The sequence below is a fragment of the Mercenaria mercenaria genome, chromosome 14 (assembly GCF_021730395.1).
Source record: "Mercenaria mercenaria strain notata chromosome 14, MADL_Memer_1, whole genome shotgun sequence".
Lineage (NCBI taxonomy): Eukaryota > Metazoa > Mollusca > Bivalvia > Venerida > Veneridae > Mercenaria > Mercenaria mercenaria.
Window position 1 is genome coordinate 70421308 of NC_069374.1, and position 64216 is coordinate 70485523.

The 64216-nt window shown below is 33.1% G+C and overlaps 5 protein-coding genes and 1 long non-coding RNA gene across 10 annotated transcripts; 1 reads left to right on the forward strand and 5 right to left on the reverse strand.

Annotated features, from left to right (window-relative positions):
- Nucleotides 1–227: 227 nt before the first annotated feature.
- Nucleotides 228–18384, reverse strand: LOC123527659 (CTD nuclear envelope phosphatase 1-like). The gene is made up of 7 exons (XM_045307267.2): nt 18162–18384; nt 14945–15011; nt 14086–14204; nt 13355–13426; nt 8864–8980; nt 8295–8406; nt 228–5707 (listed from the first exon to the last, which is right to left on the reverse strand). The coding sequence occupies exons 1-7, from the start codon at nt 18258–18260 to the stop codon at nt 5562–5564; spliced, it is 732 nt and encodes a 243-aa protein (XP_045163202.1). The 5' UTR covers nt 18261–18384; the 3' UTR covers nt 228–5561.
- Nucleotides 18385–18402: 18 nt separating this feature from the next.
- On the forward strand, nt 18403–47775 carry LOC123527658 (uncharacterized). Its single transcript, XM_045307266.2, has 6 exons — nt 18403–18596; nt 34638–34853; nt 35890–36075; nt 39602–39736; nt 40108–40203; nt 44703–47775. Exons 2-6 carry the CDS (start codon nt 34655–34657, stop codon nt 46766–46768), a joined length of 2682 nt encoding a protein of 893 aa, XP_045163201.2. The 5' UTR covers nt 18403–18596; nt 34638–34654; the 3' UTR covers nt 46769–47775.
- LOC123538933 (uncharacterized) lies at nt 19996–21899 on the reverse strand. The gene is made up of 3 exons (XM_053523846.1): nt 21588–21899; nt 21039–21378; nt 19996–20788 (listed from the first exon to the last, which is right to left on the reverse strand). Exons 1-3 carry the CDS (start codon nt 21711–21713, stop codon nt 20178–20180), a joined length of 1077 nt encoding a protein of 358 aa, XP_053379821.1. The 5' UTR covers nt 21714–21899; the 3' UTR covers nt 19996–20177.
- On the reverse strand, nt 22008–22748 carry LOC128548234 (uncharacterized). The gene is made up of 3 exons (XM_053522703.1): nt 22727–22748; nt 22321–22565; nt 22008–22190 (listed from the first exon to the last, which is right to left on the reverse strand). The coding sequence occupies exons 1-3, from the start codon at nt 22746–22748 to the stop codon at nt 22008–22010; spliced, it is 450 nt and encodes a 149-aa protein (XP_053378678.1).
- LOC123538934 (uncharacterized) lies at nt 22698–31566 on the reverse strand. Its single transcript, XM_053523859.1, has 2 exons — nt 30745–31566; nt 22698–23135 (listed from the first exon to the last, which is right to left on the reverse strand). Exons 1-2 carry the CDS (start codon nt 30863–30865, stop codon nt 22879–22881), a joined length of 378 nt encoding a protein of 125 aa, XP_053379834.1. The 5' UTR covers nt 30866–31566; the 3' UTR covers nt 22698–22878.
- LOC123557383 (uncharacterized) lies at nt 26146–29395 on the reverse strand. 5 transcript variants are annotated; one of them, XR_006687617.2, is made up of 5 exons: nt 29339–29395; nt 28348–28411; nt 27712–28012; nt 26987–27123; nt 26146–26272 (listed from the first exon to the last, which is right to left on the reverse strand). It is a non-coding gene; the product is annotated as an uncharacterized LOC123557383 (long non-coding RNA). The 5 variants fall into 5 exon arrangements; XR_008367175.1 differs by lacking the exon at nt 29339–29395 and adding an exon at nt 28886–29329; XR_008367174.1 differs by lacking the exon at nt 29339–29395 and adding an exon at nt 28837–29329.
- Nucleotides 47776–64216: the final 16441 nt, after the last annotated feature.

Consider the following 64216-nt stretch of genomic DNA (forward strand, 5'->3'; position numbering starts at 1 on the left):
ATCAAGACGAACACTCAGACCAACTTTCATACAGATCTCATGAAAAATATGGCCTTCAGAGAGGTCACAAGGTTTTTCTATTATTTGACCTACTGACTTAGTTTTTGAAGGCACGTGACCCAGTTTCGAACTTGACCTAGATATCATCAAGATGAACGTTCTGACCAATTTTCATGAAGATCTTGTGAAATATATGGCCTCTAGAGAGGTCACAAGGTTTTTGCTGTTTTTAGACCTACTGACCTAGTTTTTGAAGGCACGTGACCCAGTTTCGAACTTGACCTAGATATCGTCAAGGTGAACATTCTGACCAATTTTCATGAAGATCTTGTGAAATATATGGCCTCTAGAGAGGTCACAAGGTTTTTCTATTTTTAGACCTACTGACCTAGTTTTTGATGGCACATGACCCAGTTTCGAACTTGACCTAGATATCGTCAAGGTGAACATTCTGACCAATTTTCATGAAGATCTTGTGAAATATAAGGCCTCTAGAGAGGTCACAAGGTTTTTCTATTTTTAGACCTACTGACCTAGTTTTTGATGGTAAGTGACCCAGTTTCGAACTTGAACTAGATATCATCAAGATGAACATTCTGACCAACTTTCATAAAGATCCCATGAAAAATGTGACCTCTAGAGTGGTCACAAGCAAAAGTTTACGGACGCACGCACGCACGCACGCACGACGGACACCGCGCGATCACAAAAGCTCACCTTGTCACTTTGTGACAGGTGAGCTAATAAAAAGGGGCTTAACTCTGTCAAAATTCAAATCAGAGTTATAGGAATTGTTTCTCCTTGTGTAGACTTTGAGAGTAAATAACTACTTTAAGTTTCAGAGATATATGACTTTATCAAAAACTTAAACAAACGGCGACGCCGATGCCGGGGCAAGTGCAACAGCTCTACCTTTTTTTTGAAAAGTCGAGCTAAAAAAGGAAATCAGAGGATACTCTATGCCTTTTAACAAATTTACAATGTTTGACAATTTTTTTTCTTAAAAAGAGAAAATCGACTTAAGAGGAAGAATCACATCCCTGTTTATGTCAACTGTCATGAAGGACATTTCCTTAGGCTGAAATCAAGTTGTCTAAGTATAAGCCTGGTTCAGCTGTGTGGACTAGCAAGTATAAGATCATACATTCTGTTTAAGTAGTACAATAATCCATAAATGTCCACTTGTCGGTACAAGATTCATGTAAATAACATTTTTTCCCATAAAATCAACAATTACATGTAACTCCATGATTGTAACACATAGATCAAGATGTATTGCACCAGAAAATAACAACATTTTCCTGTCAACCAAACACACACTTAAGAGACAGTTTCAAATATCAAAGATAACGTGACTATAATATTCCCAATACAGTTTTCAGAACCTGTTTCTAATTTGGTGCATTGTAAAATCAATCATTTTCACGAAGGATTAATTTTTGCTATGACAGCTAACTGTTCGATTTACAAAAATAAATATGATATTGTTTTTGTTGTTATAAATAACCATTCACCTTTCTCTAGTGAGCATTATATTTCCCATAGTCCACCATGCAAAGCAATTAAATTTTTAAACATTTATCTATTTGAAAGGCGTTAAAATTATGATAAAGTCGCTTAGAGTTGATATGCCACTATCATGATGAGTGCAGTCAGGAAGAACATTCCTTCTAAAGACGCATCTGGTGAACAGAATGAAAAGGAATCAGACATTAATGTTATAAACAAGAAAATATGTTCAATTAATTCCAAAATCGTTTTTTACAACTGGAAAGGAAATATAATGTTAACACAAGTTTATGCGAAATGAATGACAGAATAATGATTAGCAAATTCATGGATCATACTTGGTCATTCATTTTGCATGAAATTGAAAAAAATATGTTCATTTCTTAAATACAGCAAGCTCTCAGCCCCAAGAAAATAATCTGACTTTACTGTAGTAAATGTAAGAAATGTAGGGTATGTATATTTGAAATCTACAAATACTTTTCCAACATTAAACAGGGGGTGTTATTTAGACACTGCCTGAAACTTAGAAAACTAACCCAAGAGTGACACTAAAGGCTTTCAAGTGTTCAGTAAAATGCATGTAGTATGCATGAATGCAATATTCATCTGAACGAAGGAAAAATAGTTCAAATAATTCACAAGTACAGCAACTCTACCCAGTCTGCAACTTCTATCCATGTTCAACTTTAGTGTTCACATATAAAAAGTTTGTATATGAAAATAAGGGGTAATCAAAACTCTATGATGTATTGGTGGGGGATGTTCATAAAAATCATGTAATACACACACCCCTAGTGAGAAAACTGCCTCTAAAAATATCAGATTTCTCCTTTAATTCATTGTCTGTATCAATGTCTACCTTGCTTTCATAAACTAAGCTTTATTAACACACCCTCTATTAAAGTCTCAAGTACATCAAGAGCAAAAATAAAAATATTTCTGTAGCGAGCTGACTGAATTAAAACAAAAACAACTATCAGTTGAAAAGGTTGAAATTTCTGTGATAAAATAATTTTTACATAAAAATATAATTTGGCATTGAAGTCCATACACAAGAGAGACAATCTCTAACAGTAAATTGTGCACACATTTCATATATCTTGTTGAATGAATTGAATCTTGATTTTCTTGATTAATCTCCATTGGACACTTTGCTGAAATGTGTTTCTTACTTCTATTAGTTATACATGTATCTATTATATAACCACCACACTGTAATTTGAGCCCACAATGAGAAAACCAACATAGTGGCTTTGCGACCAGCATGGATCCAAACGTGCCTGCATATCTGCGCAGTCTGGTCAGGATCCATGCTGTTCGCTTTCAAAGCCTATTGCAATTAGAGAAACCGTTAGCGAACAGCATGGATCCTGACCAGACTGCGCAGGCTGGTCTGGATCCATGCTGGTCGAAAAGCCACTATATTGGTTTTCTCATGGCGCGGCTCATTTATGTTGTGACAGTGCCAACTGGAGGAAACAATAGATTATCTAGGTAACTATGGTAAATGTGGGTGATTTATTATTATGTAATAACAAAAACAAACATAATAACATGTTACCATATTTATCTCTCCTGAATTATTTTTTCTATTCCACCCTATCTACCCTGATTCTTCAAATTTAAATGCATATAAGAATTGGTAATGTATTAAGATAATACTTTTTGTTTCCATTCTATTGCTAAACATTTCAAGCATACTCCAAATAAACAATAGCTTTGACAATTAATAAAATTCTATCAGTCATATTTTCAATTCATTTCAGTTTCTTCCTCAAGTTGTGTCTTGTAATAAATGTAAACTACCTTTGAAAAAGACAAACCTGCCTTAACTGAGATCTTTTGTCATAAGTAACCATTTTGGCCATTTCCCTTGAATGGCTGCTTTACACAGGTTGGACTGCAGTGTATTTATGTAAATTTTACATGTTTACTTTCAAAGGTGAAAAAAAATCTTAATCTCTTTTTATATAATAGCTTATTATTTTTCCATGTTTACAGAGGTAGTATTCTTAATCAAAGTTGGTTGTAAAAGCTCATAAGAGCTTATGTTACTTGTAGTCCTGCCAACTAAAAATAAATCTTATCTTAATCGTAATAATTATTATTATTATACATTTTATTAAAAATTTATCTCAACATTTTAAACAGATTTGACCAAAAAAAACAACTGAAAAGTAGAAATTTACAAAAATTTTGTGTTTTTTTTTCATTCAAAAATTTTATATTTCAAAACAGTTAATGAAAACAATCTACCTAGTGTGGAAAAGTACCAATTAACAGTTGAAAAAAGTACACTAGTCTTATCAAATATGTACAAATTCTACTTTGTGTGTATAACATTTGATAATCTATAAATTACCATAACATTTCCATATAAAAATTACAACAAAATCTGTACAAAAATCAGCAATGATAATTGTCCTGCTTAGCACTAGGGGTGCATCAATAAAGGCAGAACTAGGACAGTTTGCTACCAGTCATTGCTTACACTATCATATTAAATTTATAGAAAAAAAAATTAAAACAGAAGCCTGTAGGTTTTAGTCATTTAAATAAGAAAACTTCTGGTTGAATTGTCAAGTGTAACTTTTACAATTATTATAAAAGGCAGTGCAGTGGGATGACAGACACTGTCTAACTGTTATGCAATTAATGCAATTTCTCAAAATTAATTATTTTGTGTATTTTTCAAGTGAGATATAAGTATTTAAAGTTAACTTTTGTCCATTCCCTTTATCATTTATTTCCTGAATGCATAACACAGTAGCCAGCTGTTTTAAAATTCTACAGACTCCAGGAGTGTTTTTGTAATCTTGGGTTCTGTGTCTATTACACTTATAAAGGTCACCAACAAATACTGCAAAGAACTTCTTGAATCACCTAGATCATATACACAAGTTTTTACTTTCTAATACAAACTATATTTTGAAAATTAGACAAATTGAAAAATGTGACCCTTTAAAACTTTGGGAGTATTTTAGCCTATTGGTTCTACTTATCCAATCTGAAATTTATAGCAATATAAGTGCACAGTAACAAACTGTCATATTTCGTGCCCTCAAAAAATTAAATCAATGTAAATAATAAAATGGTGCGCAGCTCACACAATGCACAGCTGCCTTTTGTAATGGTGAAATAACAAAAAATATGACATGAAAAAAACTTCTCTAGAGACACAAAGATCTGTTCCATTTGAGGAACACAGCCACTGTTTCATTTAGTTACATATTCCACACATATACTTTCAGTTTCTTTGAATTCATGTAATCTTGATAACAAAAAAAGTTATTTCATCACTGACCTACAGTGTTAAATTTTGCTTCCATTTCTTTTCTAAAATACATTATGTTGCACAGATGTCTTTATGACAGTCAACTCAAAGATCCAGGAAAGAGTGTTAGACATCATCTTGTAAAAGCAGAACCCTGGACCATGTTACTTAAGCTTTATCCGCTATTTAGACAGTCCACAGGCTAAATTTTGAAATATTTTCTACAACCCCCATAAGCTGAAAACCCCAAAATTCATTGTTATCTGAGATATTGCTACAAGTAATTGATATATGATGCACAGATGTATAACAAGGTTATCTGCTGGAAAGCTTTCAGCTGGATAAAGAATTAGAGCAACTTGGTTCAGATCCTACTACATTAGAATAATTAGTTACTTCTAAATCTTCATACAGTATTAAAGACATGAAAAGACCAAATTAACCCTTAGCCTGCTGGCGGCAGATGATTCTGCCTTTGCGACCAGTGCAGACCAAGATCAGCCTGCACATCCGTGCAGTCTGATCATGGTCTGCACTGTTCGCTATTCAGTCAGTAAATTTTCAGTGAAAACCCCTTTGAGTAATAAGTGGTACTGTCCAAATTGAAAGATGGACCAGCCCATTATAGAAATATAGCAGGGTAAGGGTTAAATGAGATATGTAAATGAAACAGTTTGTGTCTGACAACTTTCCACCATGGTTTCCATTTTGTGTTGTGATGTTTGATGATGCAATGATGATGCAATGACTGTCCTCATGTAGGTTAATATATTTACTAATAAACGACGACTTTGTGTAAATTTCTACTGAGTACTGATCGAACATCGTTACAGAATCGTAGAGAGTCAAGCAACGGTAGTAAACAAAGCAAACAGGTGTCTGTGGCATCGCTAAACCAAGACGTAATTGGTATAGCATTATCTGAAACAAAGACCAGAATATTGTAATAGAAACTAATGAAAAATTAATGCCATTCACTACATAAATTAACTTTGTATTAATCATTAATACCTACATTTGCAAATTTTCAATGACCTTTTATCTTCATTATGATTAATTCTGAAAATATTTATTTTAATTTCTTTTTTTTTTTTTTTTTTGGTATGGAATTAACACCAGTTTTCAACAGTGTTTCAACTACGTAACTATCTTCAGTTAACCCAGTCTTTGTGCCTGGATTTCATTATAACTACTTGAATTCTGAAAGTAAATCAACACTTCTCCACATGTTTTCTCCACAAGTTTCAATGGCTGAGAACAACTGACTTCAGATCTTGACATATGTGCTTGAGAAATAAACTTTCTTATGTGTTTTAATTTTGTTTTGGCCGTATTGACTGAGAAAAAGATGCTCAATGTGGGGTACCATGGTTACTAATCCAGAACCATCATTCTACAGATTTGGCACTGATATACTGAAGCATTTTTTGTTTGTTTTGGGTTTAACACCATTTTTCAACAGTATTTCAGTTATGTTACGGCGGGCAGTTAACCTAACCAGCGTTCCTGGATTCAGTACCAGTACAAACCTGTTCTCCAAATCTACCTGCCAACTTCGCCACATGAATCAGAGGTGGAGGATGAATGATTTCAGACACAATGTCTCATCAAATCGTTACGGAGAACATACGCCCAGCCCGGGGATCGAACTCACGACCCTGCGATCCGTACTCTCCCTATTGAGCTAAGCGGATGGGCGGTATATTTAAGGAAGATTCAGAGTTCAATAAGTCTAGTTCCAGAAAAGGAATAACAGACACCAGATTTCTGGCAAGTATATTTCTGTAAACTGTACGTTTTCGATAGCAAACATATTGGAAACAAATTTTTTGCTTCATAACTAAAGATGTATAAGTTAACTCGGTAGTATTTCACACAGAGTATTTGCATCGTCTGATAATACCCTGGCATGACTGATAACACCTCTCCGAGTCCCCAAGTTTGTTATCGTCTATGAAAAGTCATATGATGTAATTACAACCAATATTAACAAGAGCTGTCACAGGAGACAGCGTGCTCGACTATTTTGATGCTGGATAGTGAAACTGGGCTCATCTGAGGAAACTAGAGCTGTCACTGGAGTGTTTAATGACTCCAATTGTGGATGAAGATATTGCACAATAGCCTGAGTCTATGTCAAAAATATCAACTTAAAGTAATAAGAGAGGTAAAGATAAAATGTATCAAAACACTATATAAGTATATCCTAAGCAAAAAGGGGCATAATTCATTAAATATTGGTGCCAGAGTTGTGTAGCTTGTGTCATATAGTGTGGGTGATGATGTTGAACAACTATTTTAAGTTTGAATCAAATCCATTCAGTAATAACAGAGACAGAGTGAAAGTGCATCAAACCTTTAACCTAAAATTCTAAGTAAAAAGGGGGAATAATTAATAAAAAATTGGTGCCAGAGTTATGCCCCTTGCATCATATGGTGTGGGTGATGATGTTGAACAACTATTTTAAGTTTGAATCAAATCCATTCAGTAATAACAGAGACAGAGTGAAAGTGCATCAAAACTTTAACCTAAAATTCTAAGTAAAAAGGGGAAATAATTCATGAAAAAATGGTCCCACAGTTATGCACCTTGCATCATATGATAAGGGTAATGATGTTGAACAATTGTTTAAGTTTGAATCAGATTCATTCAGTAATAACAGAGATAGAGTGAAAGTGCATAAAACTTTAACCGGAAATTCTAAGTAAAAAGGGGAATAATTCATGAAAAATTGTGCCAGAGTTATGCATCTTGTGTCATATGATGTGGGTGATGATGCTGAACAACTATTTTAAGTTTGAATCAAATCCATTCAGTAATAACAGAGGTAGAGTGAAAGTGCACCAAAACTTTAACCTGAAATTCTAAGTAAAAAGGGGGAATAATTCATGAAAAAATGGTGCCAGAGTTATGCACCTTGTGTCATATGATGTGGGTGATGATGTTGAACAACTATTTTAAGTTTGAATCAAATCCATTCAGTAATAACAGAGATAGAGTGAAAGTGCATCAAAACTTTAACCTGAAAATCAAAGTGAAAAGGGGGGATAATTCATGAAATATTGGTGCCAGAGTTATGGCCCTTATGTCACATGATGTGGATGATGATGAGGAATAAGTATTTCAAGTTTGAATCAAATCCATCAAGTAATTACAGAGATATGTTGAAAAAAGAGAAAGTGCACCAAAACTTTAACCAAGGTGGGGACGCGGAAAGACGCCGACGCCGGGGCGAGTAGGATAGCTCTCCTTATACTTCGTATAGTCGAGCTAAAAACTGCAAGAAAACACAAGACTTTAAAGTGGATGTGGACTTTGAAGAACTTTCTAGGTTTAAGCTCTTGAATAAACAAATTAACAGTTTGTGTCCGAGAACACACAACGTGATTTTATACTTCTTATGGTTAGTAAACCTACACCTGAATTTATAAAATTACTTCACGCTATTTAATAACTTTCTTTAAAATAGTTTTAGGTTTAAATGTAAACACAAAACCACAAAAATACCTGGATAAGCTCTGTATGCTACAGGTGAATTGTCTAGTATAAATATACTGGAAAGATCACGGTTAATGGCAGAGAGATCTTTAGTGTAGCTACCCGCTGCTAAATTACAATGCTGAAATAGAGAAAACATGTCATCATTGTTAACCCTTACTCTGCTAAATTTCTATAATGGTCTTTTACAAAAATCTATTTTGATGGAAAAGTACAATTTGCTTTCTCGTTCTTTATCTCGAGTTATATACACATGTCAAACATTTCAAGGGTATAAAATTTAAAGTCGCACCAACACAATTATAGGTCATATGGCGACTTTCAGCTTTGATGGTGGAGAAAGATCCCAGGTGCCTCTCCGTGCATTATTTTATCACGAGCGGGCACCTGGTTAGAAGCACCGACCTTTTGTAACCCAGCTGGATGGCTTTCTCACATGAAGAATTCAACGCCCGAAGTGAGGCTTGAATCCACATGCATGAGGGGCAAGTGATTTGAAGTCGGCGACCTTAACCACTCAGCCACGGAGTCCCTGAAATCGGGGACAAAATTCTATGCCACCTGTGTTTGTTACTAACCTGCCTGTAATATCTTCTATTTAATATTCCTCTGTTATTATCTAGCTTGTCAGCCACTGCTGCCCCATATATCTCCATAGAGGCAGTAAATACCACTAAATCATACCACTGACTCACCTAAATAATACAGATAACAGATATCAACAACTTTACAAGGAAGATTGCAAGCATGTGTTATTAAATCACTTTACATAAATCATCTTAATCATTAACAGGCTAAAGAAATTTGCAACCAGTATAAATAATTAAACAAGAGGACCATGACGGTCCTGAATCGCTCACCTCTTCCCACATGACCCAGTTGATAAACATTCAGACCAACTTTCATACAGATCCCATGAAAAATATGGCCTTTAGAGAGGTCACAAGGTTTTTCTATTATTTGACCTACTGACCTACTTTTTAAAGGCACGTGACCCACTTTCGAACTTGACCTAGATATCATCAAGATGAACATTCAGACCAACTTTCATACAGATCCCATGAAAAATATAGCCTCTAGAGAGGTCCCAAGGTTTGCTATTATTTGACCTACTGACCTAGTTTTTGAAGGCACGTGACCCACTTTCGAACTTGACCTAGATATCATTAAGGTGAACATTCTGACCAATTTTCATGAAGATCTCATGAAATATATGGCCTCTAGAGAGGTCACAAGGTTTTTCTATTTTTAGACCTACTGACCTAGTTTTTGATGGCACGTGACCCAGTTTCGAACTTGACCTAGATATCATCAAGATGAACATTCAGACCAACTTTCATACAGATCCCATGAAAAATATGGCCTTTAGAGAGGTCACAAGGTTTTTCTATTGGCCTGGTGCACAGTAAAGTGCCCAATTCAGCAAAAAATCATGTACATAGCCCCATCTTTCAAACAGTACAAGATAGAACTATGAAATAAAGTTTATAAGTAAGGTATGATACAGATGTAGATGTGGAGGTGAACATTTCTCATGAAAATTTAAAAATAAAGTAGTGCGACAAGTTTAAGTAGGCAAAAATTAGCCATTTTTGCATGTAACGGGTTAGCATCTAAAATTTCATCATTTTTGTAAGCTGTCTCACAGAAATTCTGTTCTTTTTTACATCTTCACTATTAAATTTTGTGAAAGAAAAATATCTTTGCTTTCATTTGATATATAACATCATGTTCTTCTGTATTTCTTGTTTTGAGAATCATGGTTTGAACCAAAGTTGTATGGATGTAATGCCCTAGAAATCTGAAAATGTTATACTTAAAAATGTGAAGAAAAAAGTAGTATCTTTTGGTGCTAGAACATGTGGGATGGCCTTGAAAAGTTTGAAAAATATGTAAGTTGAAATAGTCAATGTATCATTTCTGTACATCAAGTCTATAAATAAATATAGCCGAATATCTCATCAAAAGTTAGTTTGTGACAAAAAATCCGTAATGTCCGTCCCCCTACCATAAACTTCATTAAGTGTTATAAAACTAGAAATTTGCAGCACATTTTTATTACATATGATGACATGAGTAACATTTCCAAAAATTGTATAAATCCATCAAGCAGTTTTTTAGATATTGACAAAAGTGTAAAAGTTATATGTAATGTCCGTCCCCGTAATGTCCGTCCCCACTTATCATTGATTTTAAATGTTGTATATATATTGTTATTTTCTATCAAATTCAATTCCTTTTATTTCTGATTTACCAGTAAGAACTGAAATTTTTTAAAAAATGCATTTAAAATCAGTAAAATACATTGTTTTGTGACATTTTTTCTTAAAAACACTGTGTGTAAAAAAAAAATGTCAAAATTTGTTGAAATCTTCAGCAAAATGAATCAGTTTCATACATGAATTTTACTTTCATATAAAGAACTCATGAAAAAACATGAAAAAAGACTAATGAGTATATATATAAAGTAAAACTTTCCCAAACATTATCTATAAGCACATTTAAAGTGTTGGGGGACGGACATTACATTTTTTTACTAAAACTACATGTTGAAAAAAGTAAGTAGAGTTTTAGTCATCTGTCTTCTTGAAATTTATAGTGTTGTAATTTATAAGTTTTAACATCATATCCAGAAAACTATGCCCCCCTTTTGTCCCTTAGTAATTACAAAAACGTTCTGAAATGCTACCATACTGTTTAAACACTTGATCCCCCTCCCCTAGTGCCCTACTGTATATTTCTTATCTTTTATATTTTCTCTTATATTTTCATCAACACAATAAAGGGTCATAAGATGCATCAAAATCATTCCTTAATTAAAACAACATAATTAATTAGTGACCTATTGAGATGGCAACAACATGCCATAAAACACAGGTGGCCATAGAAGATCACAAAATCACACTTTCTCAACAGGGTGCCAATATACAAGGGACCATAAAACCCCTAAACTGGATCTTAATTGATCATTATGGAATCTTTACCTAAAACAACACTCTTTGATGTAAGTGTTATAATCCAGTGTATTGTATAAAATTAAAACCCCTAGTAAGGATGTATTTTGCCTTTTTTGCCAAGGACTTCCCCTTTTTAAAAAAAAGTATTATATTAAATTAAACAGTGAAAAATAAAAGATTGGTACAAGTATACAAACAAGTATACAAAACCCCCCAAAAAAACAATGTTTTTTCAATCATAGACAGAACATTATTATGTTATCATTATTTCTTTTTGTACCATAAACACAACACTGATAGAAAGCTAAACTGATACAGTAATGTTATGGTCATCTACATTTAATATGCTTGTATTCTACTGGAAGGTTGTTAGATATGGATTATATTTATGGGAATGCGTGTACTGCATGTATGTTTTTTTCTTTGAAACAGAACAGTACTTGCATACATATAATATGCAGTAAAGAATTGATTGTAAAGCTGATTTTGACAAATACTGCTTAATACTAGCAGAATACTTTTTGAAAATTAGTAAAAATGAAATACTTCAATCTTGCTTGCTTTTTAACTGCTATTTGAATGAATGTCTGAAATGAATTTCCTTTATCATTTAGTAAAACCATTTATTATATTTATAGACATATTACCTATTGAAATGACACAAATGTTTCCTTTGTTAAGAAATTTGAATTTTAGAGTAATTTATGTTCCAAAGTAGTTATAAAAGCTGAACCAGTCATTTTATGTAATGTCCGTCCCCCGTTTCCGGCACTATTTATTTATGATATTTTCTGCTTAAATGTAATATAAATAAGGGTATTTATGTTTCTACTTTGTTGTTTGTATTAATTAATTGCTTTAAAGGTGTTTTCCTGCTGTAAATGTTCCATTTTCCAAATTTTATATTAAAGTGAATTTTACAATTAACAGAAAATAATCGTAATTTCAAAGAAATTAGCTATTTTTAAAAAAAATATGGAAAAGCAAAGAGTTAAGGCATATATTTTCTTCATCTGTGACTTCAAACTATTAGAAAATACACATAAAAGAAGTGGTTTTGCATAAAACATTTACAGTAGGAATCTAATTTGAATGACAGTGTAATGTCCGTCCCCAACCCGACATGGCAACTTAAATCCACTTTTTTGAAAAAAATTCCCAAAAAGTTATCTATTTGGGTACTGATCCTTGTGCACAACATGTTGAAGTGTAGAAAAAAGGTATTTTTCAAGGCAAAGTAAAAACTTTATTTTTTGACTTAATTGCTAACCCAATTGGGCACTTTACTGTGCACCAGGCCTATTATTTGACCTACTGACCTAGTTTTTGATGGCAGGTCACCCAGTTTCGAACTTGACCTAGATATCATCAAGGTGAACGTTCTGACCAATTTTCATGAAGATCTTGTGAAATATATGGCCTCTAGAGAGGTCACAAGGTTTTTCTATTTTTAGACCTACTGACCTAGTTTTTGATGGCATGTGACCCAGTTTCGAACTTGACCTAGATATCATCAAGATGAACATTCTGACCAACTTTCATAAAGATCCCACAAAAATGTGACCTCTAGAGATGTCACAAGGAAAAGTTTAGGCACGGACGGACGACGGACGCTGCGTGATCACAAAAGCTCACCTTGTCACTATGTGACAGGTGAGCTAAAAATGACAAAAAAAATGTTTGATTTTTTGTTTGTATAATAAACAAAATGGTGAAGGGCTTCAAAACCCAAGATTTCAACAGCTTTTGTTTGTTTTTGTTAGGTTTAACTTAACACTGACACAATTACACTTTTATAGGTCATTTGGTGACTTTCCAGCTTTTTGTGGTGGAGGCGACCCCCGGTGCCCCTCGGCACATTATTTCATCACAGGTGAGCACCTGGGTAGAACCATCAACCTTCCATAAGCGAGCTGGATGGCTTCCTCACATCAAATATTCAATGCCCTGTGCGAGGCTCAATCCCACATCGGTGAGGGGCGAGTGATTGAAAGTCTGCAACCATAACCACTTGGCCACGGAGACCCAAAAGAAACAGCTATTGAACAGAGTTTATGTCTTACTGAAGTTGGATTTATTGGTTAAATGGAGCAAAATGACTACAATACTTACAACTTCAAGAAAATAATCTACATGTGGTCTTTTGTGTACAAAAAATCTCACCGGATGCCTGTCTATCATAACCTGCAATAAAAAATAAATGTTTTTATAAAATTTTCTGCAAACACTAAATGTGCCAGAATTTTTTCATACAACTTGCAGCAAGCTGTCTCATGCTCCATAAATTAAAAGAAATATTTAACATTACAGGGAATGTAAACCGTAACCAAACTACAACAGAAAACACTTCAGCTTTCAATACTGTAGCAATTCCCCAATTCCTATCGCTTTTATTTTCTAACTATAGACATACTGTGAAACACTGGTCAGCAGGGTATCTAGCTCAAGCTCCAGGGCACACTTGAGTAATTTGTATGAACCTCTTTTGTTTTACATGTACTTATATTTTCTATGTTTATATCCATAGAAACCCTACATACAGTAACTTGAGCATTTTGCTCATCCCTTGCGACCTCAAGCAATGTGTGTTTATTGCCTGCTTATATCGAACTTTGTCTGCTGGAAATTGAATAATTCAAACACCTGCCTTCGCTCAAACTCAATGTCAGCCCCCAGCAGAATCCCTATATAATGAATATTAACTTTGTTCGATGGCTCAAACTACTGGTAGTTCGAACATATTTTTCTGGTCCCATTGAGTTCTAGCAAATGAAGTTTGACTGTAAATGAATTTATACTTACTATAATTAGCATACCGTAAACTCAATTACTTGAAAAGATACCTTTAATACAAAATCTGGAGGTGTTCCTGGTTTTACTGTCTGTCGTATAACTCCATCATGATGTGAATGTATTAATGTCTCATCTAAATCTAATACTAAAGTCTTCCTTCGTAGCATACCTGCAACAAACAAACTTCAGACTTGTCCAACACACAGGCATTCCTTTCTTTTAAGGCCACAATGTCATGTACTAAATGGTAAACCAGAGCCAACATGATCAAACAAGTTACTGAGTTTACAAGTACTACAGAAATTTAAATATTAACAAACATTCCGATAAGTTCTGTGACTTCTGTCATGAGATACTCACATATTTCCCAAAATTAATCTAACATAAGCTTAAAAACTCTGTCATGTGTCAATGAAGTGGTTAAGTTTTACTGTATGTTAGGTTTTCTTAACCCTTATCATGCTGGACACGATTGATTCTGCCTCTGCAACCAGTGTAGATCATGATCAGCCTGAATATCCATGCAGTCTGATCAAGATCGGCAATGTTCGCTATTCAGTCAGTATCTTTTTGGTTAGCACCCCTTTTAACAGTTCATGCCCAAAATGGTACTGTTCAAATTGTGAGGTGGACAAGTTCATTATAGAAATTTAGCAGGGTAAGGGTTAAGGCATTTTCACTTGGCATAAACAGAAATCTCAATAAATTTTCATATAGAGTTACCAGGATTTCTGTCACACATACAAGTTAAAAAGTTTATATTTTTTCTGTAGCTATGCAGTTTACATTTTTATGCAGGTTTTTTAGGAAATATACATGTAATATATGTTTATCCATAAGAAAACATATATTTTTATGATTTTCAAGCTATAAACCAATGCTAAAAATATACTGTATTTCTCTACTTACTAAGCCTATGCTTTGATAGAGGTGACAGCGGTATAACTTCATACTTGACTGTTTGGTGTTGTATAACCTGAAGCAAGAACAAAATTTATTTTGTAAAGTTAACCAAAACTAGAATGTCAGAGCCAAAACTGGGCTAAAAACACTGAGCCATTTTTTTTTTGCATGGCCTGTCATGGGGAAGCAACATCCCTCCCACATTAAAATTATTGTTTTTAGTTTCCACCAGTAAATGGTGATATTCTAGCTATACGTTGAATTTTTTGTAACGAATGTATGTATACATCTAAAGTTTGTAGTGCTTTCTTAAATATAGTCTTGTGTTAAACTGTTTGTAAATTGGGTAGAACCAACACAAGATCATTCTATCCTTGTAAAGACATACAAACTGTTCATAGTTTAAAAAAAACCATTAAATTTAAACAATTCTTTAGTTTTATTTTGGTATTTCCATCAAGTGCATCAATAAAATTAATGCAAAATTCATCTAACCAAAGAGCTATACAAGAGGACCATGATGATCCTGAATCGCTCACCTCTTCCCACATGACCCAGTTTTGAGTATGACGTCATTTTTTCTATTATTTGACATAGTGACCTAGTTTTTGAGCTCAAGTGACCCAGTTTTGAACTTGACCTAGATATCATCAAGATAAAAATTCTGACCAATTTTCATGAAGATCCATTGAAAAATATGGCCTCTAGAGAGGTCACAAGGTTTTTCTATTATTTGAACTATTGACCTAGTTTTCGAAGGTACGTGACCCTGTTTTGAACCTGACCTAGACCTATCGTTAAGGTGAACATTCTCACTAATTTTCATGAAGATCTCATGAAAAATATGGCCTCTAGAGAGGTCACAAGGTTTTTCTATTTTTATACCTACTGGCCTAGTTTTTGACCGCACGTGACCCAGTTTAAAAACTGACCTAGATATCATCAAGGTGAACATTCTGACCAATTTTCATGAAGATCCATTGAAAAATATTGCCTCTAGAGAGGTCAAAAGATTTTTCTAATTTTAGACCTACTGACCTAGTTTTTGACTGCAGTTGACCCAGTTTCAAACTTGACCTAGATATCATCAAGATGAACATTCAGACAAACTTTCATACAGATCCTATGAAAAGTATGGCCTCTAGAGATGTCAAAAGTTTTTTTTATTATCTGACCTACTGACCTAGTTTTTGACGGCACGTGACCCGGTTTCAAAACTGACCAAGATATCATCAAGGTGAACATTCTGACAAATTTTCATGAAGATCCTTTCAAGGGTATGGCCTCTAGAGAGGTCACAAGGTTTTTCTATTTTAAGACCTACTGACCTAGGTTTTGATTGCAGTTGACCCAGTTTCAAACTCGACCTATATATCATCAAGATAAACATTCAGACCAACTTTCATACAGATCCCATGAAAAATATGGCCTCTAGAGAGGTCACAAGGTTTTTTATTATTTGACCTACTGACCTATTTTTAGATGGCACGTGACCCAGTTTTGAACTTGACCTAGATATCATCAAGATGAACATTCAGACCAACTTATATACAGATCCAATGAAAAATATATGGCCTTTAGAGAGGTCACAAGGTTTTTCTATTATTTGACCTACTGACCTAGTTTTTGAGGGCACGTGACCCAGTTTCGAACTTGACCTAGATATCATCCAGGTGAACATTCTGACCAATTCTCATGAAGATCTTGTGAAATATATGGCCTCTAGAGAGGTCACAAGGTTTTTCTATTTTTAGACCTACTGACCTAGTTTTTGACCGCACGTGACCCAGTTTCGAACTTGACCTAGATATCATCAAGTTGAATATTCTGAACAATTTTCATAAAGACCCCATGAAAAATGTGACTTCTAGAGTGATCACAAGCAAAAGTTTACGCACGCATGCACGGACGACGGACGCTGCGCGATCACAAAAGCTCACGTTGTCACTTTGTGACAGGTGAGCTAAAAATAAATAGATCGGCAGCTTGAAAGGCATATAGAGCAAATCTCGCCAACATCCTGTGATAACTGAATGAGATCTCGTTTACCGGAAGTGATGCATTCTCCATGCGCCATTTTGTATGTGAAAGCAATTATTCATCGGTAAATTAATTAATATCACTGTGTGACTACGCTTCTTTTGATGCGAAGAAACGTGTACTTTTTGTCTTGAGCCTATTTCACATTAAACTAATGTTGTTTTAGAAGCTAACATGCATTTTAAATGTAGTTTTAAAGGTACAAATTTTAACTCCATGCTCGCCGATGTTTGTTTTTACTAAGATAACGCCGATTCACGCTCCGACACGAGATCACGCGAGATTACAGCCAGTTGCAATTCTGTGTATTTTATACTTCTTTGATCTAACTAATCACTTCCATGTATCAAAAGCATGACTTACATGAAATATGTTCAGAAGAAATCATTATCACGTATACCACTGAACATTGTATTTATTCAACAGTGTTATTGAATTATCTGAGAATAGATCTCCAAGTTCATAAGACATTTTGGGTCGGGCCAGAATTTAAGGTAGGTCGGAACTGACCATATCAACATTAAAGGATAAATCCCGTTTTCCGGTATTTCTGTAAATAGGGTCAGGGGGGCTGGCAAGATTAACAGATATAAAGACCGTGTACAATATTAGCAATTATTTTTGCCAGAAGATAAGGATTTAGGGAAGTTCTTACTTTCTCACAATGGAAATACTATTCTACGACCTTGCAACATTTTTTTGCAAAAATATCTGTTAACACTACCGCCATGTAGCGTAATTGCCGATACCCCCCTCACCGTAAAACCGGGAATGGGCATTTATTGGTGGTTAATACCGGAAAACGGGATTTATCCTATAATGTCGATATCGAGAATACCGGAAACAAACAATTTTTTTTTAGGCCCAACTTCTTTAATATTATCTCGGACAATGTACAAGAAGTGTGTATGTTTGGGTTTTTTTACTTTTGACAGGCAGATAAACTTTTATTTGAATGTACACTTAAAATCAGACAATTAAATCATGCCATCTTCAAAATATTTTAAAGATCATTTCTATTTTTCACACTGAATGACTGATTTTTTTAAAGAAATGACAATTTGTGATGTTGCAAATTATCTTATAACACTGTTTCTCAAACTTTAAAGATCTGACAAAGGTAACTGTAATGGTCGAAATTTGCTGTTGTCATGTGCAATAATACAAGTGTTTATTTACATACCGAGCGAATTTGACGTTTGAAACAGTAGCATATGAAACTCCATATCTTAGCTGCCAATACAAAGAAACCACGCAAGCCCATAACAATATACTTGATCATGAGTGCAGATAAATCATCTGGCAGCCCAAATCAGGTGAAGATTGCGCAAAAGAACGTCAGAAATAGATGTATCGGCGACTATTTAGAAATTTGCAAACAGCAACTTGCACAAGGCAGCCATTGATCTCCCACAATTCTCAAATCTCGCGATATTTTACCACGCGATAATTCGGAAATGGCGTCTGTGACAACAGCAAGTGCGACGAAACAATTAGAGGAGAATTTTATCAATTAAACCTTGGCCATGTTGTGATCGGAGTAAAATGTTACATGCATATGTTTTAAACAACTTTTTTGTAATGAATGATGCGGAATAATTGGTTATAAGTTCGTTTGGTAAGTCAAATTTCTCCTTGGGTTTTGCAGTAGTACAGCATTTGTGGTGGGTGGAGTACAATTTAAATAAAATATCAGTACATTATATAAATGTGGCAATATCTTAAGGAAACAAACATTTGTCCTTATTTTAATAAAGTAGTTTATTTGTTTTGATTTTTCCTTAAGTGTTGTCATAGACCCAGTTTGTAAGTCCCTATAGATTAAGTTTTTCAAGCGTCACTGTATATATTAGTCCAAATAATTTGACGTCAGAACTGATTCTGAGATATTTTTGTGATAGCTAGGACAGAATCCCTCCCTTAACGTCAAAACCAGTAAAAACCTTTTCTTTCTGTGGTGAAAATAGATTTAGGTAAAAACACAATCAGGCAATATACTTAAACGATGAAATTATAAAACAAAATAAAACTGAATCATTTTATGGTTTAAACTGTCCCCAACCGAATGTCAGACGGTTTGACCCCTTGACATTTTGACCCCTTAAATTTTTTTACCAAAGATGACACCTTGACCCCTTAGTGACACTTTGACCCCTATTTTCAGTGACACTTTGACCCCTACATTTTTTTATTTGACACTTTGACCCCTTACATTTTTTTGTGGCTAGGGGTATATTTTTCTGCAGTTTAATTTGTTAATGTGCATGCAAGTCATTGATAAAAGCTGTAAATGGACAAGTTCTAGGCTATGAGTAGGTTACAAAGTATGGTTTTAAATTATGAGTGTTGGTTTACTCGTGTTGGTATTATTAACAATGATGTTTCACAAACGTTTGCAGGTGTCTAAGCAATTATTTAGATGAAATTACTAATCCTGTTAGTAATTAGATATAAATAAATTCATTTATTAATTGAAATAAAAAATAACTCTCTGTTCGAAACTTCTCATTTACTGGTATTCTACTTTATTTTTATAAATAAATACAAGTAACGCTAAACTATGTACATGGAACAGAAAACATAAATATAAAACATTATACAAAAGACAGAATACTGTAAAACATACAAATCAAACAAAAGACAACAAAGACACAAATAAGAAAAATACATCACTTAAAACATAAAATACATTGAATAAATACACTTTGTACACTATTTACATGAAATAGACAACATAAATATATAAACATTATACAAAAGACAGAATACTGTAAAACATACAAATCAAACAAAAGACAACAAAGACACAAATAAGAAAAATACATCACTTAAAACATAAAATACATTGAATAAATACACTTTGTACACTATTTACATGAAATAGACAACATAAATATATAAACATTATACAAAAGACAGAATACTGTAAAACATACAAATCAAACAAAAGACAACAAAGACACAAATAAGAAAAATACATCTAAATACACTTTGTACACTATTTACATGAAATAAACAACACAACATAAATATATAAACATTATACAAAAGACAGAAGACTGTAAAACATACAAATCAAACAGAAGACAACAAAGACACAAATAAGAAAAATACATCACATAAAATATAATACACTTTGTACACTATTTACTTGATAATGGTCAGTCACTGGCACTGTTTTTTCAATTTAATTGAGGATTTACATACGGCCATAGATCTCACCAACCTGTGCAAGAAAGTCTTCGCACACAATGTCATGGTCATCGTATTTGTCCCAAAGATCGCCAATACGACTGTCCATTGACACATACACTTGGCGGCGGTTCTTTATCACTGCCTGCTGAGACACAAGAGCAACAGTGATTGAAACCAACTTTCCTTCCTGATGAAGAAGTGGAACTAGCACGTAGAATGGCAGCGTGCTGCGTCCAGCTTTCTGGTTGAGGCGCCGGTGCCAACCCTCACAGTCGTTGTTTGTGCGTACAGGCTGCTTGTAGACACTCCACTCATCGACCGTCCACACACTTGAGCACAACCACTGGTCCCAGACGTATTGGAAAAGATCCCGCACTGGCTGCGAGCTGGTCATGGCCCGGTCCCTCAGACGTTGGAACGCTCTCTCGATGTCCCGACCTGGTAGAAAAGGAAGAGCAAGTAGCTTGCTTATCAGCTGGTGAACGGTTGTCCTGTCCTGGTAAGTTTTGGCGAGACCATGCTCCTTCACATGACGAATGATGGACTGAGCCCAGTGGAAAGCACACCCATGTAGAGATGTACCTGGGAAGACCTCCCGAAGAGCCTGCCACAAACCTGAAATTGATCAGATAAATTAGACATAACACACGATACATATGTTTACGTCTAAACCATATTCATTGTAAACCAACACTTTTAATACATTAATAGATTTACTTATATAACTCTTTATTGTTCAGTATCTATATATTGTATAATCAAATATTGAGATGTCGTTAATGTATCATTGGTTACCTTACTTTTTTCATTTGGTCATTTAGTTTACAAAATAAAAATACATAATTTTATGCAAAACATTTCATACCAATTTCAAAATCCATACAGAACGCCTCAACAGCAGGAGCCTCTGGAAGGATATCCAGGATCTTGGTCAGGATTGCTATGTAATCTTGTTTGCGCCGGCGTGACATCAGGACAAACAGAAGTGGGACCTGCTTGGTGCACTCCCCCTCTCGGACAAACGCGTGGATAGACCAGAGCTGGGTAAATGGTTTACGGACGACCTTGAATGTCCCATCGAGGTACCATTTGCGGGAACGCTGTAGGAGCTGGAGCTGCTCACTGGTCGCGAACATCAGATGACGCTCTTCACCAACTTGAACATCACCAACGAGGAACTCGTCTTCCAGAAACTCAGTGTTAACCTGAAATAGACATACATGAAAAATGCAAAGTACGTGGTAGAATTAAGTAGTTAACCTTAACAATACACTTTCAATTTTAAGAATATGTGTAGTAAAGACTCAGTGAAGAGGAAAGATTCCTGAACAACTTGATATTTTATTTTTAAATATTTATAATAATAAAAATGCATATAATTTTATATAAATGACATAATATCATTATTACATACCTCAAAATCTAGAGTCTTGGGCTCCTTCGGGCGGATGTTCTCACGTGCCCGGTTCATCACACGTATCAAGGAGGCCTGTTTTGGTAGGTCCCCTCTCTGGCGACGATCAGGGAACTGTTGTAGCATCTGAGTATCTACGAAACCACCGGTTGGACCATGTACGTCACGGACTGCCTCACGCTTCAACTGTTAATATAAAACATTTATCTATTGCTTTTTTTGAAATGATAAAGCTTGTCCATGTAAAAAGTGAAAAATTACTGTTACTTATGACAAAATACTGCGTATAATATAATTCTTCTTCCATGGATATTGTAATGTGGGTTCTTAAAAGGATATAATCTTATATAGTATAGTCATTAGATTAGAAAGACACGAGTCTTACTGGTGAATACATGACAGATATAGTGACAAATTCATTTAAGTATGTATGCTTACATCACGTCTCAACTCGACTTTCTGGCGCATCAATGGGTCGGCTGGATGGTTGTGCGCCATTGTTCCGGGACTGAAGACGTCACCCTCCTGTCTTACAGATGCGTAGCAGATGTTACCTTTACGTCGCTGATTACACCTCCACTGAACGGCACGAGCTGTACGCCTCTGTAAATAATAGCATCATAACATTTTGTTGTAATACTTTATAATTTTTAAGTAACAATAGATGTACATTTTCAGTTGCTGATTTATCTTTTACGAGAATGGAATATGATAAACAAAATTAATATCTCACCTTAACCAGGTAGGCGAAGCCATCTGAAGAGACAAGCTTCTTCCCCTTCTGGAGTGTACCCTCCTCGACCACGGTATAGAGAATCTCGGTTGGGTCCTCTAACACTGTAGTGGACATGGGCTCGTCTTCGTCACCATTGAGATTCCTGCGAATTGAAGAAATGTCATAGCATGTAATCTTTAAGAGGAAAAAATATCTCTCTGCTGAGTTCTTACCTTGTCTTTTGGTGATGCCATTTGAACTGTCTGATTCAATAAAGTCTTCAGTTATTTAACTATTCAGATATAATGTAAATAGAAAATATCTCTCTTTAGAGTTCTTACCCTTGACTTTTGGTGATGCCATCAGATATAATGTAAATTATACATAAACTGTAAGAGAAAATATCTCTCTTTAGTGTTCTTACCTTTGACTTTTGGTGATGCCATTTGAATTTGTTCCTTTATGTCACTGGCATTAAAAAGTTGAAAGAATATTCTTAACGGATGCCTGATTCAATAAAGTCTTCAGTTATTTAACTATTCAGATATAATGTAAATTATACATAAACTGTAATAATCACTCACGGTTCTGTATGTGAAGTGATGTTTGGGCATCTCCACGAGTGATGTCAAACGGTTCTTCATCAACCGATTCGTTGGTGGTACTGTCGGCGACTGGTTCAGCAGAAAAGTCTGCAGAAGTACCCATACTCAGACTCAGGTTGAAGGCCCCCGGTGGAGTGGCGTCGCTGCTATTCTGCTTACATAGGTGACAAGTAAACGCTAGCTCCTGACCAAGTCGATTTGCTCTGCGGTACTGAACTCTGGAGATTTCTGTAACAATCAAAGAACTGAAATATGTTTGTTTGCAACTTGCTAGTTTAATTTAACCTTAACAAAACTCGTATATTATTTCTAATATATTTGATATGTGAATATAAATTAATTAATTCTTTTATAATTTTTAGACAAAACAGTAAAAAGATTCGTATATAATTATAATAATTATAATAATATGATATTATAATAATAATATGATAATAATAACACTTAATATTTCAGTCATGTAGAGATAGAACAATATTTTTTCAACTGCAGAATTAAAGATTAGAAAATATAGAAATATGTTTGGAAGTCCTTCAGTATACTTAAAACAGCAAAATATATTTACAATCTATCATAATTGAATTAATATTTTATTGCGAATTATCTTCTAACAAAACATTCCTGTGATTAAGAAAGAACTGCAACTCTAGCTTGCTTTACAGTTTTTTGCAAAGGGAAGTAACCTTAACATAATTTGAACCCAAATGACCTCTTGGTCTTGCTATAGTCCATTTTTGTGTTTGAATATAGAAATGGAATAGTTAAAAGCAATTTTTGACAGCTTAAAACATTTTAATGCTTTTGATATTTTATGTGCAATAATGTTTACAAACAAATAATGTTGCTATATACAGAATACAGTATAAAAAACCTTATGTTATATAAAGGGTTCAGCATAAATATTCTGTCATACACAGAATTCAGTAAAAATATTCAATATCAGTGTAAATCTTAAAATAAACGATGATTAAAACAATAAAAGCTTGATTTAACCAAATATGGCAGGTCAGGGCACATGATGTATGTTGTGGAATAGTAAAATACATACATATTTATAATGTTACTGAGAAGATACACAGGGGACAAATTGCAGCCAAAAATATTTATACTATAAATCAGTAGTAATTAAAATTCTTTCAACTACACAATATTCACTAGCGGCCATTAACATATGGATGTAAAATTAACAGCTTAAGAAGTAGTATTAGTAACTTTTTAACTTGAAACTCGACAACTTTGGCAAAAAAGCAAAGAATGAATTATAAATTTTCCAGGGTTTTTACATAATTCTAAATCGTCAAGTATTGCCTAACCATTGTGTGTACACATTGCTCAGAACATAGAACTGCCAGTACATATTACTGTAATGCTAAGGTAATTTATGAATGTTAAAAAAGGATGCACAGCTTTGGCTTTGTGAATGTTTAACAATCCTTTACATGTGAAGTCAAAAGCTGCTTTAATATCAATTGTAACTCCCTTTCAAGGAAAAAGTAAAGTAAAATAATATTCTATTTAAAAAATAAAATGAGCCGCGCCATGAGAAAACCAACATAGTGGCTTTGGGACCACATGGATCCAGACCAGCCTGCGCATCTGCTCAGTCAGGTCAGGATCCATGCTGTTTGCTTTCAAAACCTACTGCAATTAGAGAAACTGTTAGCGAACAGCATGGATCCTGACCAGACTGTGTGGATGCGCAGGCTGGTCTGGATCTATGTTGGTCGTAAAGCCACCATGTTGGTTTTCTCATGGCGCGGCTCAAAATATATCTGACACTTAACAACTAAAATGGTGCAAAGTGGACATTTTGGGGTGTATAGACATTCATCAAGGTTCTGCTAAATTGATTTATCAAACAAAAAATCATACTAATTGGATCTTCATAGCTGAAAATATTAAGATCTTGTAAAACATTAGGACATAAGAAAAGCAATAGGGTTATGAAATTGAAGTGATCAACATTTAAATTTAGAATTGTTTTCATATTTATTTGTGAAGGGGGTTCCATCACAAGATTTGACACATTGGTAAGAATAAAATGTAGTTTATGAAAAAAAGTATTTTCCTTTAAATGTGCAGAGTTTGACTTTCATAAATAATTAAAGCTGTTACAATAATGCTTGGTTTGAAAAAATAAAACACAGTTGAAAACTACCCTTCATATAAAATGTCACACTTTCTAGGATGCACAGGGGACAAAATTAACTATATAATTTGATATAAAACTGCTTGAGCCATTCACCTGAAATTGCACACATTCATTGACTACATTGATTTGAATATAATTTGCCCCAAAACACTTTCTAAAACTGAACTTATTTAAAGTATGGTGAGAGAGGAGAAAAAGCTTCGTTATTTTGAAAAGCAATCATATGCATTATTACATGGTAAGAAAAGCAATGCTGTATATGTACTTGTACAATAATGAGCCAAAAAAGGAGGCAGTAAAAACAACGGATTTAACCCTTATCATGCTGGACACGATTGATTCTGCCTTTGTGAACAGTGTAGATCATGATCAGCCTGCACATCCGTATAGCCTGATCAAGATCTTCACTGTTTGCATTCAGTCAGTATGTTTTGGTAACCATCCCTTTCATTTAATGATACTGTCCATATTGAAAGATGGACAAGTTAATTATAGAAATTTAGCCCGTTAATGGTTAATAATAATTTCTACCATGCTTGTCAGCTATTCAAACCTATGGCAAAAATCTTACATACCAATGATTGACAATAATAGATAACAAGATATTGTATCTTCATATGAATAAAAATGCGGGATTAATTGTCTACAGTGTCTATATTGCATTCATACTCATCATAAGTGATTATATAATAATATAACAGTGAAAATTGAAGTTAAAATTTTCCAGATTTTGCTATTATGTAAAATAAAAAAATGTTTTCTTTCTTATTTGGTTATCTACTGGTATTCTAAAATGTGTATCTACTTGAAGTATATGCAATATAAACTAAATGCCCACAGGAAACATGTCGAGCCCACCAGCGGTCAAAAGGACTGGGAGTTCAACACAACACTGTCTAGCTGAGGCAAACATTTAAGCCCGTTTATGCGTTACAAAGTTACAGCCCGGACAATCTCTAAAATGACCTTTGACACCCAAGTGACACAAGAGAAATATAGCTATTCAAATACATTTTCTTTTTTACATCAAATCATCATTGTTAACAATATCCTCTGGAAGACTGAAGTACATGTACTTTGCCGAGTTTTTAGTATCTGTTGCTTGTGACTCTGTGGACGGACCGTCTGGTGAGGTAACCAGAGTCAATGATTGGGACTAGATTAAATCATGCTGTGGAAGATATAGTTGACAGGAAGGTAGTAAGGAATAAATCTGAAATTGAATATATTAACATTTACTAAATAAATAAGCACCAAATATATACAAAAATAATTAACAAAAATTGATTTTCTATTAATGAACCGCACCACGATAAAACGAACATAATGCGTTAGCGACCAGCATGGATCCAGACCAGCCTGCACAGTCTGGTCAGGATCCATGCTGTTCAACAGTTTCTCTAATTGCAATAGGCTTTGAAAGCAAACAGCATGGATCCTGACCAGACTTTTGTCAATTTTTGTTAATTTTGTCAATATACAACAGTTGTAGACTTAAAAACCAACTATACTGAAACGACACTGTAAATTGTTTTAATTGCTATCCTTTCTTTAGTATACAAAATTGATTTGTTTCAGATCTTTATCATTCTCTTGAGTCAGCCTTATATTTAAATTGCACTTAATTCTATTGCTTATTTTAAATTTACCTTTACATGATAATCTGTCTTATCAGTTTATAATATCAGACAGAAAAGTTTAACACTGTTGTTTCAGGTTCAGGTTACTGCTTATTCCTGTGCCATGTCTTTAAATAATTAATTATCAAGTAAGTACTATGACTGAGTCAAATTACATCGGTGACTTGTACAGAACTCTGAGTACTTTTTATAAGATTTAAGTGTTGTTGAAGTCAGGGTGAGTATAAAGCTTTTCTTTGTATAGTCAAACTATAATGAAATGTAATAATATAATACATGCTTCATACCTTTAGTACTTTAAACCATCACACCACAATATCAGCTCTGCAAGCCACAATATAAGTAGTCCACATGACAATCTCAGCTGTCCACACCACAATATCAGCTGTCCACACCAAAATCTAAGCTGTCAAACGTTCTTTACCTGAAATAAAGTTTTATCTACATACCTAAAACCTAACACCCTTCTTATCTAAAACAATCTATCCTATAATTTATTCAGATTGAAAAAAAAATGTCCCTGTATAAGTTAGCACATGTGGACTTAAAAACCAACTGTACTGAAACTGACATTGTGTACATATTTAATGAAATTATAAGTTATCCTTTCTTAACATAATTAGTATGGAATATTCATTTGTTTTAGATCTTTGGCATTTTATTTGGTTAGCCATATATTTCATTTTCAGTTAATAATTCTACTCTTGAAATGTACAGTACTAAATTTTGAAATTTACTTTTAAAAGATAGTTTTGTCATATGAGAGACATCAGACAGGAATGTTTAACACTGTTGTTTCTGGAGTAAGTTAAAGCTAATTCCTGTGTTATGTTTTTAAATATTCAATTTTCAAATAATCATTACAACTGAGTCAATTGACATCGGTAACTTTCACAGAACTCAGAGTACTTTGCAGAAGATTTAAGTGTTGCTAAATTCAGGGTAAGTATAAAAGCTCTCCTTTGTATAGTCAAACTATAATGAATGTAATAATATAATACATGCTTTATACCTTTGCTACTTTAAACCATCACACCACAATATCACATGTGCACACCACAATATGTTGTCAACACCACAATATCATTATTCCACACCACAATTTTAGCTGTCCACAGCACAATCTCAGCTGTCCAAGTCACAATCTCAGCTGTCCAAATCACAATTTCAGATGTCAACACCACAATCTCAGCTGTCCACACCAATCTCAGCTGTCCACACCACAATCTCAGCTGTCCAAGTCACAATCTCAGCTGTCCAAAACACAATCTTAGCTGTCCACACCACAATCACAGCTGTCCAATGAACTTTACCTGAAATATAGTTTTATCTTCATATCTAAAACTTAAGACCCTTATTACCTAAAACTACCTATCCACCGTTTTATTTTTTTAACGTCCATATTTAAGTTAGTAAAATGGCAGTTTAAAAGGAGGTCAAACGCAAATAGACATTGATATCACATGTATTTTTTATTCTCTTATGTTAACTGTTGAGTATAACAGTAATAATCAGTTTAAAAATAAAAATAAAATCTTGTTTTACAAAGGAGGCAGTCATTTATAAATTCTCTAAAATAGTTTGAATTTACATATCCTTTCAAATGTATAAATCATTTGCCTTAAATATTGAAATGTTATTTTCTTACGTATTTATCCAATAGAGCATTATTTATCCAATCATTCAATGTGCCAACAGTGAACACACAGCTTCTGAAATATACAAAGTAATTAATAAAATTAAAACGTAATTTATCATATGAAACACTCCATTGTGTATCTATCTGATGTACCTCCTTTCGGAGACTCTAGTCGTTAGACTCATGTGCCCCCTACCGGTTGTGTATCCAGCCCTTAGTTCCGGGATGTACCGGGGCGTCTCCTTGGTATCTCAAAAAAAAAATCGTTCAATCTTTACTATGTTGCCAAATGCAGCTCTATTTTTATCCTAATGACACATACATTATTTTAATGTATAACTTATAACAAAATAAAATCAGGAAAACTGCCCAGCATGTCTCATTTTTTTAAACATAAGAAAAAACATAATACTACAGTAGCCAAATATTACATCCGAAATAAATTTTATCCGAAAGTATAGGTACTCAAGGAAAAACTGCAATACCCTTTTCTAGTACCATAAAACAATTTTCAGTTAAAACATTATGTTAAAATCATCCAACAAACAGATCATAATATGCTCCAGTTTGTATCATCAAACAAAATCAAAATGATTCTTTTATTCTATTTTCTATATGTCTTGAAACAAACTATAACGAGTTGTTGTTGTTGTCGTCTGTCAAACTAACATTTTGATTATTTTGCAAACCAAAAACAAACCATAAATAATTGACCATTCCCACTTACCAACTGCCATTTATAGTATATTTAGCTTCCATGCGCCACTGGTTCACCAATGAAACCCACATAAATATGCACAGTTTGAAGATTCGTGTAAACACAAGTTATGAATAGAGAATGACAGAACAGAACTACCCACCTTTAAAATCAATGATTTCAAATGGTTTCACTAAAAAATCCGGGTTAAATTCAATCTTTGATATCGTAAGTTTGGACTGAACATGTGTTTATACGTTGACAAATAGTACTTAACAGAATATTTTGAGAAATAAAACTTACCTTTCTGACTGGGAGTGCCGGAACACATCGATTTTGTTAACCGGTGCATACGTAAACAGTTTAGTGCGCGACACATACCGATTATGCGGAAGCGCCTATTTCCTATCGCTAAGTCATGTAGATCGGTACCATGTTATGCATAGATTTGTGATATTTTACCCTGTTCTTAATTTAAGCCATTTTAGATCATTAAAAAGTTCTAATGTAGGTGACTTTATCGGTCTGTTAAGTATAATCTTGGCCGCTCTTTTTTGTATTACTTGCACTTTATTTATGTAACATTTTGTATCTTTTCCCCAAATAGTACAACAATAATCGAGAATGGGAAGGATATATGCATTATAGTACATCAATAATAGGGTAACATTTTTAAAATTGCACTCGTGCTGTATCAAAGAAGTTGTATCGATATAAAAATGTGTGTAAGGTTATTGAATTATTATGGTTAATTTAATCACATTACTGTTTAGCTCACATTTTCTATAAAGTTAATTCACTATCTTCAAACTTTTACATATATTCAACTTAGATAAAAAACATTTTGATTTTAAGGAATTTTCATTAAATATTAGCCTGATATCCTTAAAACTAATTGCATGTTGTGAAGGTGAGACCCCATTAGGTAACACTTAAAGGACACAGGTTTATTGTATTGTACCTAGATTAGAGTAATTAGGGGCACACTTCAGTTTATAGTGCAGTGTAATCCAATTATCACACCACAGTAAATTTTTAATCCAATCACCACCCTATTGATGGAGTTCAAGTATGCCTTTAAAGAATAAATTAAATGATAGATAAATTTCATAATCTGTTTAAAGAATAATTGTAATTGAAGTTATTTTTGAATATTTTTATATTTGAAATTAGATTAATATTGAAATATCATTTTTTTTTGAAAATACATTGAAAAAATTGATAAACGTGAAACAAAATGCTATTATAACAAGTGTTAGACTTTAATTGCTCAAATCTTATTAGTGAATTTTACACTCCACAAAATATATATTCATTTATATTAATCAATCAACAAACACATCCTTGATATTCTATCTATTCTGACTGCAATAACTACAATACTATTATACTTAGTAAATCTTATAAAATAATTTTTGCATAATTTATCATTGATATTTTTAATGCAACATGTATAATATTTATAGCATAGTGGAAAATAATTGCATTCATTCCAAAATCTTACCAAACATAGCCAAATATGTTTAATTCCGATAAACAGTTCAAATGAATAAGTCAGATTCAATTTATTATGAGTAAACAGAACATTAATTAGACAATGCAGTCCAGATATACAAATGAATTTACAAAATACAATATCAATTTGACTCAGTTAGATATTAATATAACAATGGTAATATAAAGATATAGAGCTAACATTTTACACTTACCTGACTGACATGTCCTATGAGTCCATCTTTCACACTCATCACAGGAAATACCATCCTGATTCTCTGTTACTTCTACACTACAACTAACACACAAATCAGAGTCACTGTCACTGTCCGACATTATCACAATATTATAAATCACAATAATCACACTCACAGATAATATATTCCAATAACATACAAAGTTGTAAGAATAACATATTTAGTAAAATTTTGCAATTTATCATAAAACTTAGTTACTCAGTTTTTCTATGGGACCAATTGAAACCTTTTTAACAATTGAGTTATATTCTGAGAAACAATAAAAAACCAATGAAATAACTTCTTACATAAGAAAGTTAATTTTACGATATCAAACATCAAAGTGATTTAATTAATCATAATGATATATAATATTCAATTAGCAAATTAAGGGACACCAACAATTAAGAAAGAATTGATCAATGGGATTATCTTATAATTACTTGCAAATTAGCCCACTTACATAAAATTGAAATCAATGATTTCTTTGATTCAAAGTCATTCTATATTTTAATACAGCATTTATACTTACCATTATATCATTATCGCTTTTTTACATATTCTTTGATGTGTCGTTTGATGTCAAAATCTTCAAATAATGTGATTAAAACTGTATTATTTTCTGATGTCTGTTCCTTTTAAAACACTAAAATAATGTTAAATATTTGAGCCAGAATATCTGTCAATATTCAACAAAAACTATAAAAGCTAACAATAAACACTGCACATTGACATATAACATGCAAATTTTTCACTTAACCAGGCAAATAAAAAAAAAATATTATTAGGGGTCAAAGTGTCACTATGAAAAAATTGAAAATAGGGGTCAAAGTGTCAAGGGGTCAAGGTGTCATCTTATTTTATTAGGGGTCAAAACGTCTTGCTACCCCCCAACCCACCCCACCATATCAAGATGAGGCTCAATATTTATCTATGCTTAGTATCTTCTCTGTCAAACTTATTTTTAGCTTCACTATTCGAAAAATATATAGGTAGAGCTAAATATTAACTGCATGGACTCGACCATGTGCTGGCATCTTTGACAGCATCCCTACTTGGTTAAGCTTTTGTATGTAAGCTCAGGTATCTCAGTAACCCCATGTGAGAATGGATTAAAACTTCACACACTTATTCACTCTGCATGTGCAAAAGTTCAATAACTCTATTTTGTTTTTTTTCATGCCCCTTTTTCAACTTTTTGATTAAGTTTTCGATCTGATGCTTTATGGTTTAATAATGCAGAAATAATCAATAAATTGCTGCAGAAACGCTTCAAAACAATGTTGCCTTAAAATGACGTCATGACGTTACGTGTCAGTTACCGCGCAAAAATATTAGATTTTATCTTGAAAGTACGTAATTCTGTGCATTTTCTTTATTTTAACTATATTCAAATAACCATTATTTGCTGAAATATTTTCTTTGAGTCTTTTGCTCTGAATAATAATCAATATTTTGCTTCTTTTATGTAGTTATATTGAAATGTTATGCGGAATGTAAGAAAATGGATTATGGTAACCAATGTTATTTGGTATATAGCTGGGTGAAAGGTTACTTGTTACGGCCATTTTCAAATAAAAAATTTAGCAGTTTGATTCATTATACCTATTTTTCAGGTTCCGTTGATAATTTGTTACTTATATACTAAAACTAAGATCTAAAATTGTTCAAATTTCAGTAGAAAATTGTGGTTTCTTGAATTGAATTGATGTTACCATGGAAACGAAGCTCGTGACCTTTGTATCTAAATGTAAAATTCAAAAGCGTTGACACTGGTCTATTTAAGAAACACAGCTTCGACTTTTTATTTTCATTTCAACAATATCCATGAGAATAATAGCAGTATCCTGAACGATTTTTCCACGAAAAATGCCAAACGAGGGGTACTGCTGTAAATATTCTAAGCTGTGAAATTTGTTTGAATAAATGCAAATAACACGAAAATATAACTTACGTTAGAAATAAAATGTTTTAAAGCTATATTAACTAGAAAGATAATCTTATTCAATATTTTTTATAAGAAATTACGACAAAAAGCAAGAAATAAGCTATTTTAAACATCTCTGTTGCCATGGTTACTTTAAACTTAAAGAAAACTAGGGTACCATGTAAAGTGCTTGGTATTTTGCTAATAATATTACCCAAATATTCCATGTTGGTAATTAACAGAATGGCACTGAAGCCGTCGAAAACCCCTATTTTATACATAGTTGTTAAAAAAATGAGAGGAAATGCGTTACCATGGAAACACGAGCCCCGCGACATATACATTTTAAGTTTATATTAGAAAGCTAACGTGCATGCCAGTAAAATTATCAATTATGCAGACTTATACGGATATCAATGAAACTAAAATACACTGAAAAGTGTTAAATATCCGTATTTTCCTTCTTCTTTCAATATGAAATAACTTTGAAGGGTCATGTTCTTCAAACCTGGATAAAAATTGAACTTGAAGAGACAGAGACAAACGAAATTGAGACTGTAGCAGTTAAAACTTCATATTACACGAAATACAAAAAAATGCTGCGGTTCAACTAATTTGAATTTACCCTTGTAACAAGGTAACCTACCTCCTTAACACTAAACAGACAGATTGCAATGTGTTGGAAATCATAGTGTCCAGTAGACTTGTTTCTGTCCTTTTTTAGCTCACCTGAGCCAAAGGCTCATGGTGAGCTTTTGTGACCGCTTATTGTCTGTCGTGTGTCGTCCGTCGTCCATCCGTCAACATTTTCTAAAAAATCTTCTTCTTTTAAACCTTTGGGCAGAATTACACGAAACTTTACAGGAATGATCCATGGTTGGTCCCCTTTCAAAATTATTTAAAGAATTTAATTCCATGCAGAACTCTGGTTGCCATGGCAACCGAAAGGAAAACCTTTAAAAATCTTCTTGTCCAAAACCGCAAGGCATAGAGCCTTGATATTTGGCATTTTACATCATCTTATGGTCCTCTATGAAGATTGTTCAAATTGTGCCCCTGGGGTGAAAAGAGGCCCAGCCCTGGGGGTCACAAGTTTTACATAGACTTATATAGGGAAAAACTTAAAAAATTGTTCTTGTCTAAAACCACAAGACCTAGGCCTTTGATATTTTGTATGTAGCATTATCTTGTGGTCCTCTACCAAAATTGTTCAAATTATGCCCCAGGGATGAAAAGAGGCCCTGCTCGGAGGAGAGGGGTCTCAAGTTTTACAAAGACTTAATATATTAGAAAAAAACTTTAAAAATCTTCTTGCCTAAAACTGCAAGGCCTAGGCTTTTGATATTTGGTATGTTGCCTTTCCTAGTGTTTCTCTACCAAAATTGTTCAAATTATGTTCCTGGGGTGAAAAGAGGCCCTGTCTGGGGTACCAAGTTTAACATAGGCTTATATAGGGAAAAAAAAAAAGATCTTTTTGTCTAGGCCTTTGATAATTGGTATGTAGCATTGCCTGGTGGATCTCTAGCAAGTTTGTTCAAATTATGTCCCTGGGGTGAAAAGAGGCCCCGTCCCGCCCAGGGGGTTCATTTGTTATAATTATGAGTTTTACAGGAAAAAATACTTCAAAAATTTTCAGATCATATTTCCTAGACTGTTTAATTATAATTACCTGATGACCCCAACGATTAGGGATCACTTGACTGAGACCTTGACCTACTTTCTTGTTTTTTAAGATACAGCCTTGAAATTTGGATGACATGTACAGTTTTACACACCAATCTTAAAACTGACTTTCAGTAACCATGAATGTGACTTACTGACCTACCTTTCTTAATATTTTAGCATCAGCTTGCCATTTGAAACATGTGGCTCATATTACTCAGGTGAGCGATCCAGGGTCATCATGACCCTCTTGTTGAAAGATATTTTCATTTTATGATTACAGTGCGTGAGAAACATGCAATGGGTAGCCTTGATGGTCCAGTGCAGATTGACACAAAACTCCATGAGGCGGTACGGTTCTCACAGATAGAGGATGTTAGGGTAGCACTCCAGCAGGGATATGATCCAAATCTTATAGGGGTTTACATGTGGAGTCCCCTTCATGAAGCAGCATACAATGGAGATAAAGAAATTCTACGATTATTGTTGCAGAAGAAAGGTATAAAGATACTATATCTAACATCATATGAAGTTTTTCAACATAGTTTTGTATAGAAATTTGTATATTTTGATGTTGCAGCAGTGAAAAATTAACATTAAATCAACTTAACCATGTTTTAAATGACTTTTCTGTTTAAACATAAGGAAATGGCTGGTTTTAACTGATATAAATTAACCCTTATCCTGCTAAATTTCTATAATGAAATTGTCCATCTTCCAATTTGGACAGTACCATTAACTGTAAAAAGGGGTGCTTACCAAAATGATACTGGCTGAATAGCGAACAGTGCAGATCATGATCAGACTGCACAGATGTGCAAGCTGATCATGATCTACACTGGTCGCAAAGGCAAAACCAATTGTGTCCAGCATGGTAAGGGTTAAAGAATTTGTTATTCTGTCAACAGTCAGCGGTGTAACTGTTTCAAGTTATCGCACTTTATAACCCATTTGAGTTATTGCTTAAACTTTCATAACTCATTTCAGTTATCATAAAATATTACAAAGCCCTCCTGTGCCAATTCCTCATTTTGAATGAGACTAATGCAATTACTTTCTGAATCCTTGACCTTTTATCTTTCCTGCTATGCAGTAAAAAAAATTACCCAAGGCTGGTAAAGTAGTACCAAAAGTTTTAGAGCTATAAAACTCTTAATATCCCATTATGCTCATCAGGACATGCTCAGACTAAAAGAGAATTTGATTAACCACAGTTTGCTACTACTTGTTTGAATGATATATTAGATATTGTCATTAAATAATTATGGTTGCACTAGAAGTATCAATTTTGAAAGAGAAAAGTTAAACTATGTAGAATGGAAAGCTATATTATTTTTACATGAACTTGGCTAATTCCTTTGAATTAAAAAAATATAAAGATGTAATGTGTTATAAGTTGAATGTTCACATTTAGAAATATTGAAATATTTCATGGAATAGATGCCAAATCACAAATAGATTTGCTGATGTCCTAAAACAATTGGGAAGGGAAAAATGATTGAAATTTCTTAGTTCACTGAATATTTGTTAATCAGGTGACCCTAACAAGACTGATTTCCAAAGGGGTCGGACAGCAACACATTATGCAGCTGAGAATGGATATGTTGACTGCCTTAAATTGCTGGTAGATGCTGGAGCTAGATATGATATCAAAGATGATGATGGGAAAGATTGCCTCGACGTTGTCACTCCAGGGGGACGAAAAATACTTGAGAGACTTAGTAAGCCATGTATTATATTTTTACCTCGACTATTCGAAGAATAGTCTAGCTATTCTACTCACCCTGGCGTCGGCGTCGGCGTCACACCTTGGTTAAGTTTTTGCATGCAAGTACATACAGCTATCATTTAAAGGCATATAGCTTTGAAACTTATTTATTCTTTTTCTAGGTCAATTACCAACCTCACTGGGTCAAGTTCCATAACTCTAACATGTATTTTGAGCAAATTATGCCCCCTTTTGGACTCAGAAAATTCTGGTTAAAGTTTTACATGCAAGTTACTATCTCCAAAACTAATGCAGATATTGAATTGAAACTTCACATGTGTCTTCGGGGTTATAAAACTAGTTGAAAGCACCAAGTCCCATAACTCTGACCTTCATTTTAGCCAAATTATGCCCCCTTTTGTACTTAGAAAATTTTGGTTAAAGTTTTGCGTGCAAGTACATACAGCTATTACTAAAAGGCATATAGATTTGAAACTTATTTTTTTTTTTCTAGATCAATTACCTACCTCACTGGGTCAAGTCCCATAACTCTGACATGTATTTTGGCCAAATTATGCCCCCTTTTGGACTTAGAAAATTCTGGATAAAGTTTTGCGTGCAAGTACATACAGCTATTACTAAAAGGCATATTGATTTGAAACTTATTTTTTCTTTTTCTAGATCAATTACCTACCTCATTGGGTCAAGTCCCATAACTCTGACATGTATTTTGAGCAAATTATGCCCCCTTTTGGACTTAGAAAATCCTGGTTAAAGTATTGGGTGCAAGTACATACAGCTATTACTAAAAGGCATATTGATTTGAAACTTATTTTTTCTTTTTCTAGATCAATTACCTACCTCATTGGGTCAAGTCCCATAACTCTGACATGTATTTGGAGCAAATTATGCCCCCTTTTGGACTTAGAAAATCCTGTTAAGTTTTACATGCAAGTTACTATCTCCAAAACTAATGCAGATATTAAATTGAAACTACACATGGTCTCGGGTTATAAAACTAGTTGATAGAATCAAGTCCCATAACTCTGACATGTATTTTGGGCAAATTATGCCCCCTTTTGGACTTAGAAAATCCTGGTTAAAGTTTTGCGTGCAAGTACATACAGCTATTACCAAAAGGCATATAGCTTTGAAACTTATTTATTCTTTTTCTAGGTCAGTTACCAACCTCACTGGGTCAAGTTCCATAACTCTTAACATGTATTTTGAGCAAATTATGCCCCCTTTTGGACTTAGAAAATTCCGGTTAAAGTTTTACATGCAAGTTACTATCTCCAAAACTAATGCAGATATGGAATTGAAACTTAACATGTTTCTTCGGGGTTATTAAACTAGTTGATAGCATCAAGTCCCATAACTCTGATATGCATTTTGGTCAAATTATGTCCCGTTTCGAACTTAAAACTCTTTCGATATTTAACATTTTGGGTAATAATTTCCTGCTTCTGTGACAATATTTCGAATAGTCGAGCTTGGCTGTCTTACTGACAGCTCTTGTTATAAACTTTGATCATGAACCTCTTCTTCATATCCATTTCATTGCTGTCTTACACAGCTTGGCCCACCTGTGATTATGGTGATTGTTTGGATAGTTTGACTAAATGCTGGTGATTGTTTGGATAGTTTGACTAAATGCTGGTGATTGTTTGGATAGTTTGACTAAATGCTGGTGATTGTTTGGATAGTTTGACTAAATGCTGGTGATTGTTTGGATATTTTGACTGAATGCTGGTAATTGTTTGGTTATTATGACTAAATGCTGGTGACCGTTTGGATAGTTTTGACTGAATACTGGTGATTGTTTGGATAATTTGACTTAATGCTGGTGATTGTTTGGATGTTTGACTGAATGCTGGTGATTGTTTGGTTATTATGACTAGATGCTGGTGATTGTGTGGATAGTTTTGACTGAATACTGGTGATTGTTTGGATAATTTGACTGGATGCTGGTGATTGTTTGGATAGTTTCACTAAATGCTGGTGATTGTTTGGTTATAATGACTAAATGCTGGTGAATGTTTGGATAATTTGACTGAATTCTGGTGATTGTTTGGATAGTTTGACAGAATGCTGGTGATTGTTTGGTTATTATGACTAAATGCTGGTGATTGTTTGCCAGTGGATAGTTTTGACTGAATACTGGTGATTGTTTGGATATTTTGACTTAATGCTGGTGATTGTTTGGTTATTATGACTAAATGCTGGTGATTGTTTGGATAGTTTCACTGAATGCTGGTTATTGTTTGGTTATAATGACTTAGTGCTGGTGATTGTTAGGATAATTTGACTGAATGCTGGTTATTGTTTGGTTATTATGACTAAATGCTGGTGATTGTTTGGATAGTTTCACTGACTGCTGGTGATTGTTTGGTTATTTTGACTAAATGCTGGTGATTGTTTGGTTTATGACTAAATGCTGGTGATTGTTTGGATAATTGTGACTGAATACTGGTGATTGTTTGGATAATTTGACAGAATGCTGGTGATTGTTTGGTTATTATGACTAAATGCTGGTGATTGTTTGCCAATGGATAATTTGACTGAATGCTGGTGATTGTTTGGATAGTTTCACTGAACGCTGGTGATTGTTTGGATAATTTGACTGAATCCTGGTGATTGTTTGGATAATTTGACAGAATGCTGGTGATTGTTTGGTTATTATGACTAAATGCTGGTGATTGTTTGCCAATGGATAATTTGACTGAATGCTGGTGATTGTTTGGATAGTTTCACTGAACGCTGGTGATTGTTTGGATAATTTGACTGAATCCTGGTGATTGTTTGGATAATTTGACAGAATGCTGGTGATTGTTTGGTTATTATGACTGAATACTGGTGATTGTTTGGATAGTTTTACTGAATGCTGGTGATTGTTTGGTTATTATGACTAAATGCTGGTGATTGTTACGATAATTTGACTAAATGCTGGTGATTGTTTGGATAATTTGACTGAATGCTGGTGATTGTACGGCTAGTTTGACAAAATGCTGGTGATTGTTTGGATAATTTTACTGAATGCTGGTGATTGTTTGGTTATTATGACTAAATGCTGGTGGATATTTAGATAATTTGACTGAATGCTGGTGATGGTTTGGATACTTTCACTGAATGCTGGTTATTGTTTTGATAGTTTGACAGAATGCTGGTGATTGTTTCGATAATTTCACTTAATGCTGGTGATTGTTTGGTTATTATTACTAAATGCTGGTGATTGTTTGGATAATTCGACTGAATGCTGGTGATTGTTTGGATAGTTTTGACTGAATGTTGGTGATTGTTTGGATAGTTTCACTGAATGCTGGGGATTGTTTGGATAATTTCACTGAATGCTGGTGATTGTTTGGATAGTTTTGACTGAATGCTGGTGATTGTTTGGATAGTTTTGACTGAATGCTGGCAATTGTTTGGATAGTTTTGACTGAATGCTGGTGATTGTTTGGATAGTTTTGACTAAATGCTGGTTGATGTCACTTTATCTTATCAGTTTGTTGAAATTAGAAAGCTTCCTGATTTTACAGAGATGAGAGATTTGATGCTAAACCCAGATGATGATAATGACGAAGGTATCTCAACTGACACGTCACATGATCAGACATCATCAGTATCAACAAGTCGTAGATCTTCCATCATTTCACAGCAAGAGAATGGTCCAGGTATGTTTCAATTGTTGTAATATGTGTGCACTGTGCAGTTCCTTCTGGCCAAATTGAATTAATATAATTACTTTGATTTCTGGCTAAAAATATAAAGATGAACAAGTAAAAAAAAATAAATTTACAGTTCCACAAAGAGTAACTTTTAAGTGTGCTTTATAATCAAGTTGCTAGTTGAAAAAAAGTCACTAGAAAGGTCATTAAGGTATATCCTAACATATATAAATGTAGTCCAGGTTTAAGGAAAATACAAGCAAGCTGCAGCAGTTTTTTAACATTATCTACTCATGATCACTTTCTATTGATACTTGATCATCTCTTACATGTTGCTATTGGAAACAAATATTTTGATGGTTGTGATGTATCTACAGTTCTAGGTTACATTCACCTGTCAGTGGAGTACCATGCAGCCAAGGGATCACTGAAAATACGTATATGGCAACTCTCAGATTTATTGCTTCCCCCTCGTAAGTTGTACTTTTTCTTGCAAAAGTCTTACAGAAGTCATCCACTTCCATGTTACAATACTTTAACCATTTAGGATGTAATCATTGACAAATAATTGTAAAATAAAGTTTCATTGCATTAGAAAATTTTTATCACATAACCTGTAGTGTAATTTTTGCCACTAAAGAAGCATCTTTCACCAAGTTGTCAAATTTGTTGACTGAATAAAACATGTTTTATTTTAATCCTCACAACTTTATATTTTGAGATATTAAGGTATCTATGAATACCCGTCCCTAGATTTGCCACTATAATGCCACCCTTTTCAATGGTGGAGTATTTAGACAATTTTCCACCAAAATGCCACCTAAAATGCCACCAAAATGGTGAAAAAATGAACAGGACAGTGGCAAACCCGTTTTCCACTAAATTCCACCTCTTTCCACTTGTGTACACCTTTAGGTGGCAATAAGTGGAGTATTTAGACAGTTTTACACCAATATGCCACCATTATGGTGGAAAATTTGTTTGCCACTTAATTCCACTAATAGCCACCTTCATGGTGGCAGTAAGTGGAGTATTTAGACAAATTACCACTAAAATGCCACCATTATGGTGTAAAAATATTTTCCACTAAACGCCACTTACTTCCACCAATCGCCACCTAACAGGTGGCAGTAAGCAGACAAAATTTCACCAAAACGCCACTATGGTGGCAGTCCTATTTTCCACTAAATGCCACCAAATAGCTGGCAATAGCAGGAAAATATGTGGAAACTAGTGGAAATCGGCTGCACCTGCTGAATCTGAAAAAACTCAGTAGTAAGCAAAAATCAAATTATATTAATATATTTTTTATTTTTATGAAAAATCAAAGACTCTTCACAAGAAATCACAAAAGATCTGAACACGAGGATCAGGATGTTGTCATGCAGTCTTATTTTTCATATTCCAGGATGGCTTAAGTAGAGGCGAATGACTCTCCAAATTTCACTCCTTTGGATGTAAGGCCATTTTTTCCAGCACACAATCTGTAACAGCAAACCATACAATGTCATCTATTAATAGATATATTTTTCTAACATTCTGAATAATTTTGCAGAAAATTGTAAATTTCCTTTAGAAAATATATGAAATTGAAAGACTAAACTGTAACTCACTGACATAACAAAGAACTCTACAAACTTAATCTATGCCAAATATTGTGAAATCATTTAAATTCGCTGGCATGAAATTTCAAGCAAACGTAAAAAGGACTGTTTCACGCGGGCTTTAATTCGCACATCTTCAATTTATAAATGAAAAAATAAATTAATTAAAATATAATAACAGCGCGGTCTTAAATTCACACATCAGTTCTAGCGCGAAATACGCGAAAATTCGACCTACGCGAATAAAAATGATTTCACAGTAATATGCAACATCTTTATTATAACTGTGAGAAGTTTCTTCAAAATCTACATTGTAGAAAAAATTCTATTCACTCAATGGTTACATTGTTATGTGGAAATATATGCATCTTGAATCAATAACAAGAACTTGAGAATTGATTAAAGATGTGGAAGCACCATTGCTCTAAGTGATTTACACTTGTGTCAAATTTCATGAATATTTATCAATGGATTACTTGTTACGTAGGAATTTATGGATTGAAAAACAATTAAATGGCAATAACTTTGGTTACTGAAGTGATCCTGAGGGAAATTGCACATGCAATGCTGTCCTGTAGTGATCTACATTTTTGTAAAGTTTCATGAAGATCCATCAATAGATGCAGGAAAAATCCCTATTTTTTACCAAATCAAGGGGAAATACTTCTTTTACTAGGTAAATAATTGAGCAAGTGTTAAGCATGTTAATGAGCTTATAATAATACATGAGGTTTAGTGATTCTATAGACAAAGCTATAAAAATATTTTTCCGATTACAAGCATTTTCAGTTAATCCGACAGATAAAAAAGAAAGGACACCGCCAAAAATAATATCCCTCCGCCTTTGGCAAAAGGTAATAATAGCACTTGGGTTTTCATCACATTTATAATTAATATTTATCATATAATAATGCCAGGAATTTCTATTAATTGGTGTATTTCTTTAAAATTAAGGGTTATTAAACATTAGCTTTTATAAAAACATATAATATTTACCTGTTTCAAAATTATCTTGATATGTTTCTTTTATGCAGTTATAAGCTGTATGCTGCTCAGGTATATACAGTCAGGCAGGCATATCATGTCACAAAGTTGCACTTTTTTCACAGAAGGTACCTGGTACGAACAGTTTAAAGTACATATTGTATCCTAAGTGCTAATCAATAATGTAAATAATTACAAAATGATACAATTTTACAAACAGTGTTATAAATATGATTGACTATATTCCAGAAATATATCTGGGATTTATCCATCTGCCAAACTTCCTAAGACATAAAAGGAGATTTGTTTGACTTTAATTCAAAGCAGTTTTGGTAAATGTTTTTTCAAATTTAAGTATTTGTTAAGAGTAAGTAATTAAGACAATGTTAAAGACAGTAATAATTCAAAAAAAATAACAGTATAATATTGTTACCTCTCACAATGGTTTTCCAGTTTCTCCCAGGCTGACTCATCAAATGCCAGATTTCAAAATTTGGTATACTACACAGATAAATTTGATTCCACACATACACTTTCTTGGTCAGCTAAAGAAGGTGTCCAAATCCTTAAGTTGAAAAGCTATTGTAAAACACATCCTTTTTATAAGCACTTCTTTTTTTTCAATTAATGAAGAGAATAGGCAAGAACTATTTCTTTGCATCTGACCTGATGTTTGCCTGCATATATAAATCGTAACTAACCCAAATTCCACCTGGGGTTGTTTCTATAACATTTGTGTGGGAGCTTGTTAACTTGATCTATCATTAATCTTACTTTAACCAACTTTCACTCATGCAGAAATAATACACTGCAGACACATTTAAAAATGATCTTTTCAGATTCAGCTAGTACAGCCAATTTCCACTAGTTGCCACCTATTTTCCACCTTTTCTGTCTTTCATTGAATATAATGCAAAGCTATAATAAGCAATAAATATTCTGTCTCACAAAAGAACGAAAATTAAAATTTTCTGTATACTATTCTGAATATTATTTTTGTCCAGCTATAGTCAGCATAGACTTATTCTCATTTTAATGAAACCCTTTGAAAACGGGGCCTGGGTATACTGTTTTGCAGATGTTGGTCAGTCTGTCGGTCATTTGGTATGTTGACCAATTGGTTTCCGGATGATAACTCAAGAATGCTTGGGCCTAAGATCATGAAACTTTATATGTAGGTTGGTCATGACCAGCAGTGACCCATATTGACTTGGAGGCCAGTAGGTCAAAATCACAGCGCCCTGGAACAGTTAAAACAGTTTCCAGATGATAACTCTAATAATCTTGAGCCTAGGATCATGAAAGTGAATGGGAAGGTTGAACATAGCTAGCAGATAACTCCTATAGATTTTTAGTTCTGTAGGTCAAAGGTCAAGGTCACAGTGAGCTGGAACAGTTAAGCTGTTTCCGGATGTTAATTTGAGAACTCTTTGACCTAGGATCATGAAACTACATATGGAGGTTGATCATGACCAGCAGAGGACCCCTACTGATTTTGAGGTCAGTCAATGGTCAAAGGTCTAGGTCACATTGACCCAGAACACTAGAACTTTTTTTGCCCAATAACTAGAGAATGCTTTGGTCTAAGATCACATTTGATACAGAAGTCACTTATGACTGGTAAATGGCCCATAATTATTGATTTAAAGGTAGTACATCAAACGTCCAGTGCACAGTGACCAAATGATTTCTGTTTCTTGTACAGTTACTGAATGCATCAAGTGGGGGCGGGGATCATTTTGTGTTCTATGAGCTGTTGTCAATGTGCAGTTTTAGCAAAGTCAGGTTCCGTGTCAATTAGGCCTGAAGTTTGAAGTTTAGTGTCCATTATACCTTGTTTGATTCCAACCAGAGTCCATGTGAAGATTTTTGTACAGGGTAATCCAATGTCTTACAGTTCTCTTTTAAATCAAACATCACAAAAATTTCTAAGTTTTTTTTTCACCTATTCGCCACCAAGAAAATTTGCTAAGTCCCTATTTTCCACTAAACGCCACTCGATTTCCACCATGAAAAAAATCTATGTTCTACTTTCCACCAATTTACACCTTTCTACCACCATAAAGAAAAACTATGTTCAAATTTACACCTAATGTCACCTAAATGCCACCAAAATAAAGTGGCTTTTGGTGGCAAATTTACCACTTAGGTGAAAAAAGAGCTGAATTACACCAAACGCCAACTAATGCCACCTATTTCCACCAACTGCCACCCGTTTTTCATGGAAATAAGTGGCAAAGAGTGGCATTAGGTGGCAAATCTAGGGACGGGTAGTATGCTGGTTTATTTTGAAAAAAATAATGGAAGACCTTTTCCTCAGATTTGGGTGATCAGTCCTAGTTTACATACATGTAATTATGTAAATATTTTTTTTTCATTTTCAGCAAGTACATCAATGATTCACTCTATTTATGTGAAGAGTTACCTTCAGCCGGACAAAAAACGAGAAACAAAACGTAAAACAGAAGAGGTGAAAGTTGATTCATCTAAAGGTAACATCCACTGGAAAAAGAAGAAAGAGTTCAGCATTAAACATGTATTTACACCAGCCAATTTTAAGTTTAGTCAGCCACTAGAATACTCAGGTATAACACATGATATTGTCAGAGAAAAACAATTGGAAATAGAAGTGTGTATAACTCAGCGTTACACACGTCGAAGTTTTCTTATTGGAATTTTAAGAATGTCATTGAAGTCTGCTGTTAAGAAGTTAAAAAGAGAAAAGTTAACTCTGATACCATGTATGAACCATACAATTCCATCCAGCATGAAAGTTTATTGTGCTTCTGAATTGGACATTGTAAATAATTCGCCAGGTGGAGATTTCTTCTTTAGCAGTCCTAATGTAAGAATTGTACTTCCAGAGGACACGGATGATTCCTCTGATAGAGCTGCTAGTAACCCTGATTTACAGCCATGGCAACATCTCTCTCCATCTGTTGAGGTGGATATGAACCAAAAATTCCAAATTGTGCCAAATGTTCCAAAATTGGATTTGAGTAACTTGCCTTTAGATGAAAGTGGATATTCAAGTGAATTACACATATCAATGCAAAGTGAACTGGAAAGCCCAGATTCTGATAGTTCTAAAAGTAGCTTCATAAGATTACATGAGAAAAGCACTGGCATCGCTAAAGTGCATGAGACAAAGAAAGTGAAGGTCACCCACATGCTGGAAAATATCATAGAACACAACTCACAAAGAGACCATAAGCTTAGTGATAAGTCAGATGTTAAACTTGAAATAACTGACCTTAATGATGATGAATTAGGTGAAGTTCTTGCAGAAAGTAGTGAGAAAAGTGGTAAAATGTCAGAAAAAGCAGCACACAAAAAATCGGATTTAAACAAAAAGAACACAAAGTCTGATGAAGATGCTTCTTCTAGACCTGACACCCCTACATGGGATTATTATGACATTCCAACTGAAGTTGTATCTCAGGATTTGGAAGAATTCACTTCACCATGGAAAGAAGGAGCAGCTCCTGTCATATTACCAATGGATACTACTTTAGGAATTGTAAATGCAAAAGATCAAAATTTAATACAGCCAATCAAAAAAGACAAATCATTTAGGCAATCAAAGAAAAAATCAAATGCTCCAGTTCCAGGAAAAGCTGTCCCAGTGTTGCCAAGTATAGTTGTTACTAATGCTGAACATGATATAGGATACAATAAACCTTCCACTAATGAAGAGATGAATATATCAATACCAAGTGAAGTGTTAAGAGAAGTCAGGGATATAGATATTAACAAACCTAAGGACAGTGAAATAAGTGATGATGTTGAAAAAGGGGCAAGACCAAAAACAAAATCTGTGTTGAAAATGATTGACAGGAAGATGTTTATAAATGTTGGTAAAACTATTGGGAAAGATAAAAAGGGCAAAACTGAAGCTGAAAAGTCAGGGATTAATCAACAAAGTGCTGTGAAAAATGAGCAAAATTTTCCTAAAGTAAAATCAAAGTTTAGAAAAGTTAAAAAATCAAAAGAGGATGAATTAAAGGAAGGAAGTACAAATATTTATAAAGAGGAGTTTAAACAGAACGTGATAGTGTCCCCTTCTAACATTTTGACTCAAAACAGACCAGTCCAGTCAGGAATTGGACATAGCAAAATGGATACAGGAAGGTCTCAGACTGGTTCCTCTGTTGTTGTAGAAATGGACAAACTTTCTCTGTCTGCAACTGGTGCTCATGTTGTGGAATTAATTGAAGAAGATATTAGTATAACTGAACTTGACGAGGACGATCAACTCTTTACAGACAGATCGGAGGCTTCCATGTCAGCGTTTACAGACATAGAAAGTGGTCTGGGAGATTATCATCTTCCTGAACGGGTATCTCCAACGAAGTATATGATACCCATGCAGGTATATGAAGTTGATGATACAAGTTGTGATGAGTCTGTTTCAACTGATAGGTCATATCTTCCCACCACTGTATTATGAAATATGATCAGTGCATTAATTTCTTGCCCAATTATATTCTTCCAAAGTGCTTGAAAATTGCCACATACAGTTTTCAGTAATATCTACCTGTAAAAACCATTGATCCCTTGTATTTTATTATCCAGAGATGACAAAGATATTGAACTTTTCAAAAAACTTTATACCAGGCCTCTCACTGCTGTAGGATTGAAACCTTGCTTTGGATATGGAATTCTTTTTTGTGAGGAAACCATTCAGGTGGTTCTACCCAGTTGACCGCCCGTGCCTGCAGTAATGTCCAGAGGGACACCGGGGTTCTTTCTCCACCATCAAAATTTTGAAAGTCACCATGTATCCTGTAATTGCATCAATGTGACAATAAGCCCTACATACAAACCACTGCCTACAAAAGCAGTAGATAGACATGTTAATAAAAATGAATATCAGGAAAACTCAATATGTATAAAACACGAAAAGTAATAACTTTATAATATGGCTTGATTGCATCATTTTTCAGTAATAGATAGTCTCCACGAAGACCATCAGGATAAATGAGCCATTAAAGTTTCATTATTAATTATTGGGTTTGTTGATAACCCTTCAGTGAAAAAATTGCCGCCCCGTCCCCCTCCCCATTTTTTGTACTGACCCTACAATTTACTTCCTTTGAGGAACACTAACAAATCGAATAATTAGTTTGTGTTATCAACTCTTATTTTTAGACTAACATGATATGAAAATCTACTGACCCTCGGCAGAAATATTAGGGGTCACCGTGTGACCACCTTTTAACCAAAGAAAATGGTAGTAGAACTTTGTGGGTGGTAAAACAAACATTTATAATGGTAATTAACAGAATGTAGTTCCATGGTATAACATTGTGCCTTAACTGTTTGTTTACAGTTGATACAAGATTTATGTCTTTGACTTGTTAATGTAAATAATATATTAGAAAATTAGCGTTTCTTTTACATAAACATATACTAATGTACTTGTCCGTTGATCGGAACTTTCATATCTTAGTCATATAGCATTTTAACATTATTTTGTTTTACTTGCTTAAAAGTTTACATTATTGTTCATAGATCTGTGTGACAATACTGTCAAAACTCAGTGTCTCAAATTTTATAGAACAGACCCTTAAATACTCTCAGATAGCCTAACTTTGACTAATCTGAAAGTAGATGTAAGATAATCACTTTTCTGAATATAATTAGTTTTTGTGCAACTCTGGGGGAAATTTTTGCTGTATAAGAAGAAACGTAAATTCCCAGGTAGTTTTTGAAAACTAGTTTTTGAAAACAAGATTATTATAAGCTGTGTTTGTGTAATGGATAAGGTGCCTGCCCTGCATTTGGGAGTTCAGCAGGTCAGGTCCCATCAGTGTTAGGTCTTCTTACTGAAGAGAGAGCTGTTGGTGATCAGTCAGCTTAAAGTTAAATAATGGTTACTGATGATTGCCTACCTGTCTGGTGCCTGACATTAAATTAATAGGAATCAGGAATTCGGCATCTCATAAACCAGGCAAGAGGAACCCTTTCAATAGAGGTGACACAAACACTTACTTTTATGATATGTATCAAGACCCTGTGTGAATGCAACCTTGATCAGAAGACCTCTTCTCACTTTGACAAACCGAGTAGCAAATATATAGCAATGTTCTGGACTGAAAATATCCTGCAATATAATTATATTACAAGCAGGACTTTGTTATGTTGAATTTGTCATAAGTTGAGTGAAATTACATACATTTAATATAAAGTTTGGTGGAAATTTGAAATATCTGCATCATGAGCAGTATTTATAGACTTTAGAATTTTGAGATACCTAGTTTTGACTGCATATGATGTTTGTGTATATGCTGCAATACGACAGTCAGATGGCCATAGATAAAAAATGTCTTTGTTATTATGTGAATTCTACATATGGTATACACAATGTTGTGATTGTCTTGTCTTTTAATATATTCAGTATTATAAGCAAAGAAGATTTTCCCTGCGGTTTACAGCGGGGATTTCAGAAAGTAAGAAAATATAAATTGAAGGAAATTTGTATATTGATATGAGTTGTTGAAGAATATCTAGAAAACCTTTAAAATTAGTTGTTAGTATATGTATTAAGAACTCTAAAATTAAAACAGAAAGAAAATCATGGAATTTATTACAATTACTGTTATATAATTTAACGTCAGTCTTTATTCATTTTAAATGATTTAAGAAATAATTTATAGCAAAAGAGTGTTTTAGCACTATTTATTCACAATGGGCGGTTATACGTTGGGCATAATAATTTCATGAGTGCGCAGCCCGAGTGAAATTATTTGTACGACGTATTACTGCTTGAGTGTATAAATAGTGTTAAAACACAGTTTTGCTATTAATTATTTCGATTCTAATATGCCCTTAATCTAAAACAGTAGATAGAATATAGAAGCTCTCTTTCTTTGTCGCAACAAAAACTTTTGACGTCACCGCACGTTAACGTGACGTCATTCTAGTGTAAGAGTGTTTTAACAGAGACAAGCATATTAGAATTCTAGGTATTCATAGATCTGAGTTTTGTTATGGGCAACTTGACTACCATATTTAATCACCCAATAATAATCTACTAAATTCTTTCTTCATCTGGTGTAGCTAGTACCCACTTAGCAAAGGAGTCAGGCCATTTGCAATAGAATGCTATGTTTAATACACTTAAGTTTGCAGTGACTAAAATTAGCAAAAGGTTTATTGCGATAACAAACATTGATAGATCTTTCTTTTCTCTCGAAATGGAGATATTTTATTGATAATGGTTTATGTAAAAACTGGTCCTGACATGTTTGAACATAAAAAAAATATGTAGTACAAATACAGCAGTCATTATCTTTTTGTGAAGTTTTTATTTTAGATGAGAAAGACGAAACTCTTAGAAACAGGTTATTGAAAAAAAAAACATCATAGCTTTCATTATATAAATATATAAATTGTTGGTCAGTTGTCACAGAGAAGAAAATCATTATATTGACTTCTTTCTGTTTAATGATCTTTCAAACATGCATTAAGTAAGAATAAAAAATGCTTGATTTACATCCACATGAAGTTCTAATTGGCATAAGTTGCTCTTAATATGTAACACAGTGCCTCTGCAATTGTTTGATTATACAGTTAATACTGAAGGAAAACTCTGATCTATTAATATCACAAATGAAGACTTTTTTCAGTGATAGTCTTTTCTCAAGTTTTTGTTTCTTAAACATGAAATGTCAAATGAAATTATTTGGCTTTATTTATGTGATGAATTAACCTAAAATTCGGTGACATTGAAAAACTTTAAATAACTAAAGAATAATGTATAGATTAAAATTGGTATCTTTTATGGCTGTACATAAAAGAAAATTGGCAAAGTATTTGAAGTATGTATAATGGTATTTCAATTATGTTTGTACTGATAAGGTTAAAATACCAAGTTCTTCTGCACCATTTTAAACAAGATAATTTTAGCAAAGAGCAGATCTTTATCTTTGGAATAAAAATATACTTGACATTGTTAGTTGTAACAAATTTGATATAATTATAGTGAAATTGGTGATTTTCTAGGCAGTTGTTAAGTTAAAAAGGGATTGACAACTTTCATTCACTGATAATGCAACCTTACATTGTTACATTTATAATACCGTAGGTTTTAAAACATTTGGTATTTTAATGACAATCTGTGCCCAAACTATTGAAGATAAATCTATACTTGTACCACTGTCAAATCCAGACAGTACAACAATCAATACTTTACAATAATACTATTTAAAGTCCCATTATAAAACAATATGACCTACTTTAAACAGACCTTTTTCCTACTTTTCAATTCAAAAAGAGTAACAAAAAAAACCCTAGTTGTTAAATGCAGGTAAAAATGTAACTTCTAAGTACATGTATTTTTGAGTTCAGACGAAAATGTTTAATAAGTGTTCTTGTTGTTGATGTTATGATGTCAGTTGCATAACATTAAATTTTCCTTATATCCATGTAAAAAAAACAAGGTCAAGTACTGTAGGGAAATCATTTACAAAATTGTTAGTGTACCAATAGCGCTAGGTATTCTAATTGAATAATATGATTGTTTGTAAAATTTTGGTTGGAATAACACTATATACTTTCATTACTGCACATGAACTTATTCCATAAAAAACATAAAGGGAGGTAACAAAAGACCAGTCTTTTTTAGAGCTCTATAAAATGTTCTATTGTTAATCAATGTTTAAACCTTTAACAATAATATTAGAGAAAATAATTTTCGAAAACAGGATATAACAAGAAATGACTATAATATTATGTTATTTTGATGACAAAAAGAATGTGGCAGCCACATTCTGAATAAAGGCATTATTAGCCTTTAACAGAATTTAGGACTAAATCAGTAAAATAAAGCATGACTCTATGAGGAGTGAACAATCTTAACAGCTGTTTATGATAGCCTGGTTAATTTCATTTCTTGTAAATAAAGTTGAGATTTTTAGTGGCATTTTATTGTAACAATATGTTGTTAACATTAGCCGATCAGCATGTTGATTTGAAACTTTTAGTTACATCCCTTAATTCTGTACCTTAAATCTGTTTTTTAAGATACTATAGTGCAACAAGATGCCACAACTGCAATATAAAATATAGATTTATACTACATGAAAGTTGTGTTTTAATTGGCTCAAATTAAATATTATATTCTGAACTAGATGTTCAAATATAAATATTTCCTTGTTTTCCTCAGAGCTCTCCATTATTAACAAAGAAGAAAAAGTCAACACATTGGTAAAGATGCTGGGTGTGGTTAATAAGTAATGTGTGAATGGCATTGTACTTGGTGTGTATTGATTTAATGCATGAATGTTTTTGTTCTGGAAGTCGATATATTCAACATGTCTTGTTGTATGTGTTAATGATATTGTGTGACCAAATATTTTTGTATGTACCTTAAGAAACGCAATATTTTAGCACTAATTTTTGTTATTGATTATTCTGTAGTTGTTAGGTTAGTCCAAAATTTGTTTATATATGTTACAATCTCTAACCACATTTCAAGAAGGAAGCAGAGATATTGACTAAACGAAATTTGTCTACTGTACTTCTGACTGTAAGCTCTGGATGATTTTCTTCGTTTTGAACATCCTAGTTGAAACTCTGAAGATTACTTTAACATTCATTATTATCTTTGAATTACAGGCCACCAGCGAAAATATTGTAAATTCTGAATTCCACTTCCTTTAATAATTGAAGAAGTGCACAGAAAATTTATATAGTTGCTTGTAACTTTGTCTGTAATAGCAAGTGTATTAGATGTTTTTTGTCCTTTGGGAATATTAGGGAGAGTTATTTTCACTAATTGTGCCACACCAATAAGTGGTGGGGGCATATAGATTTGGTCTTGTCCGTCCGTCTGTCCGAAGTTCGTGACACTCCTAGCTCGAAAAGTATTTGATATAATTTAATGAAACCTTGCATGAGTCTTTATCATGATATGAACTTGCGCACTGCCTATTTTTCATCTGGCTCCGCCCCCTATTTTCAGGGTTATGGCCCCTGAAATAGTCAGAAATGCACATTTTCACCTTGTGACTTGCCTAGCTAAAAAAGTATTTGATATAGATTTATGAAACCTTGCATGAGTCTTAATCATAATATGAACTTACCCACCTCCTTTTTTTCATTTGTGTCCGCCCCCTATTTTCAGAGTTATGGCCTCTGAAATAGTAAAATATGCACATTTTCACCTAATTATGTGCCTAGATCAAAAAGTATTTGATGTAAATTCATGAAACCTTGCTTGAGTCTTTATCATGATAGGAACTTGCACACCTCTTATTTTTCATTTCAGGGGTCTGTTCCTTATTTTCAGAGGTATGGCCCCTGAAATAGTCAAAAATGCACATTTTCACTTTGTGACGCACCTAGCTCAAAAAGTATTTAACATGAATGATTGAAAACTTGCACAAGTCTTTATCATGATGTAACCTTGCACACTTGGTATTCTTCTTGAGAATCTTAGCGCTTCTTACAGAGTTGTGGCCCATGAATTAGCCAAGATAGTGGATTTTTTGTTTGTGATGCTCATAGCTCAAAAAGTATATGGCCTAGAATAATGAATCCTTTTCATAAAATGTTTTTTGAGGCTAAACCCCCACCAAGACTGCAAACATTTGAATTATTGCCCCTTATTTGTGACAAATGTACCAGCTGGGGCATACCCTGTGTCCTACAGACACATTCTAGTTTTTACAGTAAGATCAACACAAACAGTAAGAACTCTCCTGATTCTTGTCAAATTACAAGTAACAAATTCTTAACCCTTATCATGCTGGACACGACTATTCCTACCTTTGCGACCAGTGTAGATCATGATCAGCCCGCACATCAGGTTCTGTGCAGTCTGATCGTGATCTGCACTGCCATTCAGTCAGTATTTTCTTTTTTGGCAAGCACCCCTTTTAACACTTAATGGTACCATCCAAATTGAAATATGGACAATTTCATTATAGAATTTAGCAGGGTAAGGGTTATTACCAGATCTATGGTAATTAAATATATCACCTGAAGATTGACAGTATTGAGCTGTAAATATATCAGTGAAGATATAAATATGTTTGTCAGTGAAAATTTATTAGCTGGCTGATCTTGAAAAAAATCTGTGGGGTGTGTGGGGGGAGTGGGGTATAGTTGCCACTTGATTATCGGCGTCCTTCTGACCTTTGGCAGTTAGGTGGTTTGTGGCATTCTTTTATTAAAAGCAAAATCCCTACATTTAGTTTACAAAAAGAAAGCTTCATAAGTTAAACATTTTTTTTTTCTTTGCAAATTTGAAAGATTTTGATGATGCTTTCAGTTTACTTTTACTAACAGTTACTCTTATCTAATTGTTTGCTGTTTTTTTGTGTCTGTCCTTGAGAAAACTTGTGTTAGTGATAAGAGAAATTGTACATTATAAATAATTTCAGATATAGGAAAGTCAATGTTTTTGTTGCATTTTTGATCGACCTATTGTATTGCAATTTTTTTTCCAAGACAGAGCAAATTCTACAATATTTTACAAATAAAATGTTACTTGTCTTGTCATAACAACTGAAATTTAAAATAACTCGTGTGTCATAGGTAGACAGAAGTGTATAACTTAAAGGCTTCTGATGAAACTAAGAATACAAAAAAAGATTGGTTACATTATAATTTTTCAGTAAAATTTCATAACAATTTAGTGATATTATTTGTTGCTAAAATGTCATGCAATGTACACACCATGCACAACAATGTCATACTGGTTTCATGACGTTCTTGACATCATGTCTCTAACTGCTTTTGGTGACTTACTTTAAATGAGCCACACCATGAGAAAACCAACGTAGTGTGTTTGCAACAAGCATGTTGGTTTTCTCATGGTGTGGCTCAAATAATTTAAATCAGAAGTAAAGATAACTTCTTCAAATTTTCATGAAAAGCTAAAAGCATATTCTTTAAAGATATTTTTATCCTATTTTTTTCTTTTGTATCTCAATTGGTACAGGTTTTGTCATGGAACAGCTTATATATAAGATCATTATTGAAAGGAATGATGTTTCTTTTGTTTTAAAAATCTTTACTAGAGTGAGATAAGAAGATAATATGGTTTTGGCTCCAGATGAAGTGTTTTTTTTTTTGTTTTGTTTTTTTGTGTTTGAATATTACCCTATAAACATGATAAGCACTGTGTGGGTAATCCAGACAGTAGTCATTAAGCAGTTCTGAGTTAGCATTAACTGAGAGAGTTTTCTCTTTCTTTCAAAAAAAACAGAAAAAAGCTCAATAACATTTCTCTTCACACATAAAAAATATCATCTTCAAAGATAGTTGTAAAACTAAAGTATATTGATTTAAATCATTTCAAATACTTCGAAGGTTTCAAATTCCAAACATTTTGTCTCACACTGTCTCTTAACATATTAATTATTTAATGGGTCTTCTTTGTTCACTATAGGCTGTTCCTGGCTTTAAACAGCTTGGAAACACAATAGTAATTTACTAAATCAGCATTATTTATTAACTTTCAGAAAATATAACCATATTTTTTATATTTTTTTTTCAGAAAGTAATTGTATCTATTTATAGCTTATTATTGCATTATTATCATACTTAGCAGTTTTTGTACTAAAATCATGAAATAATAGTCCTAATTTATTTGAAAGTAATAGTCATGACTTGTTTACTAAAACAATAGCACAATTCATTTAGAACCTCATTAAATTTTGTATTTCAAAGATTTCAGCAAGATGGATAATTTTTGTATTTATAATGTTTCAGAAATATATATAGGTAGGTTTAAATATTATATTATAACACCAGCTGAGGGACTTTATTTTTAAGATTTTACAAAATCACATTAATAAAGAACAGACACAGAATATTTATATCAAACAAAAATAATGAATTGAGAAAATTAGAGTTGATGCATTATAATACTATGCATTGTTATTTAGCAATACTATATGTGTTTATTACTGTAAAAGCAGAAATTTTTGCAAGGGTTTAATTTTCGCTATATTCGCAAAGCCACACATCTCGCAAAAATTAATAATCACTTAAATATTCAGAAGTATGATTCAAATTCAAGTATACTATTTTTACAATTTCGTGAATATTAAACCTCGCGAACATACTTTAAGTACCAAATGCTCGAAATTTTGACCCAGCAAAAATATGTGTTTTTACAGTATGAAGTTTGTGTTTATTTCTCAGCAGAGACATCAGTCAGTAGTATACCAACTCAAAATTCTAAATAACTGAAATAATTTGCATTTACCATAATTATTCCAGTTGGAACAAGGTTGGAATAGGGGCCTTATGCAATATGTTTAGAAAAATGGTCTGAAAATATTTGTGTTACATAACTATGCCTTGAAACCATATATTTTAGTCTGTGGAATACTGTACGCTTTCTTTTACTGAAACCAATATAATCAAGCATTATTCTATCTTGTTCATGTTGTGTTTAAGTCTGAAATCATGTTATATCACATCATTTACCAGAAGTCACTGCTTGGAATTAACATTTTATACTTATAATGACAAATTTCCTAATAAAAATCTATCAAGTCAAAGAAACCTCAGTCTGGCCAGTCAAGTTTTTGATGAATTATTTGGCTCTACCACATTTTTAAGACTTCCACACAGATGATTGATGGTTATAACTCTGTTTGACGATATGAGCCCAGCCAAATTGATCAGGCCAGTGGTCCCAAACTAGATGCCTGCCAGTTTCTAAAATACTTGGCTGGAAAGGTATCTAGGGGTGTTCCTCAATTGTTCAAAGCTTTGACTCACTAAATGACTTCAACTATAATGTTTGTGTGAAATGAAATCAAACAAAAAAAAACAATGATCAGCTCTAGATGAGATATGTTTTTGAACAAAACATAAGCAAATTTGCCTAAGATTTACTTGAAACTTTGATGCAATTAAACTTTGTTCAGCATTATCAGTGATTTTTTTTCTGTATTGGGGTTGGATGTTCATTATGATTTTTGTTAGTACAGGATCACAGTTGTACTTGCTGCATCTTACTCACTGTTTCTAGTCAGTCTGTAATGTCTGTAACATAGATTTCATACTGTAACATAGATTTCATACTGTTATATTGGTATATTGTATATAACGCTACATATATTTGCCTGCAGCTTTTTATTGCCACCATGTAAAATCGCTTCCAATATTTACTGCAATTTTGCTTAATTCTTTCAGTTTCATTCAAGCATGTTGCTATGCTTTTTAAGTTTGAAATACTGTTTTGTTTCAGTGAACCTTTCCATTCAGTTTAGTTAATGGCTAACTTGCCTCTTACTGGCCAATACAGGTGTCTTATACCTCTGCCATCATTGTTTAAATATTCAGTTAATATCGAATCTGTTTCATGAAGAGTTAACAGTTACAGTTCGTCACCTCAACGCAACAAAGTCGTAACTCAGTTTTTTTGCAAAAATCACTTTTTAGCTTATTTGGTGTTTTTAGGTATAAATACATATTGTGTCAAAATATCAAAATTAAATACCTGATAAACATAGGAAAAAAAGATATTTGTCAAACTGTCGTATCTCAAATCTTATATATTCTTTCAGCGCAAAATGGTTGTATCTCAAGTTACGACCTTATTGCACAAAAATAATCTATAATAGTAAGCACTTTGTTTTATGCAAAAAGGTTGTAACTCAAATTATGTTTATAAATAGTTGTCTAAATATAGATTGCTTATGAGCCTGGTATTAAATACATGTATTATAGTCATGACTTTTGTATTATGACATCACTTATCTATGATGTAATCGTTATCATGATGTCATAGAAATTTTGGTCATACAATTTTTGCCTGCAGAATTAATATATATTCTATAGAAGCTTTTGAAATACTACCAGGTGCGTAGCATGGCATACTCAGTTACTCACTTCAGTAAACTTTAAAATTTATTTAAAAACCAAAAAACGAAAAAAGCTAGTTTTCAAAAAAAAAGACTATAAATATTAAAGGCTAAGGCGGGTTAAGCATTCACTAGGTCTACATTAGTGTTATTGCTTTTTTTTTATTAGAAACTTCAGTTGAAGTTGTATACAAATTGAAACACCCCATGTTCGTAATTCAGTCATGTACACTACTGCATAACATTGTCTTCGCGCTCTATTTAAAAAATAGATTCGCAGTCCATTCTAAGTACCCGAATGGAATGTTAACATGCCGCGAAATTCAAAATGACGAACGCTAATGATCCTCAATACTAAGACATTTTTGATCCGGGCGTTGAAAAGAACGATGGAGTGAACACTCATATGTTGACAACAAAATCGGAATCTGCACACAAATACACATTCCCAAGCAGGTAGTGTCACGTATTCTAGAATTTCTACAAATAAACATGTACTTACAGCCTAAATCAATCATGTACCCTACTCTGACTCTTAGTTCTCCTGGTAAAAACATCTTAGTATAAGATGTAAGTACCGAATGTCATAAAATGTGTTTTAGTGTATAGATCTGCTTCTACCAATCTAGATCTAAATATATAATTAAACATTAGAATGGTTTTATTAATTCGTTTTGTTTACAAATTTCAGAATAGATATAGAGTGTAGATCTATTTTTAAAGAATTTTAGACTTGAAACTTGATTACTGATTGACAGATTATTGACATGCGAATGATTTGTTTTTACTAACTTTACAAAACTTATTTCATTTAGTATGCTTTACTCAAGGTAAATTGTTCTAATTATAAATATCTAAATTTAAATAAGCATGTATTTATACTCTTCCATGGCGCAATCGGTATTATACATTGCTGCGGCGGCCCGGTTTCCACTCCCGACATGGTCACCTTCCCCGCCCCCCTATTTTTCTTCTTTATTTGGCACTTTAGATGGTTTACAAATACAAAATCGTATTAAAATCTTAATAATATGACCAAACTTTAAATTCAAAGAAAGATCTTTTAACCCTGTCAGTAGATCTTTGTGCCTAATGCCAGTATACACGCACTGAAAGATGAACTGAGGGCAGTTCATTGCTATTCAGATGGTAGCAACTTTATCCTTACTTTGAAATAATAATTAACACCATTTGATGAAAAGTTCATCCACAATATTTTAAGCGGATATTTCACTCAGAAATGTTTGATATTCAGTGATCTTTTATTATTTCATGAATGTCTGTTTTTACGGGATTATTTTTTAAAGACATAGATCTACCAAGACCTAATTAATGACCTACATTTTGATAAAAAATTATGGCCTTTTTTCGACTTAGAAGGTTAAGGTTTTGTATGTAAGCTGGTATCTCAGTACTCACTTATGGGAATGAATTAAAACTAATTACACGCTTGTTCACTGTCATGATCTGACATGCACTAGGCAGGTTCCATAACTTTTTTTTTTTCAAAAAATTATGCCCCTTTTTCCACATAGCATTTTTTTGCTTAAGTTTTTGTATGTAAGCTGGTATCTCAGTACTCACTAATGGAAATGGATTGAAACTTCACACACTTGTCCACTTCATAAGCTGATATGCACTGTACAGGTTCCATAATCCTGTTTTGCATTTTTACAAGATTATTCCCCTTTTCCGACTTTCGTCTTCATTCAAATGACAAGGCTGTTGAGGAATTGCTGTCCTCCAACAGCTCTTGTTTACAATTCCAGTGTGTTGCCATATCAATTTGATTATAGAAATTATGTTTCTTGCCATTTTCCTGCGAGATTTCTTCCAGACACTGGAAACAAGCTGACAATATTGTCAGTGTGTTTACATGCTGATTGTTATAAGCCAGTTTATTGTCATATAGTTTGCAGGTTATTCCCAGAAACTGGAAATAATATGGAAATAGTGTCCATGTTATTTTCAGCTTGACTTTTTTTCTTGGAAGTTTGTTTCCCTGTAGGAGTCAGATTATTTCCAGTTACCTTTTTTTGACAGACTGCTACCAGATCATTGACAGCTTGTTTCCATATTTCATTTTCGTAAGGGAATGAAAAACCAAGTAGGGACCGAAAAAGAACAAGAAATCCCGATAATTGGAAAAGAAACATTGCAAAAAAAACGTAAAAATGAGGGGAAAAGTTATGTTTATCGTTTTGGTAAGTGTAGGAGGGAAAAAGTAAATACCCATACCCATAAATACTTAGGAAAGGGGCATACTCAGAGTGAAGGGGACTCAATTCATTACACCATAGAAAGAGCTACCTCTGATAGAAAACCAATTTACTCCACTCCAGAGTGGTCTGCTACTGTGCACATGGCACGCATTAAACACCCATACATTGTAAGAAATATCTTAGACGGATTTCTTTGATTTTAAAAGCATGTCAACTGTTATCAAAAATTTTGATATTAACACTGACAGAGAAAAATTATACTGGAATTCCATTAAAATACTCAGAGACTGAATTCAGATAGTCCAAATATTTTTGAATACCAAACTGACTATTCAGGTGAGACACATTATGTGAGTTTGTTTCAGAATTTACGTTTGAGGGAAATTCCAACACCTAAGGTCCTTGCAGTTTACAACTTAAGCAGTTGTGTTCAGAATTCATAAAAATTCCATGGCAGAAGTATGTGGACTTGGTAACTTTATGTAGAAAAAAAACATCATTCCAAGTATGCACCATACATTTTACTTGTTCCTTTCACATGAGGAAAAGTAAAAGAATTTCTAACCAAAATTCTGTTTTTTGTATGCATTACAGGTCTTGGTTTATCGGCTGTAAACCTCAGTAAATGTACAGTTCAGTACATTGTTACAATTTTGAATTATTAATTCATGATATAGATTATTTTTGAAAACATTTAAGTTTTATCAAATTTGTCATGACAAGTAAGAAACTGAATAACCCCAATAACTGAATAATAATTATTGCTAGACTTAAAAAGTTTTTATTACCTGTCTTACCTTGTGCATACCTGTATTGGGCAAAGATATTTCAATACCTGTTTGAAAAAACAAACAAAATGTTTTATCTAAAGAAAGTTTGATTTATTTAAAAAAAAAATTCTGAAGATGTGCATAATTATAATGTTATGTAATTTTATTAAAGATTTTGAAACACAAAAGTGTAATTTTGAAAGAATTTGAATATAGATATTTTATTATTATAATAAAGTGGCTTTTTTTAATACAATTATTTCTGATGTGTAAGTCACCAGGATATTTTACAGATATTTTTGTTAAATATGTTTTATTGACATTAAAATATCTAAACATCTAATGAAATGTAATGCCTTACGACCTTGTTGCACAAAAAAATATCATAAGTTATACACAGTTTTAGTGCAACAAGGTCGTAACTCAAAATATTCACAAAATTGCATTCCTGAATTATGTTTCAATTATACTGAAGTACTTGCTTTATTTATTTTTCTGTTGCAAAATAAATTTCAAAACGTTGCTTAGTAATTATCATTTTTCTTTAAAATAAGATGTTTTTTGTCTGTACTGAAAAGTTTACAGAAACTGAGTTACGACTTTGTTGCGTTGAGGTGACAAGTTATTTATATTTTAATAGATGTTTAAGAAATAAACTTCTGCCTTTTATATGTTATAATTGAACACTTAAGAAATAAACTGCTGCCTTTTTTTATGTAATTGGACATTTAAGATGTAAACTGCTGGCATGTGACATTAAAGTTAACTACTGTCATTTATGCATACTTTGACATTTAGGAAGCTAAATCCTGTAATTAATGTCATTTGACATTTATGAATTTAACTGTGATAAGAAACAACACTGCTTATATGATCGTAAGAGGTGACTAATAGGGTCTTAACACTTGGTTTTGCAGTAACTCTGTGATTCCAGCAGGTATGCAAATTTTGATTCCATACCTCATGTTTTTATTTCGATGTAAATGAGATGTGGAACCAAAATTTGTAGTCCTGTTTGGCGCCATATAACCTATACTGTGTTGGTGCACCATAAAACCCAAATAAATAAAATATGTAAATACTTATATTTATACAGAAACAGACACTTTAAGAAGTAAACTGCTGTCATTTATTTGTCAATTTACATTTGTGAAATTAACTGCTATGATCATGCAATTGTTATTGGACATTTAAGAAGAAAACTGCTGTCATTTGACATTTGAGAAGTTAGCATTTTAGAAGTTAACTGCTGTCTTTTATTTGTCATTTGACATTTGAAAAAATAAACTGCTGTCGTTTATAAAATTTCAGATGTTTAAGAAGTAAACTGCTGTTATTTATTGAAGTTAACAGCTGTCATTTATATACTATTTAACATACTAAAGAAGTAAACTTCTATTTTGTATTTGTCATTGGACATATAGGAAAGAAACTGCAGTGATTAATATGTTATGAACATGTAAGAGATAACAGCTGTTATTTATTTGTCATTGACTTGTTAAGAAGAAAAATGGTTTTTCATATGTTATAGGGCATTTAAAAATGTGACTGTTCTGTTGTTCTTTTTTTATGGTCTTGGACATTGAAAAATGAACTGCTGTCTTTTTAGTCTTGAATGTAAGAAGTAAACTGCTGATAAAGTATGCTAATTACTTTAAAAACTGTTTCACTTTTAAAAGTAATGTGAGTTTATACAATGCTAGAAGAGTATTCAAAAGAAATCATGTTTGAATACTATATTATCAATACACTGTATACATTGTTTATGTATAATAATATGTCTTTGAGATATTGTTAATATCATAAAATTTGAAAGCTTGCTATGCACTTGGAGAGTTCCAGTTGTCCTTAATTGTCTCTGTTAAAGACAAAATGATGCTATTCTGTGCCCATTTTTATCAGAGTAAAGTATGAAACTTTGGACTTAAGAATGACAAATATTCAAGTTATCGTAACTTTGTATGTAGCATATCTATACTAAGGGAATTGTAACTATAGAATGAACATCCATGTAAAGATTTGTTACTCTGTGTTATTTAACAATGACACAGCAAAAAGAAAATTTAGCGTTTTGTTTAAACTTTGATGAATACAGGAACTGAAAGAACAAGACTTAGTGTAACTACAGGTCTTGACCACAAAGTATTATAATGAAATACACATTTTTATACAATATACAATAGTCATGTAGTTTTATGTTCAAAAAAGTCACTTTTAGATTAAGCTTGAAATTTTCTTATTTTTCATTCACCGTATTGTGACTGTACACGTTTTGGGGTTTCTGCATAATCTATTTATTCATTAGTCTGGAGAGTGCATACTTAATTTTATGTCTTGCACCTTTTGAAAAATCTAAGATATCAGGTATCCTTATTGTAATTTTGCTTTCAAAGGGATACGACAAAGCCATGTTTATAGTAAGACTTTGATAAAATCTTTGAATGTATTCAAATGAAAGTATTATTTTTTTCATTCAGTAAAAAGAATGATTTCAGTTATTTATTTAGTAGGATAGACAGGTATAATTGAAAATCTTTATAAATCAAACCAAACATATAGCATAGGTATCCATTTACATTGAAAACGATTTAATGTTTTTTAAAACTCCCCCAAGGTTTTTACTTAAAGGCTTGCTAATTCAGTTTCATATTTTTTGGCTGTTTAGTGGTTTTGTTTTTACTACAGAGAGATGTCTCCAGATTTACACATTTTTTTCTTCAAAATTTACAATTTGAAAGTACTTGAAAAATTTGTTGTAAATAAAAAGTAAAAAAAAAATGTAATTTATATATAAACACTCCAAATGCATAGCAAAATGTCAGCTGAACTTATACTATGTATATGTAATAAATCCTTATGATTGTTCTAATTTACCACACTAAGTCTAGCTCTTTTGAAAAAAAAAGTAATTATTGTGAACCTTTTAAAATACCTTAGGAGGAATTCCCTTTAGTGATCTCTTATACTTGTAATAATGTACATGTAGTCTATTTTTGAATTCAAATAATATTTCATGTACATGTACAACAATAGTGCCTACTTTAAATTTGACTGCATGTCAGAGCTGTTAAAATTTTATAAGTTTTGGATGGTATTTTGCCATGGTCTTTTAATGGAAGCTAGTTTGCTCAAGGTCTAGGCTGTACCAATGTCCTTTTTAAATGAATTTATATTGTATCTTAAATATTGGAAGAGCCAGATACGAAATATAAAATGAAACTGTAGACTTTCGTTATCAGTATTTTGATGCCTACATGATTTCCTTGTTACATGCTTAATCATGGCATTAACATCCATTTTTTCAAACTTGTTTTTCTATACTATACTGTAAATAGATGAAGAAATCTGTGATATATAATGTTAGTTATTTCTTGATGTTTATAAACTTTGACTTATACTAAGTTATGCAATTTGTTCTATACCTCTATTAAGAAATAAAAAGTTGAAACATGCAAATTTCTTATTGTATTATATACTGTGAAATCATAATATCTGGGGGGACAAAGTTTTGTAGATTTCATGGTAACGTCAATCCATAAAATTATTGTCCCAGCAAACAATAAAATTTACATTCATTTTCAAATCGAAGGCTCTAATCCACAAATTTGTATAGTACTAGTAGTTTCCTTAAGAGGAAAGTACTACTGGACTGGTCATCTGGTGTCAGTATGTGACTGGTTAGGGTATCATGTGTGTCTATGGTGTGATATTTCAGTGAGGCAGCACTATAAAGTTGCCAAGGGCATTGTGCTCACTGCTACAAGTAGACACCGTCGGTAATACGACTCGAGAAATTGTTTAAAAGACATTAAACCCAAACACACACACATGCAAATTTGTATCCCCACAAAATTGTCATTTAAGCCAAAACTATGAAAATTCATGCCCTGAAAAAATAAATGATTCCACTGTATCATTGTTTTGGCTCAGGTGTCAAGAACTTTTGACAGAAAATACATAATAATCTGACCTACAAATTTGAATCATATGGGCAACTTGTTAGTTACTGAGAACAGGAAAGTACTGGTATTAAATCCAGGAACACTAGTTAGGTTTTGTACCGCCTAGGTAGCCT

Excerpts from the sequence above, each read along its gene's own strand:
- LOC123527659 (XM_045307267.2), bottom strand. The coding sequence starts at position 18,260 with ATGATCAAGTATATTGTTATGGGCTTGCGTGGTTTCTTTGTATTGGCA. Across the intron at positions 13,427-14,085 it reads CTCCAGATTTTGTATTAAAG|GTTATGATAGACAGGCATCC; the intron begins GTATCTTTTCAA and ends TTTTTATTGCAG. Across the intron at positions 5,708-8,294 it reads AGCATACAGAGCTTATCCAG|ATAATGCTATACCAATTACG; the intron begins GTATTTTTGTGG and ends TCTTTGTTTCAG.
- LOC123538933 (XM_053523846.1), bottom strand. The coding sequence starts at position 21,713 with ATGCTACAACAGTTCCCTGATCGTCGCCAGAGAGGGGACCTACCAAAA. Across the intron at positions 21,379-21,587 it reads CCAAGACTCTAGATTTTGAG|GTTAACACTGAGTTTCTGGA; the intron begins GTATGTAATAAT and ends TGTCTATTTCAG. Across the intron at positions 20,789-21,038 it reads CTGTATGGATTTTGAAATTG|GTTTGTGGCAGGCTCTTCGG; the intron begins GTATGAAATGTT and ends GATCAATTTCAG.
- LOC128548234 (XM_053522703.1), bottom strand. The coding sequence starts at position 22,748 with ATGGCATCACCAAAAGTCAAAG. Across the intron at positions 22,566-22,726 it reads GGCATCACCAAAAGTCAAAG|ACAGTTCAAATGGCATCACC; the intron begins GTAAGAACACTA and ends TTATTGAATCAG. Across the intron at positions 22,191-22,320 it reads GCTTCGCCTACCTGGTTAAG|AGGCGTACAGCTCGTGCCGT; the intron begins GTGAGATATTAA and ends TATTATTTACAG.
- LOC123538934 (XM_053523859.1), bottom strand. The coding sequence starts at position 30,865 with ATGTCGGACAGTGACAGTGACTCTGATTTGTGTGTTAGTTGTAGTGTA. Across the intron at positions 23,136-30,744 it reads TCATAGGACATGTCAGTCAG|AAATCTCCAGAGTTCAGTAC; the intron begins GTAAGTGTAAAA and ends TGATTGTTACAG.
- LOC123527658 (XM_045307266.2), top strand. The coding sequence starts at position 34,655 with ATGGGTAGCCTTGATGGTCCAGTGCAGATTGACACAAAACTCCATGAG. Across the intron at positions 36,076-39,601 it reads AAAAATACTTGAGAGACTTA|AGATGAGAGATTTGATGCTA; the intron begins GTAAGCCATGTA and ends CTGATTTTACAG. Across the intron at positions 39,737-40,107 it reads ACAGCAAGAGAATGGTCCAG|TTCTAGGTTACATTCACCTG; the intron begins GTATGTTTCAAT and ends ATGTATCTACAG.